The sequence below is a fragment of the Dermacentor albipictus genome, chromosome 3, assembly GCF_038994185.2.
Source record: "Dermacentor albipictus isolate Rhodes 1998 colony chromosome 3, USDA_Dalb.pri_finalv2, whole genome shotgun sequence".
Classification (NCBI taxonomy): domain Eukaryota; kingdom Metazoa; phylum Arthropoda; class Arachnida; order Ixodida; family Ixodidae; genus Dermacentor; species Dermacentor albipictus.
The window spans coordinates 169,046,075-169,118,163 of NC_091823.1; the positions used below are offsets into that span (position 1 = coordinate 169,046,075).

The 72,089-nt window shown below is 47.6% G+C and overlaps 1 protein-coding gene across 1 annotated transcript; it reads right to left on the minus strand.

Annotated features, from left to right (window-relative positions):
* Positions 1–46,138: 46,138 nt before the first annotated feature.
* On the minus strand, positions 46,139–52,856 carry LOC135919132 (uncharacterized). The gene is made up of 2 exons (XM_065452862.2): positions 52,388–52,856; positions 46,139–47,486 (listed from the first exon to the last, which is right to left on the minus strand). The coding sequence occupies exons 1-2, from the start codon at positions 52,691–52,693 to the stop codon at positions 47,082–47,084; spliced, it is 711 nt and encodes a 236-aa protein (XP_065308934.2). The 5' UTR covers positions 52,694–52,856; the 3' UTR covers positions 46,139–47,081.
* Between the last annotated feature and the right edge of the window lie 19,233 nt (positions 52,857–72,089).

Consider the following 72,089-nt stretch of genomic DNA (forward strand, 5'->3'; position numbering starts at 1 on the left):
CATCTGTGTAGCAATTACGGCTAACTTAATAAAAAAAGTGCCCTCGAATGGCATCGCACAAAAGCTACCTCAGTGCTTTTGACCTTGCGCAACCTGTAAAACATCCACTGAGAAATACTCCCACATGTAGTATTAAACAAAGGTGGTAGCTAACCTACACAAATTAATTTTGATCGTATGTCACCCGAAAAGGGTCCCCACAGCAATGGAGATCATTGTAAAGAAAACTCATGTCACCATAATTAGTATTCAAACAATTGAGACATAGGTACTCATTTTTTTTCGACTTGCATTCAAGCTACTTGGCATCCCGGCAAGACATAAAAGACGTTGCCTTGACTTACTGGGGGGGGGGGGGGGGGAGGGTTGAGGTGGCTAGACTCTGTAATGGTGTGTAAGTCGTATTGTGGCGATCGTGCCTGCAAAGTATTGAACAACTGCAGAACAGCACGACAGCAGCAGAAATTCCTTAAATTTGTTTCAGGTTAAGCATTTTTTTAAAGCTCACATGCTGTGCACGGCTCCCATCAGGTAGCCCTGCTTCCTGCCAGAGAAGCAGGGTCATACGTATAAATGTCTCATTTACGCACTGCCTTCAATGTCACTGATTACGTAGAAAGACTTTGGCCAAACATCCAATGCAGAACATGCAAAACCAACTCTGGAACGGAGCCACGCAGCGCCAAAAAAAAAACATGCAAGGAATGTGGCTTGTGGACGATAGTTGTGGGAGAGATAGAGGTTGTCTATGTTGGCAGTGAACCTCGCCTCCTGGCTAGGTGGTGGCAAGGCTTTTCCTTTTCTGCTATCTCTTCTAATAGTAATAAAACAATTTGAAAAATGCTTGCGCTGCTAGAACGCTCTGACATGCTTTACAGCTTGCAGCATATAACCGAAATTTTCAATGGGGACTAGTTGAAGGTCCATTACATTTCTTTTTCCTCACAGGCATGTACAGGCATCTGTAGATGCATCCACGAACTCTACACGCACAGGCGGTGAACTCAAAAAGGTTCACAGCTGCAAGACAGGCTGAATGAGTAAGGACAGATGAAAGCGATAAACATCTGTCTTGCAACAACAAACCTTTAGTTGCAAGTCAGTGCTTGTTTCTCTATCGTAGGTATGTAGCTAAAACATGTTCACACATCTCTACAGCAGCAATGGCCAACGAACCAGGCCTACAGATATAAACTTTATGAAATTCTTGAATAATAACGCACAGAAATACGAATACAACACAATGTAAAATGAACAAAAAACAAGAGCTGAGGGGCTTTGATATGACAACAGACAAGGAAGCATGGTAGAGAATAAAGAAAAATAACTATCGTTTTATTTATATATAACGTCGACATCACAAGGAGAAGGGAAATGAAAGTGAACAAAATATAACTTGCCACTGGTGGGAGCTAAACCCAAAACGAATTGAGTTACAGTGAAGGCTATTCCACTATCAATTTCCTAGAATGTTTATGTGTACTAGATTAGGCACTGGAAGTGTTCTTGCACGAGTAACACTGGCTAATATTAGCAGGGCGAGATCTAGTACATGCACATACATGCTCAAGAAAGTTTGCAGAGGGATAGCCATTGCTGCAACTGTACTGGTAAAGCAATGCAAGCATAATTCAAAGGTTGTGGGTTCATCTCCTATCAATGGGACGTTACTTTTTCATATACTTTCATTTTTCCTCCTTATTTCCCCATTTCCATATAAAGTTAATAAATTCATCAATGATTTCCTTTTCTTTCATTGTCTATAGGCTTTATTATACAAAAGGTATACATTAAAAATACATTAATCTTTGAATTACTTACTACTTCCATCAATTTAATTTTCATATGGAGATGCTTATCCTCACTGACCCCTCTCATATGTTTTGAGCAGAGAGACGGCAATAGTTTGAGCTCGTCCTGTGGTTTCCATCTTTTTATTGTACTTGAAACATTGCCTAATTCCTGCAATATTAACTGACTCTCATCTTTCTTTTTCCTTTTCCTTCCTCTTGCCGTTGTCGCTTCAGAAGCAGTGCTTCCCAACGTATCCAGCCTGCGACTGCCTACTGAAGCCAGTGATGCTTGTGACTGCTGCCTGCCGTAGTGTGCCTCAGAAGTCTCAGGAACCAGAACTTCTTGATGCATCGATGATTCAAGAGATTCCAAAATGTCCTGAGACTCCACAGACTTGTGCGACGCCGAAGACAGAGTCGATGCTGGCGCTTGTGACTCTTCACCTGATGGCGATGGCCCTTCAAGTGTTGCAAGATCGGGAAACTGGCACAGTTTTTTGTTAAGGTGTCTAAAGCGCTTCTCTCCTCACCCTATGGGGGCACTGGTGGAAGGTTGGTGGACGCCCTGCATGTGAGCGTAATAAGGTTTGCACATATTGTAACTGTGTAAATAATGTGCCAGTTTGAATGCAAAAATATATGAAGGTTCAAGTCCGTCCATATTTGCTTTAAGGTGTCATTTTATTAGTGAACGCCGAAGCTCTGAGTCAGTTTTGTAGGGACAAAAGTCGCTTGCCTACACAACCAAAATGAACAGTTTCTGCATGCACTTAAGTGTAGCTTTTGTATTTTTTTCTTTTTTGCTTCTAATGCATTTAAGCAATTCTTATGAGATCTCCATGCCTTAAGCCTAGTGAAACCTTGTACTTGAAACACTGGAATATGTGGAATGTCTCAGTTTCGAAATAATTAGCAGCAAGTATTCCACTACATTTAATTAGTACAGCCACGTAATAAATTTCATGTTGAAAGACCTACGCTTGTACTTTCTAAACATAGAGTAGTAGTATGTTAGGTCTTGCTTTAGCATAAGGCTCTCTCCTGTTCTAGTTTTTCTACTTGAAACGTTCTTGGCTTGTAAATTTGTTTTCTTTTCATTAGGTTGTAAACTTCATCTCATTCTAAACTGTTTTTCTTAACTGAATGTACGTCTAAACACAGTGTGAAGTTGTGCACGTAGTAGTCAGTGCATTCGTTGTTTGTATTTAGGAAGTTACGTGTAACAATGTTTGTCATCTTGCCATCTGCCTTGAAAGAGTGTTTTGGCCCAGTAAAGCTGATCTTAGCGAGCAAACGCTTCCAGATGGTTTCCTAAAGCTAAGCTTTTTCTGCCTCTTCTCTGGAGTTTCCGACCGTTGCTCCTACTGTCTTGGCAAATAGCTGTTACTGAATGCCTCATACTGATATTAATGTAGTCGTCGAACCATTGTCATCCCAGCTGACTACTGGCTACTGTCTTGTACGGGTGACCAGTACCGGACATAGTGCAAATACTGAATATAATAATGTAACTAGATCACGGTTTTGGCATGTAAAATTTCAGTAATCATTTTTTGCACAGTGAAAATGTGTTTAACTGGATCATCTAGTCTTTCCTTCGAAATTTTGCTAAGCAGTAACAGCATTCTCCACAAACATCGTGAAAGCTTCGCTTGAACCAGTAACCACAGCACTTCGGATCTGCAGAATAACCGCAGGCTGATAACAAGGTAAGGACACTGCTGAGCAGACACAAAAGTATTATCAATAGCACAGCTGACAATGTCGTCAGTACTATGGTGCATTTATTCGTACAGCATGAGGGCACTGAATGAATCCTTCAGCAAGCCAGGTAAAATTTGAGAGCCTGTGATGAAGCACCGATTTGCACACTGTTGGCAAGCAACAAAATGCAAAATTAAAGCTGTTCATTGCAGTACCCAAGATACACGTGAATATAGCAAGATTCAATACTCGGCTAAATACTGCCCATTCACTTGCACGCTGCCTTAAAGGATCAGTGCGCAGAATAAAAAAAAAATGCTTGCATCTTTTGTGTTTTGTTTTTGTTTGTGCATCATGCAAGCCCTTTTCTTTTTATTCGTCCTGCTAGTTTGTATGTAATATTCTCTGTACTTCTGTCTTATGCTTTATTGTTAGGTTTATATGTGCTATTTTACTTGTTATGTTGTGCCTGTATTTATGCTCGCTCTGCTTCCCACTGCAAAGCCAAACTGGCTTTGTGGGTACCTAAATAAATAAATATACGAAGCTATCCTTGTACTGCGTGTATGTCCCCTTACCGGATCACATTTAACGAGATATGCGATAATCAGAGTGGCGATGCCGCACAAATATTTTATCGCCAATTAGACAAAGCTGAATATCATGCATACTGCGCGTCGATTTACTTGTGTAAGCACAATTTTGAGTCGATTCCCAAAAGTGCGGTGCATTGCCAGCTATAATACAAACATACGGGTTCGCCGGCCGACGTGGTAAATGGAAAGCACTAGAACTCCGTCTTTCATTTTTAGCACGCTGACTAAGATGGAAACTTGAAAATCACTAAGGGTCTACACTCCACTCTGTAGCGCAGGAATATCATCTGGTCGAAAACAGCCAGATGACGTCGTCCTGAACGTCGTCTGGCACGGCCCGGCTCTTTTCTTTCTGAAACGTCTTCCCAGGTGCCGAAATTTATTCCCCAGGGACTTCCATCACTTCTGCAGCGCTGTGATAACGTCATCTGCACAGATGAAACGCGTTTTCGACATCTGCGAGTCGGCTGATGAGAGAGGCAGCTTTTTACCGGTGCCACACAGGCTTTCGAACGCGATCGAGCGCGATCAAATTTCTCGATCACGATCAGTTCTACGCAGATTGCGCAGCACAGGCAATTGTGATCACAAAATCCGATCCCGATCGGGCTCGATCGCGATTGAAACTGCTCTGGTATGACGCACGTCTAAAATTCCGAGCACTCGCCTGTTAGGCAGCGTTGGGCATGACGATCCATGGCCACTTCGTCGTGTGCTTGTTCTTGTGGCGCTTGTGTTTCACCTGCTACGAAAACGCAGGTCGAGTCTCAACGCAGCCGATCAGCGCTTCGTTCTTGATCGCCTCCATAGCCCCTGTGCTCTGTCGACACGAAACCAGCAGCGACTCCCGGCGTCTCCGCACGATTCTGAAACTTCAACAACCTTTCCGAACCGCCGGAAGTCTACATGCAGCCCACGTGACGTCCGAGCACAAGCTGCCACTTCCATCGCGTACGCTCGAAATGACGCCCAAGATCAAGACCTCCCTGACGCGCGCGATTCCTGCGCGTCTCCCCTTTAGACGCGCAGGACAGGCGCGTACGGCGTCGCAGACGCGTGACGCGTGGCCAGGGCACGATTCATCGCGCGTTGTTGGGTCTTCACTCTCTGCGTGCTTGAAGCGCCTGAGCGAGTGCCCACAGCTTTGTGGAAAAGCGCCCTTCACTCTCTGCGGCGTGCTTTGTAGTTTCCGCGTACCAAAACAGCGCGGTCCTTCTATTCAGTGCCATGATCCCAGGTAATTGCGTGTATCCTTGCAAACTTCTGAGAATTGGTTTGGTTTACGGGGTTTAACGCCACAAAGCGACTCAATGCTCGAGCCACCGGACGTTGTCTTATTCAGCGTATTTTTATCGGCTGACACAGCCCCGCTTTGAGCATTTCAGTTACGAACGGTGTTTTTTTTTACCTCCTCGGTTCTTTCTCGCACTTCCTCGGTAATAAAATGGATGCAACTTAGCAGGGCTACACCACTTTTTGACGAATCGTTGCGAAGACAGCGATGTCGCACGTTGCATCAAAGGAACATTGTAGGTCTAAGCCGACATGCCTACACTCAAAGGCAGATATATGCAATATATTGGCAAGTTTCAGCAATGAACCGAATCATCCATGCGTACCGAAAAGAGCGGGGAGTTAAAAGTTGCTCCATGTATAGCTAGCCTAAACGTAACTACTGAACACGAGGACATGGCAATTTTTGCGGCAGCTGTGGGCAGTCCAACTACAAGTGCTGACGAAATTAGGAATAGTGCAGGGCTGGCAGAAGTGTCAAACACAATCGTGAAGCGTCGCCTGTACGCAGTGGGCCCCAAATGCGTGGGACACCTCATCCCAGGTATTTCGTGTCTCAGCCGAAGAACGAGGGGTCCAAGCCGAAGGACTGCGACGTGATAATCCAGAATCGGTTCAAGGGAGATTCGTACTGTGCCCTCCTCGACGATGTGCTGCTCCCTTGCCTTGTTGGGGGCCATTTCCGGAACATGATTTCGTCGTGCAGCATGAGAACTCGCCCATAGCAGAGTCCATAAAGAGTTGCTGTGTTTCTAGAGAGTCGAGACGTGGAAGCCCTCGGATGGCCTCCGCATGGCGTGACCTCAATGCCATACAATATATCTGGGACAACATGAAGCTTGCTCTGAGCCACCGGCAGCTCCATGCCCTCTCAACGGCCGCGTTGTGGCCACGGTCTAGGAGAAGTGGGAGCGGCTTAGATCAAACAGCAACATTTGTCGGTGCCTATACAGCTCTTTGCAGAACAGAATGCAGGCTGTGGTAGGCGCTGAAGGAAAGAAAGAAAAAGTGGAGAAGGAAAGGAAGGGAGGTTAACCAGTTTAGCTTAACCGGTTTGCTACCCTACACATGGGAGTGGGATGAGGGGATGAAAGATTGGGAGAAGAGATAGAGGGAGCACGTAACACGGCACACACATCATTAGTTAGTCTGTCACTCTTGCGCGGCAAGTGACATCACTGTCACAGCCACTTGTCCATGTCCGTCTCCTTCATAAACCGAAGAAGTCCCTTCGTCGCCTTCAGCTGCGACGTCTTCTGTCGGCGATATTGGAAAATAGTTGCAACTGACAATGCTCTATAGTCAAGGTGCGCTAGAACGGACGCCAGGGACTGTCTGTGAACATTGTATTGACACGTGTACTTATCTTTATCGGGCGACCACGTTTAGCCGCCTAACAAATGTTATCGCACAGCGCGGGACGCGCTTGCATGTATCCGAACTTTCTGGAAAGTTATCGATGCTTCCATCCGTTGTCTGTTGTCGCCGAACCTTCTGTTATCTGATTTCATCGCTTGACGCGAATGGTGTAGAACTTTGTGGAAGGCATGCGGGTCCCAACGATTAGTCTGGAACATTCGATGACTGCTGTATAAAAGCTTACGCGCTTGACCCGCTGATCAGATTTTCGACGATCGCCGACTGTGTTCGCCGCTATCGTTGTGCTTTAAGTGTACCCTGTTTTGTGGGCACAGGTTCGCCCAATAAAAGCTAGTTTTGTCTTTCACAGTACTGGTACTGTGTTCTTTAACGTCACTACCACGTGACATCTGGTGGAGGTGCTTTTGTTCCATGTACCGGACGCCCCCGACAAGCCGTGCTCCAAGCCCGGACCGTAAAGAGAGCACCAACGTAGTCACGGACCATCGAGTAAGCCGTCGTCTACAACAGCTGCCCCCCGAGCACGGACTTTTACGTGAGAAGACCAAGAAGATTGTGGCCAAGACAACCACAATGGCTGCCCCAGTCTCACCCATCGTACTTCAACGACCCAGAGAGCCCCCTACCTTCCGTGGAGCTACGTCGGAGGATCCTGAAACCTGGCTCGAAACCTTCGAAAGGGTCTCGACCTTCAATAACTGGACCTCTGAAGAAAAGCTATGACACGTGTACTTCTCCTTGGAAGATGCCGCGAGGACTTGGTTCGAGAACCGGGAGTCCACCCTAGCAACATGGGACCTGTTCCGCAGTAACTTCCTGAGGACGTTCACGAGCGTTGTCCGAAAAGAAAGGGCCGAAGTTCTGCTGGAAACCCGAGGCCAACTACCTAATGAGACCATAGCTATCTTCACAGAAGAGATGACCCGTCTTTTCCCGCACGCCGACCCGGAAATGTCCGAAGAGAAAAAAGTGCGTTTCTTGATGCGAGGCGTAAAGCAAGAACTTTTTGCCGGACTAATCCGAAACCCACCGAAGACCGTAGCCGAGTTCCTGACAGAGGCTACGACGATTGAGAAAACGTTAGAAATGCGCACTAGGCAATATAACCGCCAAGTGCTCACGCCTCAGTGCGCCATCCAAGCGCTGGGCTCTGTTGATCTCCAAGAGACCATAAGGTCCATTGTGCGCGAAGAACTCCGCAAGGTCTTGAATTCGTCGCAACCTCAAGTAGCCTCGATTGCTGACATCGTGAAAGATGAGGTTCAGCGATCCCTGGGAGCTCCTGAGGTGCAACCTGAATTACCGCAGCCCCAGCCAGGAGCGATGACCTACGCCGCCGTCGCACGCCGTCAAGGGCCCCCGCCGCGACCGCGCCAGGGCCCTGTCACGCCGCAGTTCCGTCGTCCGCCGCCGCCGCCGCCGCCAGCACGACCACCCGTCGCCCAGCGCACCTACGCGAGGAAGACGAACATTTGGCGTAACCCCGAACACCGCCCGCTCTGCTACCACTGCGGCGAAGCCGGCCACGTCTACCGACGATGCCCATACCGGGAGATGGGACTGCGAGGTTTCGCCGTCAACGCTACGCGCCCGCAGCAAGGTGAACGCCCTCGCGATATCGCCGATTCCTTGCCGCTACTCAGTGGAGCTCTCGACGACCGTCGCCTTCACCATCACCAGGCCGCTACCTGTCGCCGCAGCGCCGAGCATACACTGGCCCAGCCCGGGGCCGATCCGTGAGTCCATATCCGGAAAACTAAAAGCAGCAACCGATGGAGGTGCGGTTGCTGTTCGTCGAACTGACGAAGATCCTCCGCCGCCAACGAAGACGCCGAAGACGCCGAAGAAACTACCTCGACGACATACCGACACTCCCCGTCCCGACGAATTGTGACAGCAAAGAATACGACGACGAAAGACGACCTGACGACGTCCCATACCAGCCACAGGTCAACGTGACACAGCCGTGATCCGACGCCACGACCTAACTGCAACGCAAGAGAAAAAACCACCGACCTCGACGTGCTTCTCGACGGCCACGCAGTTACCGCCTTAGTGGACACAGGGGCTGATTACTCCGTCATGAGTGGACACATCGCCGCCCAGTTGAAGAAGGTTAAGACTGCATGGGAAGGCCCTCAAATTCGGACCGCTGGACGACACCTGATTACGCCGACTGGAATCTGCACGGCAAGAATTACCGCTCATGACCGTTCTTACCCTGCCACCTTCGTTATCCTCCAACAGTGTTCACGCGACGTCATTCTCGGCATGGACTTCCTAAACCAACACAGCGCAGTCATCGACTTGAAGTCGAAGTCGATAACCCTGTCTGAAGATCAAGCGATACCGCTGGAGAGCTCTCGTAGTCATCATGCCTTAAGCATGCTCGAAAGTCAAGTCAGCATCCCGCCTCGCTCCAGTATTTTCATTTCCGTCGGCACAAAAACACCTGCCGACGTAGAAGGCGTCATCGACGGTGACCAACGTCTACTGCTAGACCGTGAAATTTGCGTCGCAAGAGGGATCGCTTGACTCCACGGAGGGAAAACGGAAGTGATGCTAACCAACTTCAGCCAAGAGTTCAAGCATATCAGCAAGGGCATGACAATCGCGTACATCGAGGAAATTTTGGAAACGAGCAATGCCTTAGTCCTCACAGATTCTGCCGCATCTACCCCGCCGACCATAGTCCCCGAACCAGACTTCGACGTAAATCGAAGTCTCCCCATAAGCAAGCAGCAAGAGCTCAGAAGTCTTCTCCGACGATACAAGGACTGCTTTTCGACTTCATCAAAGATTCGACAAACACCAGTTGCAAAGCATCACATAATAACCGAAGAATGCGCTCAACCACTCCGCCAGAGCCCTTACCGAGTTTCGACGCGAGAACGTGAAGCTATTAGGCAACAAGTCGACGAAATGCTCCGCGACGACATCATCCAGCAGTCGAAAAGCCCGTGTGCATCCCCTGTGGCCCTGGTAAAGAAAAAGGACGGAACCCTACGCTTCTGCGTCGATTATCGTCGACTGAACAAGATCACGAAGAAGGATGTGTACCCCCTTCCACGGATAGACGACGCATTGGATCGGCTCTGCAACGCTAAATACTTCTCGTCGATGGACCTCAAGTCTGGCTACTGGCAAATAGAAGTCGACGAGAGAGATCGCGAAAAGACTGCCTTCATCACGCCAGACGGCCTCTACGAGTTCAAGGTCATGCCATTCGGACTTTGCTCGGCGCCTGCAACATTTCAGCGCGTCATGGACACGGTGTTAGCCGGACTGAAGTGGCAGACGTGCCTTGTTTACCTGGATTACGTCGTTTTCTTCGCCGGAAATTTCGAAGATCACCTTAGGCGGCTTGCGACAGTGTTAGAAGCCATCAAGTCATCAGGGCTCACTCTGAAGCCGGAAAAGTGCCGTTTCACTTACGGTGAGCTTTTGTTCCTAGGCCACGTGATCAGCAAATCAGGAGTACGCCCCGACCCACAGAAGACAGCTGCCATCGCAAAGTTCCCGCAGCCAACCGACAAAAAGGCAGTGCGCAGATTCCTTGACATGTGGGCCTACTATAGGCGCTTTGTCAAGTACTTTTCTCGCATCGCGGAGCCGCTAACCCATCTAACCAAATGTGATGTCGCGTTCAAGTGGGAAACGCCGCAGGGCAAGGCGTTTCACGAACTCAAACTACACCTGCAGTCGCCACCGGTACTTGCACACTTCGACGAGGACGCCGATACCGAAATCCACACTGACGCCAGTAGCCTAGGCCTCGGTGCCGTCCTAGTCCAGAGGAAAGAAGGACTTGAAAGGGTGATATCGTATGCTTGCCGGTCGCTGTCAAAAGCGGAAAGCAACTATTCTACGACTGAAAAGGAATGCCTCGCCATCATTTGGGCTACAGCTAAATTCCGCCCTTACCTCTATGGCAGGCCATTCAAAGTCGTCAGTGACCATCACGCATTGTGTTGGCTAGCTAACTTAAAGGACCCTTCAGGACGGCTGGCGCGGTGGAGCCTCAGACTACAAGAATATGACGTCACGGTAACATACAAGTCCGGAAGAAAACACTCCGACGCCGACCGCTTATCGCGCGCCCCCATCGATCCCCCACCGCAAGACGACGAGGACGACGACGCCTTCCTTGGAATAATAAGCGCGGAAGACTTCACTAAACAGCAACGAGCCGACCCGGAGCTAAAAGGCCTCGTCGAATATTTGGACGGGAACACCAACGTTGCCCCTAGGGCATTTAAGCGCGCGTTGTCTTCGTTCACGCTACAAAACAACCTGCTCGTGAAGAAGAACTTCTCGCCAGTCCGTGCCAGCTACCTTCTTGCCGTACCGTCAGCGCTGCGTCCAGAAATACTGCACGCCCTACACGACGATCCAACCGCTGGGCACCTCGGATTCTCCCGGACGCTGTCGAGAATACAGGAAAAGTATTAAGGCTCAACCAGACGTACGCGTTCCAATGCGTCCGCACACGCCGCACTGACTCGACGTCGCGTCGCGCCCGACGGAGGAAGAGGGCGCGCACCCAAACGATGCACGAGTTGCCGCGCGTAGCCGCGCGTCTCGCCGCGGCGGCGCAGTGTTGCTAGCTTGCCAGGTTCAAGGCAGTCTAGCCTTCGCTTAACGGACACGTTAAGCATGTGTGTTACATATTGCAAGAAAACACAATAAAAGCGGGGAAGGCGAAGCTAATGTCACCACAGACTTCACGACGCGCGCCTGGAGCCGGAGAGATTGCTCAAACACATCACGCTAGGCATCTCGGAGACGACGAGCGCGCCACCTGTCGCTGTCATGACAAAATGCCGCACCGCCATACGCGGCGCAGCCCAGCCGATGCTGACACCTCCCATTCTAGCCACCCTACCCGGGCTTGCCTGAACGTCGCGCGATGAGTCGTTCCAGAAGTGACGTTGGCTTGCCGTGGTCATGTGACGTGCGTCATGCCACTGACGCGAGCGGCAGCTTCCAGCGCGGGCGCGAAAAACCTAGCGGTTGTAGGTCTCGACGCCGCCGCGCGCCGACACGCGAAACAGCCTCCGCGCCTGACGCCGTACGCGCCCAGGCGTGGTGCAGCGCGTGCGGGCGCATTGGAACGCGTACGTCTGGTTGAGCCTTTACTGGCCGCGTCTGACCGCCGACGTCGCCCGTTACGTCAAGACATGCGGAGACTGTCAACGACGCAAGACACCACCGACAAGGCCAGCAGGATTGCTACAGCCGATCGAACCTCCTCGCCGACGATTCCAGCAGATTGGGATGGATTTGTTGGGGCCGTTTCCGATATCAACATCCGGGAATAAGTGGATCGTCGTGGCGACGGACTATCTCACCCGTTTTGCTGAAACTAAAGCTGTACCAAAAGGCAGCGCAGCCGAAGTGGCGAAATTTTTTGTGGAGAACATCCTGCTGCGACATGGTGCCCCAGAAGTCCTCATCACCGACAGAGGAACGGCTTTTACAGTAGAGCTCACCCAAGCCATTCTGCAGTAGAGCCAGACAAGCCACAGGAGGACAACTGCCTACCATCCGCAGACGAATGGCCTCACGGAGCGCCTGAACAAGACCCTCGCCGACATGCTAGCAATGTACGTCGACGTCGAACACAAGACATGGGACGCCGTCCTCCCGTACGTAACCTTTGCGTACAACACGGCGGTGCAGGAAACAACACAGATCACGCCGTTTAAGCTGGTTTACGGCAGGAACCCGACGACGATGCTTGACGCCATGCTGCCGCACGTAACTGACGAAGAGAATGTTGACGTCGCTAGCTATCTCCAGCGCGCCGAAGAAGCCCGACAACTCGGCCGCCTACGGATCAAAAACCAGCAGCGTACGGACAGCCGACACTACAACCTCCGACGACGCTTCGTCGAGTACCAGCCCGGCGACCTGGTTTGGGTATGGAACCCGATACGCCGACGAGGACTGAGTGAGAAACTATTGCGCCGCTATTTCGGACCTTACAAGGTCATTCGACGTATTGGCGCACTGGACTATGAGGTCGTGCCAGACGGCATCTCGCATTCACAGCGGCGCCGCGCACGACCTGAAGTGGTCCACGTGGTGCGTCTTAAACCGTTTTACAGACGCTAACGAACTCCCCTTATTTTGTTGTTTTCATTGCTACGAGTGCTTATTTATTACTTTCGTTTGTTTGCAGCATCGGGTCGATGCTTTTTAAGAGGGGGGTAATGACACGTGTACTTATCTTTATCGGGCGACCACGTTTAGCCGCCTAACAAATGTTATCGCACAGCGCGGGACGCGCTTGCATGTATCCGAACTTTCTGGAAAGTTATCGATGCTTCTATCCGCTGTCTGTTGTCGCCGAACCTTGTGTTATCTGATTTCATCGCTTGACGCGAATGGTGTAGAACTTTGTAGAAGGCATGCGGGTCCCAACGTTTAGTCTGGAACATTCGATGACTGCTGTATAAAAGCCGACGCGCTTGACCCGCTGATCAGATTTTCGACGATCGCCTACTGTGTTCGCCGCTATCGTTGTGCTTTAAGTGTACCCTGTTTTGTGGGCATAGGTTCGCCCAATAAAAGCTAGTTTTGTCTTTCACAGTACTGCTACTGTGTTCTTTACGTCACTACCACGTGAAAATATCCAGGACAGTCGCACAGAATGTGTTCAAGCGTCTCCTCGCAAAGGAAGGCTTGCAGAGAGCGTTGTCGGCCATTCCAATGCGAAATGAGTAAGATTTCGTGAAGGCCAGCCCTAGCCATAAGCGATAAAGCAGGGTGGCCTCACTTCGGCGGAGTCCACATGGCATACAGTGATGCATCAAAAAAATTGGAGGACGCTTAAGCTTCGCCTTCAAGAGTGGAACGCGGCAGCGTTCCCGTTGACCCGCCAAGGGGTGTAAGACAATGGGCTACGGCGCAGCGACTACGCGCCTCGCATCGGACGCGGTGAGCGTCGAGCAACGCCGTGTTCGTCGCGTTAATACCATAGAGAAAGAAATTTCATTAAGAGCGGACACTCCCATAGAGCCCAGCGGCCGAATTGACTGTCGCGCACCAACCGGATGTTGTTGACTCCTTCCGGTTTCGGTTTTGGGCGCGCGCGTTTTGAACACCAGTTGGTACACGCCGCGCCGGCTCCGCTGCTCAGCGCGGCATTCATTTTTTATGCGAAGCATATTACGAGAGCTCAACCTAGCTCCTCAGGCGCGGCGGTGTCGCCTTCAATGACCTTTGACCCCATGCCATACCAGGTGACACCGTGACGTCACGACATAGGAGAAACGGGGCTCCAACTCGCGCCGTCGCTCGCGGCGGTATATAAGCATCTGCGCTTGTTTCTAGGTGGCTTTGGCTCAACTCTTGCAAGATGGGCTGGGTGGGAATCGAACCAGGGTCTCCGGTGTGTGAGACGGAGACGCTACCACTGAGCCACGAGTACGATGCTTCAAAGCGGTACAAAAGCGCCTCTAGTGAACGCGGTGTTGCCTTCGAAACGAGCTGTTTCTAGGCGTGCGTCGCTTGCTCAGGCGCACATTTCGTTGCCGCGCCGAACGCTGCGTTGCTCGACGCTCACCGTGTCGAATGCGGGGCGCGTAGTCGCTGCGCCGTAGCCCATTCTCTTACACCCCTTGGCGGGTCGACGGGAACGCTGTCGCGTTCCACTCCTGAAGGCGAAGGAGAGTAACGCATGAGTTGTTTCTTCGTCTAGCCGAACCAAATATAGCCAAGCAACAGCAGTTCACCGGGCTAAACAGTGGTTCAACAACTAAAATAAAGGCTAGTATGCTTCGCATCCTGGGCTTAACCTTAGCTAAGCCACAGCCATTTTTTTTTTTCGCTTCTGCTGAACCTCGCGTGGCCTTAGCATGGAATCGTTTCATTATTAAGTAGAAATGATTGCGACTGACCTTTGCAAGACTGCGCCGAATCTGTCGGCTGCAATTTCATAAAGAAAACGAAAGACGTCTTCTGAAATGATGAAATGTTTATTTTGCTCTATATAAATGCTCGTTCCGGGCTTCTGCATTCATTCAAAGTTGTGGCACCAGGTAAGCAGCAGTCGTTGCCATACGATGCTCCACAGGATTCCATCAGCTGAAAGAAAGTAAATTACAAGTATGTATCATTTCGATATATTGACCTAACAGGAGTATTGCGTGTAGAGGCGAAACCTGCGTAAGTGGTGAAGGAGCGGCATTACAGATAAATTCACTTTTAGGTACATTTCGCAGCAAAGACTCCTCCCAAACAATGCCATAAAATCTGAACATCCGACTTTCAAGCACCCCTCCTTTCCCGGGCATTATTTCCTGCACTTTAAGTGCACAAATATACGGGTGACTGCGCGTTTCCAAAACAACTTGGCCTCAGTCGACACGATGGTACGCCAAGTACACAAAGGTGGCAACAACACAGGCTCAGCCAGACCATGTTACACGCTCGCAGAATGCATTCTAATCGCACTCAAGTGAGACTCGTGGGTGCAAAGCCTGTTTTCAGTCGCTCAGAATACATAAATGTCATGTTCTTGAGCTCCTCCGTGTTATCTTTTACGCGTCCTGCCGGCGCATGCAACACTCCCGTGTTATCACTCTCGGCAATCGCTCGTCGCGTTTTCGAGAAGCGTGAGTACCGAAATAAGATATATGTTGTTGCAGGGCTATAAATTGCGTCACAAACTTTTCCCACTAAAATTCAGTACAGGCAAAAGTAACTCCCTATGGCCGGCTTGCTTTTTTGCTAACAGCTTCACAACCCCAGGCGCGGCGAGCAAGCCTCAAAATATCCCAAAAAGTTACCAAATAAATTACAATACTTTTTCGTGTCAGAGAATGCGTCACGAACTTCTACCAGTAAGATTCAGTACACGCGAAACTAACTGCGGCACACAGCCGAGCTGCTTTTCGCTAACTGCGTCAATAAGCCGGGCGCGGCAACCGTGCTTCTAAACTATCCCAAATATAAGGACGTTAGTTACAATAATGTTGCGGGCCACAGAATGTGCGAAAACGTGCCTGTCTTAGGCGCTACGACGCAGTACACGCATGTACTGTACAGTCGAGCGCGATTTGAAGGTTATCGCGCGAGCGTCGACCGGGAACGCGAACAGCGCCATGGCCCAGAATTCTCTGCCGAGGCGAGGGAGGTATCAGGCCTGCTTCCCTCACTCTTTTTGCTGTTCCTTCAGCAGCCGTCACTCCCTGCTGGATATCAGTTTCTTTCTTTTTTTTTTGGTTCTGCGAACAGGCAGTGATCGCAGTGCGCACGACGTATTCTTCGGTATCATCTGAAATTGGACGTTACGAAGCTGTATCTAGCTTATGTAACGTCATTGCTGCTGAGCCAGGAAAAATGGGTGACCAAGAACATTAGCTTAAACCCGCGAAGATACGAGGTAACGAAGTCCACACTTTATCGCAACAAATGGAAAGCGTAGAATAGAGAGAAAGGGCGGTGAGTTTGTCGCGGGGTGATGGTTGTTCTATGTAACAGCGAACGAGGGAGATAAGAGTGTGAAATCATGATTTTTCCTGTCCCGAAACCGGCCGCCAGGTGCCTGGAGTGCTGGGCTGGTTGACGCTCGCGCGATAACCTTCAAATCGCGCTCGACTGTACATGCGCAAATGCGTCACACGGCCGAGCCGGTTTTCGCTTACTGCGTCAATAAGCCGGGCGCGGCAAGCGTGCCCAAAAACTACCGAAATAATTTACAGTAATGTTGGGGCTCATAGAAAGCGTCGCGAACATCTCTCAGGACGAGGCATTAACTCAAATTAACTGTGCCAGGACGGCGGTGCTGTTTTTCGCTAACTGCGCCACTCGAACTAAGCCTAAATGTGAATAAAATGAGCCGCACACTGTCAAACACAATTTCTCACCTTGCCGTAGTCCAGTAGTGCAGTGGTGCCATGTCGAAATGCAGACGACACGCAAGAGAAGCATAGAGGAGGCCGGGAGCCCAATAAAATGGGCTATATCCAAAACAGACGGGTCGCCGAGCACGCGAGCTTCGCGCGTACGACCGGGCTCGCTCACTCCTGCGGCTTGTCTGGCGCATGACGTATGCACGCGCGTCTGGCGTGCCGCTAGCTTGTTGCTAGGCAACGCAACAAAAAGTTGCAAAGTATAAGTTCATTTACACGCAAAACTTTTTCGCTTTTAGAGGGAAGGAATACAAAAAAATAAAACGTTGTCTGGAAGTTTATTTCACATTCTTTTTTTCTGATGCTCGCGTCAACTAACGGATGTTGTTGAAACTAGGCGTGACGTGTTTCCTGTTGCCAGTTTTTGAAGAGTGTCCCCTCTTGTTGAATTTCTTTCTCTATGTTAATACAGAAACCGTGCACCGTGGGAGGGCAGAAAACGCGGCCGCGCTATCATATCAGACCGAAAGGCCCCGTGACGACAAGCGCGAGGAAGTTGGAAGCCGACCATCTCGGCCAGTCGGGGCAGCTGCTGACGCGTCACGCTTTGCCTGTCAGGCATGTGTCAGCTTGTGTCCGGTCCGTATTTCCCGCGGCACGCTATCATTAAAACATCACCCCGCACTTCCTTACGGGACGTTGAATTCTGACGTGCAGCGGGATGCGCAGAGTCTAGACAATGCGTCGCTCGAGCTTTCGAATTTGATCATCACATATCTCGAATTAGGCTCGAATTTCAAGGTTTTCAAAAGGCTGGTGGGGGTGAAAATGGCGTTGCCTCCAAACTTGTCATTTAGACAACTGCCCCGAGGCACTTATAAAAAAAGTTAATTTATGATTTTTTTGTAGATTAGTTCGTGAAGCTCCTCAGGTTACTAAACGGAACGTATTTCCACCTCGCCTAGGAACCTCGTCTGCAAAAACGCAGCTTTCGCTGCTCTTCTTAGTTTTTTTTATAAAGTATCTGTATTGTCTGACAAAAAGCCCTGTATAACAACGGGTCCCTATTTTGCTCGCTCTGTTGTTTGCTCTACTTTGTTGAAAATTGTTGTTGCAGCCTATTGCTGGCCGTTGTAGAGGTGTCAACTGTCACCGGTGCAGCCAGCAGAAATTTTCTGATTAATTATTTGTTCCAACCACCACAAACAATATTTACTTATTCGACACTCAGGTGACAGCTGACACGGACATCTGTGACGACAGGAAATTTTGGGGGTAATTATAGGAGAGACTTCTTGTTCATGGTTCCTTCCTCTTGGGGTCGGGACACTTGAAGGATAAATGTGGACTGTAGACGCGAATTTTCCAACGAGAAACACCCTCGCGTGGTAAGCAATCTTTAGTTAAAGGAAATCGATTTTTCTGGATTTATGTCAGTTGGGAAAGACGAGACGGGATAGACTTCCCTTCAGAACGATGAAAAATGTGACATAATACAGCGAGTGAAAACACTCAAACATCAGCATAAATGCACCAAATGTTTCTACATGTGTTGCTTAGCGCACGTAAGGCCGGAAACAGCCATTTTCCTATCATGCGGCGAAGCGCGCGGTTCCCAATTTTCGTGATCGGTTGCGCTTCGAATTTTAAAATGGTCAATTGAGATATTACCTTGACGTGCAAGATGGTCAGGTGTTCTTTTTTGCATCGACAATGAGCAATCAATTTCTTTAATGCACGCAGATATACGAGGAAGTGAAACCTAGGCTTCAAAAAGCAGGAGGCAAATGGGACATAGGATGGCTGTGTGTGTTTTCAGTCTTTCTTTTTTTACCGTATTTCTAGCGTTTTTCTAGCGGACAAGGCTATTAGTCTTCTCCATAACATGTGAGCTAGTCTTGGACGAAACACCAAAATTATAAGCACCTCAGTCGTGGATGAAACGAAGCAGAAATTTCGGAACGCCTATATTAATGATAATGACACCTGCACTTGTTTGTCTTTTTAGGGTGAACGCTTTTCACCGCTTAACAAAACTTATGGCTTAGCGCGAGAAACACGTGCACGTATCGGATGTTTCTCGGATGTTATCGATAGTTCTTTTTGCGGTCTGTTGCCGTCGAACATTGTCTAATTTGATTTCATGTATGCGCGATGCGAATGGGGTAGAAGTTTCTGGAAGACAAGCGAGCACCGGCGATTACTCTGGAACCTTCAATGACTGATGTATAAAAGCCGACATGTTTGACCCGATGATCAGATTTTTGCCGATGGCCAACTGTGCCCGCCGACTGCGTTCGCCGCTGTCACCGTTCTTTGAGTGTAGTCTGTTTTTGAAGGACAAGTTTGCCAAATAAAGCACTAGTTTCATCATTCCCAGTTTTGCTGCTGTCTTCACCGTCACAACTATGAAAATAAAAGCATTCACAAAGCTTCATTTCTTTATTATTTATTCAAAGTTTTCACAAGCTGCGAGGTCAATTAAGTATAGCGTGAGGGTGGTTAGGAAAGGTTAAACGTCATGTAAGAAAGGAGGAATCAACTTGTTACATTAAATCTAGCAGTATGAATTCCATGTTATAGTGGTAGAACATGCAATTTGCTTAATGGTTGTTAGGCCACAGTAAATCAACAACAGCAAGCCTACACGAGCCAAAGCCGCCTTTTTTGCGCGCTTTCTATGATACTTTATTTAAGTAACTAAATTTTTTTACACGACATGCGAGAAACTACGAAAAAATGCCTGCAACGGACGCTCTTAAACGTCATGAAAAGTAAATCCAGAAAATAAATAAAAGGTGACGTCCGAATTCTCTTATTTGACCGAGTCGCGCTGACCCGCACGGGACTCCAAGACTGAAAGAAGCGCCGGTCCCTGAGAAATTGAATCTTGTTCCGTCTGTACGGAGGCAATTCCCATTCCAAGTATTATGTCTCCTCCAAACTCTTACTTGTACCTTCCGTTCAGGCAATATGGTGCAAGCCAATGGTAATACCAGCCTCAGATTTCTTCGTGTTTCCAAAGAGCGTATAACAATGCTCCAACAACGTGGGGTAGATTGGTGCTTGTTCTGTGCTGGCTCTTGCGATGCCCTCGTGTCCCGACGTGTCCCTGGCCACTTCTTTCGTAACATTACACATTGGGCTCCAATACACTCTGAGCCAAGTGAGAGAAAGAAGTTGAAGGTGAGGGAAAGTAACCAGAAGGCTAAATCCGGTATGCCACCCTGCACTGGAGAAAGCGAGCGCGGGGAGTAGAAAGCTGAGAAGGACTGACAGGGGGCGCAGACAAATAACAGTAGTTCATTATCACCCCATACTATCTCAGCGCAGTAGCACTAATAGCACAATGAACGCCAATTTAGGCTAGAGCCGCTTGTTGACCTTAACGACTGCAACAGTGCCTTCGTCGCCCTCAGCTGGTATGGCTTGTTAAATCCGCATACTAAAATTATGTCCTCTGGTAACAGTCCTTCATCAAATAACGCTATCGAGATTGTGATCGCTCGCCTCTGTATATTCTGTTTATTATCTGTATTAGTGAGGACAGTCACAAATAACGTGTTCAAGGTTCTCCTCGCCACCACAATCACAGGCGGTGTTGTCGGCCATCCGAGTTGAAAGGCAAAATACTTCGTAAAAGCTACTCCGAGCCGTATCTAGCCAAGCAGGGTAGCCTTGCGTCAACCGAGTCCAGCTGGGAAGGGAAGGCGGAGGGAAGAGTCTAGGTGGATGTTTCATCGACTTAGAGAAAGCGATATCTCGTGTGAACACTCCACGTTCTCTAACGGCATCTGTTCATTATAATGATATCGACTCATCTTTACTACCTCGAAGATCCGACCAAGCAGCGTTGCAAGCGTGTTGTTTACCTCTGACCTCGCAGTGACCTGGAAGCCACTTGAATGTCACGTGGTGTCTTTTCTCCACCAATGTACTGATTAGTTGTCTAATCTCGATTACCAGCTGTTCGAATAGTCTGCGCGGCGCAGGGCTTATAGCAGGGACTGCAGTGCTGCCTTCGAGTCGCTGAATATTGACCATGTTCGACGTTGTTCTTGGCTAACCAGACGGAATACAGCGCGAACAGCTGCAAGTTCTGCAGCCATCGATGTCATAAGGTGGTACACCTTGAATGTGATGGTGGTGGTTCTCGTTGGGAAAACCATGGCTCCGGATAATCTCTGGACAGTTCCAGATCGGTCCGAGTGAATACATACGTGGTCGGCTTATCTCTCGTGAGTCTCGATGTTGTGGCTACGACATATTAGTTGATCTGTTTAACCCACTTTTATTGGCGTTTGATGCAATTTCACAAATCATTTCATTCACTATTTCGCTGCTTAACCTGCAAGAGCAACCACAGTTTGTAGTCTCCTTGTCTATTTGGAGCTGGAACCACTAAGTAGACGGAAGCTGCAGGTTGTCTATTTTAGGGAATACGAACTATACAGACGCCACAGCGAATCGCTAGGGCAGTATTTTAAATTCCGAAGGAAATTCCTCGTCTCCTTCCGCCACTGTTGACGTATAACGCGAGAATTTGCTATAACTATCTGCTCACCTATCCGTGACCGGGGAATATTCCTCCACTATATCAACCTGAGCATGCGCTGAGGCACCTTTGAGGGCCGCAGTCTAGCCATGTTTGCCGTTTCCAGTCACAAGGTTAGCCGCTTGCTTCGTTCTTCCAGCTTCTCCATATCCTCCTCCATCTTTTCCTGCTGGGCGCTTAGGCTTCTGACCAACTCCACTAGTTCGTTGACCCTACGCTGAAGCGTCGCGATCCCATCCGCCTCATGTAGGCATCTCACTGACTCGTCGGCTCCACGCTCGACCGCAGTGACGTCATGGATAGTGATGGCAGGGCCACCTGGTCTTGAAAACTTTGGAATTGTCACGTTTAGCGACCTGTTGCTGCAACCGGCAACGTAGTGCGCAGCTAGCCTATCAGCAACAATGACCTCTCCGCACTGTTGACACGGGAACGCGTGGAAAGTGCATTCCGCCTCGTAGTGTTGTAGGAGCGCTGCCAGAGGGCCGATGAAACCGCATCCCTGGGGCTCGTTCCAGCAGTAAGCCTTAAAGAGAGAGGGAGGGAGAGAGAGAAAAGATACGTTGTATGACACAAGTGCTGTACGAATCAATAGTGTGTTATGTATTTCGGTTGCAAGACATAATAAAACTTCTAAAACATTCATTAATGTGCGTTGCCGGGGCAAATGTATCGGTTATGATACATGGAGATATCTAGTAAGCCAGCTGTACCAAATACTTGAAATATCTGAGAAAGCACTTTCGCTACGAGTTTTCGTCATATAAGGACAATGACATTAAGAATTCGCAATTCCGCTCGAAAACAGAAGCATCGATTACGACAACACATTCGCAGATAGCTGTACGAACTAAGGATAGTAGTGTTATCGGCCGTATAAACATGTTAACATTCGCTTACTAAATAAATTAACAATGATAGAATGAGTAATCGTGGCTGAACGAGGATGAATACAGTGCTGTCTTTGTGTTTGTGCTACTTTCTACGTCCTTGTTTAGTCGCGCTTACACATGCTGTAATTGATTTTAACCAACTGGCCCACCAACGTGTTTAACTAAATTAGCAAGCAAGGTGTCACGTGCGCACAGGTAAACATGAACACATCTCGCTCGAAGAGCGCGAAAACTCGCTGTCAAAATACTGGAGTGATGAATGGCGGCAGCAGCAGTCGAATTGACCTTCGCGCATCTCTCGCTTCAATGCGAAAGAAATTCAGTCACAGCGCATACGAAGATACCGGCACTACGCGCACTCTGAAAAACATTGCAGATCACTTTGAAGATAAGACTCGCGCGGGAATGCACTTTGGCCAAGTACCAGATCGCTTTCAAGATACACGAGTACCAGCAACGCGTCCCTACGGCGTCCGCCAGAGGCGTCTGCTACACTGGGCCTTCGATTTTCGGAGTTCTGGCAGCCAGATGGCAGCCAGCTAGTTCCGGTTCTGACAGGAAGTCACGTGGGCTGAGATCCCAAGACAACCCGAACCTGCCCGAAGTTTGCAAAATCGAACGCCGGGACAGCTGGCCAAATGTAAACATGCTACCAGCATGGCAGCGCCCGGCGAGGCCGGCGCGCGCTCGGCGTAGTCGCCCCATTTATGCGTTACCAGCTTGAAGATACATAGTTCCATTCAGGAATACGATCACTTTCGCGCGATTTTGCGCGACTCGGCGCAGGACGCGTACTGGGCCAACCTCGCCTTGCGCAACGCAACAGGTGGCTTCCGACGCGGCGGATGACAAGACGCGAAATCATGATTGTATGCTCGAAAGCGATAGTTGGAGGATCCCTGTTCGCGGCGATCACGTCGCCCACGGGCTACATTGATGAATTGGCGCTGTGTCATTACAAGACATGAAAAAGCAGGTTATCGGGTACGTCTCATACGCATAAAATTTCGCGCCTACTTGCTTGCACGGGCTTCGATTTCAGAAAGTTTGTTGTGGCTGATGGTGCTTCTCATTTTGGCCCCAAGGAGCTGGGGACGTGGCTGGCGCATGAAAATGCACGTCGCCTGTGACCAGCGAAACATTTCACACGAAAAGCATTGGTCGTAATCATGAGAGCAATAAGCCAATGTACGTGTGTATCTAATGTACCGAGTGCAATCAGTGTATTCTTATATCAACGGCCTGCAGTTCGAACACACCGGTTTCGAGCGGCCACCTAAGCATACGACGGAGAGATGGAGCGAACACGGGCTAACTGCAAAGCCTTCGCTAATTGCAGAGAAAGGAGAGATATACATACGCGAGATATGTGAAAAGGAACGCCACCAGTGAAAGACGAACCCAAAATGTACCGCAATGTGTGAATGAGCGTCTAGAACTTGCGTGGAACACGATGCAGTTAACATGCACGCATGAGAGCGCGGCGCTCTGTTCAGGGGACACACACACAAAAGCTTCAAGCGGTTCACCGCGGCTCGTATCACACCGCTTCGCGATGCGGAACGGAGCGTTAGCACCTAAAAAGATAACGCTAGAAGTAAGGAAATCCGAAGATGACCGTAGACAGTTGGCTGAGCGAGGTAAATGTAATTCCTCAAGCGCCCGCGTTGCAATCCGTGAAGTCCCAGCAAAGATGGCGGCGAGCGCCCGTCGCCTCTTTTAGTCGTCTGCTAGCCAGAGAACGTCCAGAGAGTAGCCAGACCAAAATCGTCCTGGCAGGTACTGGCAGCCCGCGGGTAGCCAGAAGTGGAAAATCGAAGAAGCCCACTGTCTGCCATTCACGTGCCCAACGCCATAGTAGACGCCGCGGATGCCTCCGCTGTGTATAGCGTGGCAGCCGAGCCACCGGAGAAGACAGCGCCCTCTCCCTCGCCTGAACCCTGTGCGTCGCACCTCGCGCGCGACAGAAGAGAGCACGCTTCCGACTCGCGTTCCTCGCTCGCGCACGCGAGATTCAACCAATTCAAACGCGTTCGCCGGCTCAACCTCGCCATGCCCTCGCACGCTTTCACTCGGCCATACAACATACGGCGTGCGGCAACGATTTTATCGCCCTTGGACCTTGTACAGAACTTCACGGCGACGGCAGAAATGCGCCTGGGAGATAAAAGGCGCGATAAAAAGGCACCCGCAGCTTATTTTGACGCCACTATTTTCAAGCGACTTTACGCTACCATTATTGTGTTGCTATAGAAACCCATAACATTGATAGCAGCTCGAAGCTAGGCTTTGAAACAAGTTTCGCTTTTAACGGTAGTACCAAGCTTAAGCTTCGGTTGCGATTTATACGTTTGTTTACGGATTATACTAATTTAAATGTCTTCTAGTTTATAAACGAGAAGCCCAGAATAATTTCACTGCGCCCCCGCCCACCTGGATTGCAGCGCTCTCAATTGGGGTTCCAAAATACGAAGCCTACGTTTTCGTCAAACTCAGAAAAGTGAGCGACCGATAGTATCGATAATTCTGCCTAAAACAGCCGACAGTATCGATATCAATCTCCATATATTATTTATGTCAATTCATTAAAGCATGCTATTGATAGTGCTACCTGTAATTTGGAGCCAGTTCTAGGGATATTACAAAACAATATTGCGGCAACTGACTACTACTAAACTCAGTATATCGTTTTTTGAAAAGTGCTTAACATTGTCAGGTGCGAATTTAAGGGAGGTTTCTGCAGCGTTGCATCAACACATTGTCCTCAACTATCGATTTCGCACTTGTGACAAACCCCGCGATACAGGCGTTGACTCTCCCTATAGGAGTTCATATTCGCTACACTTAAAAGCCAGACGCGAAGAGGGCTGGCTCGGAATATGAAAAGGAATATGATGAACCAACCCTAACTGCTATCCAACAATGTGTTTAGCATGCTTTGGGAGGTGGAGATTTGTATCACTGTGTGTGTGCACTATGGGTTATGAATGGCGCTCCCCTCCCAACGCGAGAGCCAGCCGGTACTTCGAGCTCTACTTCCTCAAGGACCAGTTCGCAACTCCGTGCAGCGTCTCAAACGACCACTTCTGACTCTTTAGCCCCGTCTTAACGAGAGCGCTTGAGGCCGCTTGCAGTCACGAGAGAAGAGCACAGAAACGCTACCCCTATCACCATTATCACTGCGCGGTGATACCGCTTCGCCATGTAGTTTACCGAGTTGTTAGATTGCACAATACCCGGGATCAGCCTACGAAAACCGCAAGAAAGTCACAAAAATTGGGGTTAGTTAAGATAGAATACTGAAGGAATTAAAAGAGCAGGAAGCCAAGACCGCCACGCCGGGACGCAGTGATAGGCGTGTCAGTGATAGTCACGAAGAAGAGACAGCACCACTCGCGAGACTGCGGGAAAGGCGATAAACAACCGGCAAATATGAATTTCGGGACACTGGTGTAGGGCGTGCCACTGAGAAAAACAGCTTGCGAAGGCGACGACGCTATCGTCTATACGCCACCTCACAAGATCATTGCACCAGGGTGGAAGCTACGAAGCGCGCGGAAGCTGTTTACCAGCGGAACGCCAAATAGCACGCTCGTTGCATGTTCTGTTCCCTAATCTAATCACTAAATACTTATCGTTGTGCGTACTGGTGTAATTTAAGACCCACTAGGAGGCCTTCATCTTGATATTTTAAGCTACTTGATTGTGGTATTGAAATTTGTTTTTTATTTCTCCTTTTCATTTTCTTTTTTCTACTTTCCGACAGGACTATTGAAGAAATAGTACCTGCACAATCGAATATTCTGCTGCAAATATGCCGGAAATCAATCCCCGGGTTCAGCACGAATTTGAGTCTATTGCTCAGAAAGTACTCAGAGCTTTCTTGCATGCAGCTAAACGATCGTGGGAAGCAAACGCAAAAATATCGAAGCGGAGGCTTCTTGCGAATTAGTGCGCCGTCATTAGAAAACATGGCGTCCGCCGAAGCGGTCGCATGTCGTGCGCACCGTTCTTTCAAAGTGCAAGGTTTCCAGAAAGAGGTGAAGACGTGAGTTTTAAACGTCTTAGAATCTCTTCGGAAAGAGCGTGGATAGGGAGCCAGCATGAATGTCTGGTCAAGAGGACAGCGCAACTAACGGAGGTGAGCGAGTGGACGCTGTACGAGTGAGTGTCGGAGAAAGAAAGGGCGGGCAGAGTGTTGACACCGAAGAAGCGTTCTGGCGGATGAGGTTGGGAGCGCAAAAGGAAGCTGGACGACTTTTACCCAGAGGTGTTACGAAGGGTCATGCAGAATTTTTTTTTTTCGGAGAAACGTGATCCCCATAATCGGCAAATTGATGCGCCACATTGAAGGGGACAAAGAGCTCCCGTCCATGTAGAAGGCAACTATATCGACATAATGCTGAAGGGGCTCGGCTTCCGATACAAGAGAGAGAGAGATAGAGAAAGCTTTTTATTGAAAAGGAAGAGTGTTTAGCCAGCGTATTTTCGCCTACATGCTACTCTGCAGGGAATAGGACAAAGGAGAAGAAAGACGTCGAAGAAGTTGGGCAGAAGAAACAAAAATGCAGGTCGTGTGACCTTAGCAACAGTAGGGTAAGCATCCGATGCCGCGAAGGTAGATGCAAAATAAAATAAAGTCACAGTCCTGATATGACGACGTGCGGGAATCATAGTTTAGACAGCACGAAATCACAGTTGGCCCAAGAAACGTGGGCCAGCGCCTGCCACACGAGTAGTCAATTGTGGGTTGACGAAAGTGTAGATACCCTACTAAGGCGCGTTGACCCCGACTGTCGAGGGGGCCTCTAATTCCCCATTGGCGAAGGCGGCAAGTTTATTGTGACCCAGTGCGGCAATGAAAATGGCTTTGTTGAAGATGCTTGGAAAGTGTTTCGGGTAAAAAAACAAAAAGAGCTCATCCGATTATGACGAGGAGATGAATGGAGAGCACTAGTAAATGATTCACCGAGGAATTTCTGCCTTTTCGGCCACCTTGAAGTTTTATAGTCATGGTCAATGCGCCTTATTTCTTGAAGCAGGAAAAGGTGCCGCAAATGAGCACCCTCAAAACGCTAATACAGGACTGGCTTTCTGAAAAGGCTACATATACCCAGGATATGGTAAAGGCTGAGCTCATGAAGGTCGTCGAAAACACTAGCACGTGTGGAGACGGAGTTGACTGTATCGCTGCAGCATGAGGCCACCTCGTTGTGCGCATGCCACCCAATCACTGTTATCTGAACGCGATAGAGCTCGCACCGGATGACGCCAAAGATTTCGTGGCCAGCGGCACCACGACATCCAGGATTGAAGACGTGCAGCCGGTGGCATGGAATGAACTGCAGCAAGGGAGTGCTGAGAGGTGGAAGTACGTACAGGTCGTTCTAGACGAAGATTCGATGAAGAAAGTGGTTCACATCATTCTTGATGATGTTGGCCGCGTGGACTCAGTGGTGCTGAGCCTCGGAGAGGACACAACGAGTAGCGATTGCACAATGTCTGCTGATGAAGACCACCCCGGGTTCGAGCCCCTGTGATGAGCTTCATGAAGACAGCCTGTGCATTCTGTGTGTATTCGGTTCATTTTACGCTTCTTTCTTTAATACCTTTCCGCGGAGACGTTCCGTCCAGAAGGGCTCTGCAATAGAGTACACAGTAGTACACCTTAATTTATTCTTTTTTTTTCTTTTGCTATTGCTTGGTAGTTGCCGAACAAACTTGCTTGTTAACTCAAACAGGTCGGTGATAGGTTGTATGAGCACGAGATAAGGTGTGAGCCCGTCTTATGAGCTTCGTCAAACGTTCATGTGAAAATTCGTTATGTTCAGGACGGTCATGTGAAGTAGCAATAATGCCTTGAGCCTGCATTTCTACTTTTGGCGGTGCTCTTCTTGTTTCACATAATTTGAGTTGGTTGGTTCTTTGCAGTTAGAATTCCTGTTTATTACCGAAAGAACTGCAAAAGTTTTAATGCTAATCTGCAATGAATGAAGTTGACGGTTCTCTAACAGCTTTTCTTGCACTAAGTACGGCCCCCTGTGGACCACGTATACATAATACAGACAACTTTCTCAAAGAAGCCTGTGTATTTTATATGTATCTTTCTTAAGTGCACCAATGAAAACCTCACCTGTTGCGCGTACTACATCTCTGCACAAGTTAGACAACTGTCATATTTTCTTCTCTCTGTTTTATTTTGCGCTGTGGCATGGTGACGGTTGCTGAATAAACCTGCTTGTGCAATAAAGAGGCATCGCGAAAACATAGGGCTGCTCGTTTCATAGTGATCTTGTGATACGGCTTGGATGGCGTAGCGACGGCATTATGTTATTTGTATCAATATTGCGACTGATCATTACCCATGATACCAGCTGAGATAAACACCCCATGGCTATGTAGTCGTTTCAGCAGTCAAATGTGATAAATTTTGTGTTTGTATAATTTTGGTAAAGAACAAGTTACAGCCTTTTTTTGTAACCTTGCTCCTCCCGTAAAAGCCCGCGTATTCACGGCAGACGGGCATTCTGAAACGTTTACAACTCCGTGATAAACGATTTAATTATGACAACTAAATGAAACCCGACCTAAAGTTAGAGCCGTCTTAGCGGGCTCTTGTACACCGATTTTTTCGAAGATAGATTGAGAGCTACAAGCCATTCGTGAGAATGTTGGCTTTGCCGCATAGCGTGTTCTCCTGACGGACCACGCCACGAAGTCCCGAGGTGCGAGCCATATCCAGTTTCGGTGTAGGACGATGTAATACGCATAAAAACAAAAGTAACCTTACAAGAAAGGGGCTACCTGCAGATCTTATTGGCTTCCGTGAGGAGCAATGGTAGGTCGTGGACACCCGATAACGACGCTACAGAACGCAAACGAACAAAAGCATTACTCAAACATTGCGGTGCGATGTATTTGGCGCTAGGCAGCGAAATAAGCTCAACGTAACAAAAATCGTCAAAAAATTTTGAGCTCGGCGTAGTTGGATTCGAACTTGCGTCCGCGGAGACTCGCACGATCTCGCGGTAAAGGCGTTCAACCGATTAGGCCATGGTTGAAAGCGAGCACGGACTAATACAGCGTTAAGGAGCTCGCCTTTCTAATCTGTTGAAATCCAGCCAGTTTTCACAGGGCTGCAACCAACTTGTGAGATGGACTATATAGTGGTCTACGTCGGAGATTGGAACGTGCGCAAAGTTGAACCGGTGATAGGAGCTAGAGCACGTGCAGATGAGCGAGTCCAGATTAGCGCGTTTGCCGGGAAAACAAGCGGTCGGCACTGTGATAGCGAAAGCCGAGCTACATTTGTGGGACAAAACGGAGGGACGAAACCTACTGGAGTTAGTGTACTTTTAGGCGGACGTCCTTGCATGTTTCCCGCATCGGAATGCTACCGGAGCGGCCGGAATCTGATCCTGCGACTTAGTACTTAGCAGCTCAATGCCATAGTCTCTCTAAGCCACCTGCAGCGTGGATGCATTTGTAATGTATGACCGTGTGAAACATAGTCGAAGAGTTCTATAGCATACACACTGACACAAATACGTCTGTTAATGACTTGCTGCCGTCTACGTCATGTGCATCGAAATGAAGATACCGTAGAGATGATGACACTTCACTCTTTCGGCTAAACCGCTGGCGCTCAACATTTTTACATGAACAGATTTCTGTGGTGCGAACAATTTATTGGTACATTTAGGTTCACTCCTTGTTTCTTTCGTTAGGAATAGATTAGGATACGCGTTGCTTATAGCGGCGCCTATCAGGGAGTGGAGATTTTGCGAAAGCTAGAGCTACTGTATGCATATACAGATTAAAGAAAAAGGAAGCATGGTGCCGTCTACATTGACAACGCTCAGACAAGGCGCAGGTTGTGTTCAGCCCGTAGCGTATAGTTTAACCTTAACGGTAACAAGTGGCACCACAGTACTGCCGCAATAATTTCTTTCTTAATTTTTTGCTACACGCCACCGTAAGCGACTCGTACATGCAAGTAGTGCACCCACACTAGTTATTGCACTGCATCCACTATGATATTCAAATTTGAATGAGCCAGCATTTTAACTCGAAGAGTCATATACAGTCGAGAGCAAAAGCCTACGGCGTCATCATAAAATGTAATTTCTTCTAACACAGCCGTGCAACATTAAATTTCGTAAATGCATGGCGTTGGTCAGACTAGCGCGCGTAGCCAGTACCATTTGATTTCAGCCTGTATCGTAGACTGTGGAGAAAAATATTTAGCGGCACCTCTGATCACCAGACTTTTGCTCTCGGCTGTGCATCTGGTGTCAGCAACAGCCTGTAATTTGCCTTGGGCACCACATCACCTTCTTACAAAGTGGCCGCCGAGCAGGGGCTAGCTGTGTGACATTGGCGGCTCCCTTTCCTAATAGCCTAAGTTAAGGCCAGCTGAGGAACATTTAAGAACACTTTTGTAACAGCTTCAAAGCGCAAGAACTAGACTCGCACACATGCACGCAATGGCACACAACAAACACCCAAGTCCCCCTTTTTTCACAAAAGCGTGCTTTCCTGTGCTCTAATGCTCTTGCGAAGATGAATTACCAACTAGCCCAGCTGCAAGTTGTCCTAATGTGTTAACACGGCAATCAAATGTCATTACTTTCGTTAATAAACCTTATTTGTTCAAACCACCCCAGGAGTCATCAAAAAGGAAAAGGGCAGCAGAGGCGGCAAATCGGGTGCAAAAACATTTTTTGATGCTCATCCCAGGCCTTGCACCCACTGGGATGAAGCCTTTTCTTTCGTACAGCACATCATTAGCCACAGCCCGCAATATCTGCTCAGCCGGGGACAGACACACGCTCAGGCCAATTCCTTAGCTAACAAGTGTTGTTCGCAGTAAAAGCAAGACATATATGCGAATTCACGGTGCACCTCAATGAATAAAGCATGAAAATAACCAACGTTTCTAGCCACAAAACGCTCCCGCAGATTGCACTCAAACACATCACAAACGCTCATGAGGCAAGCCTGACACCCTCGCTGCTGAGGCAGAAAGAGACGGTGGATTTTTTTTACCTTCAGGTCCCGCTTATTCCTGGCTGTAAGCTGCACCTCTTGGCACTCGTCCTTGCGAAATGGCTCTCCGTCCAGCGGGCAGACGCTACCGCCATCACGGATGATACAGCCAGCTTGGCACCGCCCGCACAAGCCATGCAAACAGGGAAGCCTGATTGTCTTGCTTCGAAGAACGTGGCACACGCTGCAGGCATAATAATTCAAGGCGGCTTCGTCGGCAAACCGCGTCGGGCGCCAATTGACGCCCCTCACCGAGCCGGTTACTCGGTGCACACCTCGGCGCCCGAGATGTAGAGTGGTAGCCATCTGTGGCAGCGATTGAGAGGCACTGCTGAGGCTTCAGTGAGCGTCAGTCCTTGCATTTGCTATCACGTGAGGTCGGATAACGTCGTCAGATAGCTCAGTCCTAGGGGCGGTGGCTGTGGAAGCAGCGTCGGACGCGCCTGTGGGGTGCACTCTACATATGTGCAGCTGGAGATGCTTCCAACAATCTGTTTCGTTCAAGTACAATCCCTTCTGCTCTATCTTACTTCCTTTGTGTGCTCTTTGCGGCTGAAAGATGACTGGCTGCACTCGTTGTATGACTCGTAGACAGGCATCTGAATGGTGCGAATCATGTGGATGGCTGTGGCCACTATGGGCCCGAGTTTTGTGTGTGTGCGTGTGCTTGTGCGTGTGTGCGTGTGCGGGCATGTGTGCGTGCATGCGTGTGCGTGTGTGTGTGTGCGTGTGCGTGTGCGCGCGTGTGTGTGTGTGTGTGTGTGTGTGTGTGTGCGTGCGTGCGTGCGTGTGTGTGTGTGTGTGTGTGTGTGTGTGTGTGTGTGTGTGTGTGTGTGTGTGTGTGTGTGTGTGTGTGTGTGTGTGTGTGTGTGTGTGTGTGTGTGTGTGTGTGTGTGTGTGTGTGTGTGTGTGTGTGTGTGTGTGTGTGTGTGCATTGAGAAGCTTACTAAAAAGGTGGGGGTCCGAATACTCCGGCGTATGTGATGTCTCTGTGTATGTGTGCCCACGAAGTGCTGACAGTGTATGTGTGCCGCAGCGCCGCATGACCGGCTGCCGTCGTTTCTTCTATGTTTATGAATGAACCATACAGGCCCACCATGGACTCAAGGGTGTGCGTGCGCGGTGCAATACGAGTGCGCGACCTCTAAATGCAGGGAGGAATCACCCGTTACCTCGCCCCTAATTAAAAGGAGTGCGGCCAATACCTTAGCACCCTCTACGGCGTCAAAGGCCTAACCGCCGCCGTGGCCAGTATACAATTGGGTGAACTTGATTGGACCGTAACCAATATATGTCATCCTCCAACTCACACGGCACTGGGGAAGGAGAAGTTTTTAAGCGCTAGTTTTACACCGAGCTAAGCAGCCTAGAAGCTCAGCCTACAATCTGCTGAGACGAGTCAAGGAGCTTATGCCGTCCAGTATAGCCTGGTTCGCCTAGCCGCGTCTGAACTACGAGTTACTAGTTGGCGTAAGAGACGACAAACCAACGTCTGCAACGAAGCGCATGGTAGTTCCCCTCAAGTTAGCTCAACCTGCTCGAGGGAAGACGTCATACCTAGACTCCCGGGAAACCCAGAGCAGTTATCGCATCCCCCGCAACGAGATCGACTTGCCAGCGTTCTTCGTGGAAGCTCTGCCGTCGACTCTGCGCTTTATGGACTCGCTGCTGCTGCCCGGCTTCGTGTATGCCGTCATTCGTCGTATGAACTCTGTTTTCCCTCACCAGAGCTGGACCGGGCACCCTGGTACAGTACTTGGCCATAACCTCCTATGTGAATACAACAATAAAACCCCGGCCCTCAGTCTCCAGCAGCTGCGAAGCAACTGACCACGGCGGCGGTTAGGCCTGTGACGCCGCAGAGGGTGCTAAGAAGACCTGGGTCCGGACAGGCCGCCATTGGAACCTGAACCTCGCAATGTTTAACGCTAGAACGTTATCTAGTGACGCGAGTCTAGCAGCGCTATTGCAGGAATTAGAGAGCAGTAAATGGGATATAATAGGGTTCAGTGAAGTTAGGAGGACAAAAGAAGCATATACAGGGCTAAAAAGCGGGCACGTCCTGTGCTACCAGAGCTTAGCGGAGAGACGACAAGTAGGAGTCGGATTCTTGATTAATAAGGATATAGCTGGTAACATACAGGAATTCTATAGCATTAACGAGAGGGTGACAGGTCTTGTTGTGAAACCAAATAAAAGGTACAAGTTGAAGGTCGTACAGGTCTACGCCCCTACATCCAGTCATGATGACCAGGAAGTCAAAAGCTTCTACGAAGACGTGGAATCGGCGATGGATAAAGTCAAAACAAAATACACTATACTGATGGGCGACTTCAATGCCAGGGTAGGCAAGAAGCAGGCTGGAGACAAGTCAGTGGGGGAATATGGCATAGGATCTAGGAATAGTAGGGGATAGTTAATAGTAGAGTTTGCAGAACGGAATAACATGAGGATAATGAATACCTTCTTCCGCAAGCAGGATAGCCGAAAGCGGACGTGGAGGAGCCTGAATGACGAGACTAGAAATGAAATAGCCCTTATACTCTGCGCTAACACTGGCATCATACAAGATGTGGACGTGCTCGGCAAGGTGCGCTGCAGTGACCTTAGGATGGTAAGAACTCAAATTAGCCTAGAGTTGAGGAGGGAACAGTACAAAATGGTACATAAGAAGCTGATCAATCAGTTAGCGATAAGAGGGAAAATAGAGGAATTCCGGATCAAGCTACAGAACAGGTATTCGGCTTTAACTCAGGAAGATGACCTTAGTGTTGAAGCAATCTTATGGGCATCTTATGGAATCTTATAGGCATCCCAATCTTATGGGCATCATTAAGGAATGTGCAATAAAAGTCGGTGGTAACTCCGTTAGACAGGATACCAGTAAGCTATCGGAGGAGACGGAAGCTCTCATTGAGAGAGATAGGAATATAGGAAGGCACGGATGTTAACCAGTCAAGGGTCTGGTTGGCTCCTCTACTCTGGGGGAAGGGAGAAGGGGAAGAGGGAGAAGGGAGAGGGAAGGCGTAGATACGTGTATGGACAGTACTTGAGTTAAAGCCGCTCTCGCAAATCAGACGTTCTGAGAACGCACAAAAGTGTCTTCACTTCCTTCTCAGCCGATGGTCGGTGGGGACGGTGCTCTAGTACTGTCTGTTCACTCAGAGGGCGATCATCGAATTTCCTGAATGCGTTGGGAAAATTGTCTTTGTGTTTGAAATTGAGGACAATGGCAGAATAATTGGTCAATGTTCTCCTCGCATCCGCAAACATCACATGTAGGGCTATCACCCATTCCAATTAGTGCTGAGTAGGCATTCGCGAACGCAACTCCAAGCCACAACCGACACAGAAGAGACGCTTCGCGTCGGTGCAGACCGGCTGGAGGTCTGAGTTAAAGTGACGGGTTTGGTCTGTGCAGTCTTGTGCGCCTTGCATGTGCGGTATTCCACTCTGCTAAGGAGATCTTGCGAGCTAGATTGCGAAGTTGTCTCACAGCGTGAGTCCTTGAGAGAGAAATGGGGATGCAGCGGTCTTCTTGGTTTGACATCCGAGCTGCCTTATCTGCTACATCATTTCCTATGATACCCCGATGACCTGGTATCCACTGAAAAAATACGTCGTGACCTTTTTCTCCTAAATGATGGTCAAGTTCCATGATTTCGCACGTGAGCTGATCGTGAGTTATATGTCGGAGAAACGACTGCATACATTGCAAGGCCGGCCTTGAATCGCAGAAGACTGCCCATTTCCTAGCACTTTCAGCACTTATCACATGAAGCGTGTCGCGGAAAGCCGCGAGCTCTGCAGCTGTAGACATAGTGACATGGGAAGTCTTGAACCGCTGGGTTATTCTCATTGTTGGTATAAGTACAGGACCAACGAAACTGGTTGATGTAGTTGATCCATCAGAATAGATGTGTGTGCAGTCGCTGTATTTCTCGTACAAAAGAAGTAAAGTTAGTTGCTTGAGTGCTGATGACGACAAGTCCGACTTTTTTTGACGTCCTGGGACTTTAAAGTGTACTTGAGTACGGCGCACACACCGTGGAGGAATGGAAGGTCTTGCCGCAGATGTGTAACCTGACCTGAGCGAATCACGGTGCGTGAAGACAGTCGCACTGAATGTCGTGTAGGGCCAGTCTACTGGAACACTTGCGAGGTGGTGGGTAGGGGTCCGGGCGAAGTGTCTTAGGTGCTCACACATTGCTTCAATGCTAATGTGCGTTCTAAGAGTGGAATCTTTAGCGACTGCAATAACTTCAGTCGTTGACGCACTCCGCCGTAGGCCAAGGCATATCTTGAGGGCTTGGCCTTGTATGCTTTGGATTATATTCAGGTTAGTCCTGCAGGTGTTGGACATGACCGGTAGGCTGTACCGCAGGAATCCTATAAAGAGGACCTCGTACAGTTGCAGCTTAGATTGTATTGGCACTCCCCAGGTCAGTCCTGCTAGGAACTTAAAGATATGGCAAACTCCTGTCAGGCGTTTTCTCACATAATTCACATGAGGGGTCCAGGGGAGATTCCTGTCAATGACCACTCCCAAGAATCTGTGACTTGTGCTGCATGAGATCAATTGTCCGTCGACGGATATCACGTACGGAGACATTGATTTCCTGCTAAACGCCACCCCTGCACACTTTTCATGATACATGAAGTCCTTGTTCTCGAAGGTAGGGTGATGTTAAAGTGGCTGCCTTCGGAAGCCGCGCGCGAAGCTGCAGTCGTCACAGCCGACGTCCAAATGCAAATGTCATAGGAAATGAATGGAGAGCCTAACGGTGCATGGCAGGATATCGGCGAGTCCCCCGAGGGTTAGACTGAAGAGCGTTGGGCTCAGTACTCCGCCCTGAGGCACCCCACGGTTACTGTAATGCTGAGAGGTCAGGCCATCCTCTGTAAGTACGAAAAAGGATCTGTTATGTAAATAGTTACTTATCCAGAAATAGACCTTGCCGCCAAGTCCTACAGCCTCTAGCGCGTTGAAAATCGCTTCGTACGTTACGTTATCGTACGCTCCTTTAACATCCAGAAACAGGGCAGCAGATAGTCTTTTGCACGACTTCTGGTGCTCGACGCACGTCACCAAGTCGATAATGCTGTCAATGGAAAAATGCCACGCCTGAAACCGGCCACTGCAGCTGTATATACCTGGTAATGTTCGAGGTACTATTCTAGCCGTGCTAGAACCATCCTCTCCATTAGTTTTCCAATGCAGCTGGCAAGCGCAGTTGGTCGGTATGATGAAATGTCTACAGGCGACTTGCCAGGCTTGAGCAGTGGAATTAGGCGACAGGTCTTCTATTCCTGGGGAACCGTACCTGTCTGCCAGGAGCTGTTGAACAAGAGCAGGAGCACTTTCCGAGCCTCTTCGCCAAGCTTACATAGGGCATGGTAGGTTATACCGTCGGGTCCTGGTGAAGATGAACACTTGCACAAGGCTAGTGCAGCTTCGAGTTCATCCATGGAGAAAGGAATGTCCATGCGGGGTCGGGTGATATCGGTGAGTGGTGGAGGGTCGAGGTTCCAGTGGAACTAATTTCGCCAGCGATCCTCCTGCAGAAAGCTTCAGCGACGTCAATCTCGCTGCATTGTTGGTGAAGGGCCAAAGACTTAAAAGGGTAGCACTACTGAGGGGTTCCACGGAGACCACAAACAGTTCTCCATATGTGATACAAAGGTTTTTGTGGATCCAAAGACTCGCAGAATAACTTCCACCTTTGCGATGCGAGTTTGTCCATGCGACGCTGAATTTTCTTTTTAGTTCTTCTGGCCAAACTAAAGTCATGTGCAGACTTCGTGCGCCTGTACCTTCACTCTGCACGGCGACGAATTGCACGAAGCTTCTCCTGCCCAATGTCGTATTCGGTGCGTGTATAGATTCTCGGAAGCGAATCTGTGGCAGCCTCTAGGGCACCCTTTATAATGTCCTCTAGGCTAGAGAACAAGTCATCACTACAGCTGGCTTCGACAATTGATTTGAACATTGGCCAGTCGATGCATTGTGTGACGCCCGCTAATTTGGAGCCCGTCAGCCCTTCACTCCTAAGATAAGTGGGTAGGTGGTCACTTCCACGCGTTTCAATATTCGAAAACCACCTCACCTTTCCAGTGAAGGAGCGTGAAACAAAGGTGAGGTCCAGGCAGCTACAGTAGACAGTTCCACGCAGAACGGTGGGGCTTCCATCACTTAACAAGCACAGTTATTGTTCGGACGCAATTGACACTAATCTTCTCCCTCTCGAGTTTATCTTAGAACTTCACCAGAGATGGAGGTGGGCATTAAAATCTCCAGTCATCACCAAAGGCTGCGGAGTCACTGTCGTGATTTGCCGTAACCGCTCGCAGTCCAGCCGGCTTGAGGGCAATATATGGGCTCCAACTACTCTGAAAGTGAGCTTGCCTTTCTTCACTGTAAGGCATACGTATTGGTTTTCTCGGTCAGGTGGCGCTGGATGATGGACATACGGAAGATCACGTTGTATGAATACGATGATCTTGCTGCAGTCTCAGGGTGTGGCGGACATGAAACACTCATACCCGGAAGTCTCATGTTATCTGATAGGGGCTCGCAGATGACGATAATTGGGAACTTATTCGTGAACACAACCTGTCGAAAGTCCGACATGCGGACTTAAGTCCTCTGGCGTTCCACTGAAATATCGATGCGTTCCGGACTTCCTCACGAAACGACGGCTTCTGGAGAGCCATGATTTCAACCAAGAGCTGCGAGTACTGAACTCAAAGTGTCCAGGACCTGTAGCACGCTTTGTGCAGAGAGACGAAGATTTCATGTTGGTAAGTATAACGCGAATGCATTCCTGAGCGACCGCAGAATGTTGATGACTTGGGGATCATCAGCCATCGTTGCTTCAACAGTTACTGAAGCAGTCAACGTTGGTGCGTTTTCAGGCAACTTAGCCGGGAGTTGTGCCCTCGGTAGCTCAGGCCATTCTTGCTTACGGCTGAGCCTCTCCGCTATGTTTTCTTTCCTTGTATCTGTCTTGGTGGCACTGTGCGTTGACTCGAAAATCCTCCAGACGGAAGATGGCGTGTTCCTATCTGCAGTTCCGGAATGTTGTGAACGTTTTCGGTGTCGATGCCCACATCGCCGAACAGTGGCAGCAGCCTCTCGATGCGTTATATTTTCCCGCACCATTCGTTTGAGGATCGCGAATTCCTTCCTCACCCGCGGGCAATCCTTTGATGAGGCCTTGTGAGGAGCACTGCAGTTAGGGCACTTTAGAACATCTGTGCTGCAGGCGTCTTCTGAATGGGACTCAGAGCACCCTGGGCACATGACGTTGTTCGCGCAGACACCCTTTACGTGGCCAATCTTGCAATACTTGAAGCACTGGAGGGGCTTCGGCCCGAATGGTCGTACTGGATGGCGGACATGTCCTACTCTGACGTGGGAAGGAAGGCTGTCTTCTTCAAACAGCGGCGATAATGGAAGAGAGAATAGTCTAGAGGAATTTGAAATCCCACAAGTAACGCCAGAAGAAGAAAGCCTTGGGAGTTATGCAAAGGGGGAAGGCAGCTGGGGAGGATCAGGTAACAGCAGATTTGTTGCACGGTGGTGGGCAGACGTTTCTAAAAAAACTGGCCACCCTGTATACGCAACGCCTCATGACCTCGAGTGTACCGGAATGTCGGAAGAGCGCCAACATAATCTTAATCCATAAAAAGGGGGACGCCAATGACTTAAAAATTAAGGACCGCTCAGCTTACTGTCAGTTGCCTACGAACTATTTACTAAGGTAATCGCAAATAGAATCAAGAACACCTTAGACTTCTGTGAACCAAAGGACCAGGCAGGATTACGTAAATGCTGCTCAACAATAGGCCATATTCACATTATCAATCAGGTGATAGAGAAATGTGCGGAATATAACCAACCCTTATATATAGCTTTCATTGATTACGAGAAAGCTTTTGATTCGGTCGAAACCTCAGCAGTCAAGGAGGCATTATGGAATCAGGGTGTAACGAGCCGTATGTAAAAAAAAAACTTAGATATCTATAGCGGCTCCACAGCCACCGTAGTCCTCCATAAAGAAAGCAACAAATCCCAATGAACAAAGGCGTCAGGCAGGGAGATGCGATCTCTCCAATGCTATTCACAGCGTGTTTACAGGAGGTGTTCAGAACCTGGATTGGCAAGAATTCAGGACAACAGTTAATGGAGAATACCTTAGTAACTTGCGAGTCGCTTATGGTATTGCCTCACTTAGTAACTCAGCGGACGAATCGCAATGAATCCTCACTGACCTGGATAGGCGAAGCAGAAGGGTGGGTTTAAAACATAATCTGAAGAAAAATAAAGAAATGTTTAACAGTCTCGGAAGAGAACAGCAGTTTACGATAGGTAGCGAGGCACTGGAAGTGATAAGGGAATGCATCTACTTACGGCAGGTAGTGACCGCGAATCTAGATCATGAGACTGAAATAATCAAAAGAATAAGAATGGGCTGGGGTGCATTTGGCAGACACTCTCAGATCATGAACAGCAGGCCCGCAAGAAGAAAGTGTATAACAGCTGTGTATTACCAGTACTCACGTACGGTGCAGAAATCTGGAGGCTTACGAAAAGGATTCTACTTCAATTGAAGACGACGCAACCAGCTATGGAAAGAAGAATGATGGGTGTAACATTAAGGCATAACAAAAGAGCAGATTGGGTGAGGGAACAAACGCGAGTTAATGACATCATAGTTGAAATCAAGAAGAAATGGGCATGGGCAGCACATGTAATGAGGAAGGAAGATAACCAATGGTCGTTAAGGCTTATGGACTATATTCCAAGGGAAACGAAGCGTAGCAGGGGGGACAGAAAGCTAGATGGGCGGATGAGATTAAGAACTTCGCAGGGACAACATGGCCGCAATTAGCACTTGACCGGGGTAGTTGTAGAAGTATAGGAGAGGCCTTTGCCCTGCAGTCTGGCATAAGCAGGATGATGATGATGATGATGATGATGATGATGATGATGATGATGATGATGAATTCTGCTTAGTTGACCACCGTTAAGTGTTTTGTGCAGTGTTAATGTCTATATTTACTATTAACTGTTCGTTGCTTTTCCTGTGTATTCATCATTGATGTCGATTAAGTGCATGTTGTTAGTGTTCTTGTGTTTTTTGTGTGTGTGTTTCTTTTAACCTTTGTGTCATTGGCAGTCGATAAATATAATTTTTTTCTTTCTTCCGACTCTGACTCCGCTGCGTTCGCTTGTGCACAGAACGACCAACTGGCTGGTATACCCCGTCGACGACTTCGCGCCTACGGCGAACGGGTGACCAGCCATCAGAAGATATATATATATTGTGTGAGTGTGTATTGATATATGTATTATATCTCAGTATTTGTGTGTGCGTACGGGTGTCCCAGTTGACTTGCAACGGGCCAAGATAAAAAGAAAAAGAAACCAAGAGATCTAGAGAAATCGTACCGACTGCATAGTAGCCGTGTACTTACAGCCAGTATATTTTTCATCATGAAGTACAACTTATATAATTGATATTATTTTGCGATCTCCTTATTGCCTCGTTGGTTCTTCCGAGAGAAAAAAACAATAGCGCGCGAAACACCCAAAATAGGAAATAGATACGCTCAAGTAAATAGCCACGGATACACGGCTTTACTGGTGGCGGCAGCTCCATACAGCGCAACACGCTATGTGATGGTCGCATAGTCATGAGAACACGCCGCTGACGCCTTGATATGCGTGGCGGAGCCGTAAGAGGGGAGCGGGAGGTTTCGAAGGTGGGAAACCGGGTCGGTATCCCTGGGCCGGCCTCCACCGCCTCTTCCACAGCATGGCCTCCTACGAAGGGATGCCTCGTTGCTGCTCCGACTGCGAGTTGGCTGCTACTGGACGGCAGCCCACCGGCAACGCCTTGGGAAAGCCGCCTCGCCAGCCTGTGCCTCCTGTGGTGAACCAGAGACTCTGGAACACCTCCTGCTCGCCTGCTCTGCTCACTGCAGCACCGCGGCCGACTTCTGCAAGAGTTCCACCACCTGGGGCTCCCATGTTCACGACAGGAAGATATCCTCTTCCCCTGTCGTAATCAGCTACCGGCCTTCCTAAGTGTCGTCGAGTACCTCGACTCGTCGAGGCTATCGGCGAGACTGTAGGACATTTCTAAAGAGACGGATGGCCTAACGGCCAACCCGCCACCTCGGGCTTCCTAATTCGCCACTACTTCGCTTCTACTGGGCCACCTCCTATACGGTCTAACTCCAGCCTACTCCTCCGGTCGAACCCGCTGAGCCCTCCCTGCCGGGCTGCTCTGATGCTACTAGGACGACTTTCTACCTTTCTCCCTCCTACCCTCTCTCTCTCTTTTAATCCCATCTCCCCACCCTGCTGGCGCTTAGCCGTGCTCCCGCATGGGTTGCAGAAAATAGTGCTAGTCTTTCCTCCTTGCCCACAAGAACCACTTCTCGGGACGGTGTACTTGGAATTGAATTTTGCGCACTCACCTTGTTCTGTAGATAGGCGTGCCTGGAATGTATGTTCCTTTTGTTCACTTTACTAATAGAAACAAACCTTGCGCAGGCTATGTCCATCTAATGCGTTTTGGTGGATCTGTACTGCCAGCATATATGGTGTTATCGATTAGGTAAAACATTTTTGCTTGACGTGTCATTGTGTAGACCATAACCGGAAATCTCAGCGGTACCACGCCAGTGACCTGCTCTTCAAGAAGACAGTCATGCCCTTCACAAATGATCAGAAGGCTAAAATGATACTGGCTCTGGGGGCGGAGCCCGACGATAAAATGAAGGCAGCCAAGCTATTCCGGGTGTGGCATTGTGGAGGACGCCCTTGTCCGTCAACAATACTTAGAACGTACGAAGTCCTTTGCGAGACGGGTAGCTTCACAAGAAAGCGACATAGGACTGCGACGGTAGTTCAAAAAGCGGAAACGGGCGTTTTGGCATTCTTTGCTGCTAACCCTCGTGGTTGTGTCCGCGACGCCAGTGCGGAGGCCAGAACCTCCAGGTCATCAGTATGGACGATTTTAAAGAAAAGGTCATATGCACCGGTACCATGTAAAGTCTTGGTCAAGAAACTTGAACCTGATGTGAATGGCTGGGGAGCGGCTGCGCTCCGCTATCGCGGCACTGCTGCTCGCTTGCGCCGAGGATAAAGAGGGCGAGGGAAGCCTGTCTCTTGCTCTCAAGCATCCCTTGATAACAGCGCTCGTGAAACTAATGCAACGTTCGTTCGGCCAGCTGCGAGGTCGTATTGCGGCCGTTGTGGTAACGCGCTTCGAGTGAATAAATGCGCTCGCCTGGGCAAAAGTGCCCGGCTTCCATGCAACGCATTATCAATAAACATGGTCCAAATAATAGAAATTACCATTTGCAATTTTATCCTACACATTGAAAGGCGAGAGCCTTCGCATTCTGCTTTTAGATAAACATTTTGAATGTGTTTTCGAGTGCGATGAAAACAAAAGATAAAATGTAAACTGACACATCTCTCAGTGCTGTCTAGCGTTGTTCCCGGTTTTATTGGAACATGTGGGCAATTCAATCACCGTTCCTTTAGAGAAGACCAGAAGCAGTTTTTCGACTACAAACGCTCTCTTCGGAGAGCGTTTGTAACCACCGTTACATTATTTCAAATACGTTGGCCGCACTTCTCCACTAAGAAACGACCACGCGAGCGCGTTTCGCCTTGAAGTTCTTTAATTAACCCCACAGTGATATTATGAAACTTTTCGGGACTAGAAGACGTTTAGCCTGCCTGAGTAGCCGATTGGGTTAGACCCATTCTTTCGGCATTTTGGAAAATGCGCACTACCTCGCCTTTATGGTATCTTCGTGCACATGCCTCATTGTCGTTATAAGGCCCACTTTCATGCACACATGAGGCCAGTCTAATGTTGAATTCCAATGGCAGATCCAGATCAAGTTTTTCTGCTCTGTATGGAGCAATCCTATTCCAATGGCAGAATGGGAGCGTGAGCTGTGTGTTCCAATGGCAGATTGGGACCAGCCGCTGATCCCGGATTGCTCCGTGGAGCAAAAATATTTGCTCCGCCGAAATCGGCAGATTTGACCGGAAGTCCTCGTGAGGTATTTCCTTCACCCGACTCTGCTTCCTGTCACGGTCGCCTGTTTCCGGTCGCGGGTAGCTATGGACATGGGGAAACATGGACGCCGCTTCGCGCCGTGCGATTTTGTTCGCGCTGCTAGACAGCTTCGACTCAGACAGTACGATTTCCAAGTCGAGTGATGATTCTTCTGACACGGGCAGTGAAATGGGGGGGGGGGGGAGGGTTGCACATCCAAGCGCTTGTTCCTCTCTATTCTAGCGCCCTCTCACTTGATTTCCCTGTTCTAAGTGCCCCCGCGGGAGCGCACGCGTTCCCTTCGCAGATATGGTGTGAGCAGATGAGAGCGATCTCAGTCGGAGCGACGCGCTCCGTTCGTGATGCGGTCGAGCGCTCGCGATCTACCATTGGAATTCAACATAAGTTGATCCCGTTTGCATTGAGCATCACCCGTTTGAATCGCGTAATGTATACCAGGATCACGAGATAATAGCATTCTTGCATAGCGAAGCTGTCACACCGGCGGTGCTGTCGCTGTCACGGGTTCACTGCAAGAAGTATTTTGGATATAGTTTACTCAGATACCGTTCGTCGCTACGAGAAAGGATTTCACAGTCAGTTTTTTTTTTTAATTTCGGTTATACGTATCATCCTTTCAACCAGAGACCTTGGCTATATATATTTACAGTCAAACACATGGCCAAGCTGCAATTGTTCGGGTCAACCACAGACCAAGCCACACGCAATGCCTTGAAGGCATGCTCACCCCCTGTGATTTCATCGAGATGCAGGTGCCACCCTGAAGCTTATGCTTTCTTCCTTAATTTGCTACTTGCGACATTCATAATTACGAATCATTCAGCTGCAGAAGTGCGATCTTAGCTACGATCCTCGCAAACTTCCCGTGTTCGAGCATGCGCAGGACTATTCATAGCGTTTGCCTTTGATTTGGTCCCGAAAAACATTGAATGGTGATTACGATACTCGGAATTGCGAAATTTGAGCGTATCGCGTTTGACAGTGGTCACCAGTGACCCCCGCCCGCTCATCCAGCATAGGCTGAAAACGGCATCATATAGCCGGTGGGGTGGCTTCCGCCTCACCACCGATGCGTTCGCGACGCACTCGCCGCACTAGTTTTTCACGAGCGCTGTTATTAAAGGATGCTTAGAGTGAGAGACATGTTTCCCTCTCCCTCTTTGTCCTCGGCGCAAGCCAGCAGCGGCGCGCGCCGACGGTGGCAGCGCCGCGACAGCGGAGCGCAGCTGTTGCCCGGCCGAGCACAGCGGGTTCAAGTTTATTGACCAAGACTGAACACCTTCATCAGAAACTTGAAGACCGAGATTTTGAAAACGTACTTGACTTTGCCAATTGGATTTTCACTAAATGTGAAGAACTGGACTTTCTCACTTGCGTGCTTTGGACGGATGAGACTAATTTCTCCAGAAACGCAGAAATTAATATTCACAACGCGCACTACTGGAGGGGTAGGAAACCCCACTGGCTGGCACAAACACGACACCAATACCAGAGGTAGTTTAATGTCTGGTGTGGTATTTTGGATGGCAACTTCATCGGACCCACCTTTTTGGCAACACACTAACGACGCAACGCTACGTCAACGACATCATCCAGGGCCCCTTGCACCACGTCTGTTGCGACCTTCCACTTACGCACATTCGGAACGTCTGGTTTCAACAGGATGATGCTCCTGGGCATAGTAGTAGTCAATCTCGAGCGTGGCTGGACAAGCTTTTCCCTGAACAGTGGATTGGCCGGCACAGAACTGTATCCTGGCCTGCAAGGTCGCCGGACATGACACCGCTAGACTATAGTATGCTTGTGGGGCTACGTGAAAGATCCCGTGCATGGCAGCGAAACTACGACACCGGACGTACTAAAGCAAAAAATAAGCAGAGCCTGCCGCGAGATCCCAACATCGTTCGTCGAAACTGCAACAGCACAAGTGTTGGAAAGGAACAAGTGCTGTGTGGCTTCAGAAGGTAACCTGTTTGAGCACGTCCTATAAGAGGCAGTGGACACTCAAAACTAGTGTAGAACGTGACTGTTTAACGCACCTTAATGATGTCCCCCTATCCTTACATAAAACATCGTGGGAGAAAGACGGATATAGGTAAAAAGCTGCATTGTTTGCCTCTTTTCCGGAGTTCAGGAGACAGGGTAAATGGCTAAACCAATTGCACCTTTCGATGTTTCTTTGTGGGCGGCTGATACGCCTTACGGGCTCTCAGTTAAATTTTTTTACAAATAAACTGAGTAGCTCTTTTCCGTTCTTCTAAGAGGTGCCTTATTTTTTTTATTTTTTCGTGCTCTTTTGCGCACTCTATTTAACATTGGTTGAATTTTTGACGCGTCATTTCATGATACGCGGAGGTTGAAGCTATCCCGAGTGCCTCATGATCGAGCACAAGAGCCTTGCGTCCCCGGATGCTGACGCTTATCGCACTACGCTAGTTAGGTCGAGAAACCTAGAGCCATCCTACATGACGAAACCTTGTACGATGCGGCATTGAACGAATGCAGCCGTATACCTTTCAAAGGTCGCTTCGAGGCGCTTGAGTAGCAGCGCGCGAGCGCGTATCTATTTCATCTCTCATATTTCCCGGGTTTTTTCTTTTTTTAACCAGGCACGCTTCAGCACGAAATGAATGCTCGACTCGGAGGTTATTTCAGGTGCCCAAGAACTCTGACATGTTTGCGATTCAAGGACCGATTAAACAGTTCACTAATTAAAGGCAATTAATACTTCGTGATGAAAAAATACTGGCTCTAAGTGCACACGACTACCTATAATATGCAGTCGGTACGATTTCTAGAGATCTCTTCGCTTTCTTTTAAATGTTGGTCCAAGTTAACTGGGGCACGCGCTACGCATGTATCTATGTATGCGGGGTTTCTTCGTCATGTTGGCTGCGTGCGACGAATCAAGAGGGCAATCCGCAAGTTGTTTATTTATTCACACAGCTTTTGACAACGTTGTATCCGTATGCTGTGAATGAGTTTGAAAAGAAAACCATAAGATAAAAAAGGCGACTAGGAAAGGCTTGCAATGCATCGGCAAATCGAGTGGCGACAGTTCGCATGGCACTCCACGAGTCGCAGAAGCGTCGGCGAACGAGAAACAAAGTCTGGTGCCGTCCGTCAGTCACGTGTGGCGATTTGAATCAAGTATTAGATCTCCGACTTGGGTAACAGTCGTTCGCGTAATACGGCTGCGGTCGATGGTGATGGCATTATTTGCTTTCGTGGCAAATCGAAAGGACTACAGCTGCGCGATGTTGTTTCCTTAACGACATGCTATACACTCTCGCTAATTCCGTTATCACCCTTCCAATAGAGTCCCAGCTGCGATATTTTATTCTTATGCTCCGGCCTGCAATACAAGCAGAGTCGTGCGAATCGATGCCTTAACAAAGGCATAGTGCTTTCTTTCTTCCACTCAGTGATTGTGCGTGCATATAATACGAACATATGATAAAACATTTCATTCGCTTTTGCAAATGAAATGACGAGCACACATGCTTCAACCTTCTGCCATCTTGAAGTTCTGGAGCAGGAACCACTACGTTTTCAGCACCTGTACTAGTATAGGAAGCTTCCTGTATGTGGAAGAGTATGAGCTCCATTGAGGCGGCAGCAAATCGCGTAAAATAATTCCAATTACGAAGGATGTTCGTCATACCTCCCGCCACTGCTACCGTAGAAAACCAGGACATGCTCCGGCTGTGGCCTCGCCTTATAGTGGCCGGAAACCTTTTTACAATAACGACATAAACTCGCGCTGTTGCAGTTGCGAGGCAAAGCCGGTTGTCACAGAAAATATTTCGGTGGCTGGCGCCACGTCGTTTACAGTCACAAGGCTGGCAGCTAACCCTCCGTTTCCAGCTTCTCAAGCTGCTCCTCTGTCTCGTCAAGCCTTGCGTCTATGGTTGCGGTCATTGACGTGAGTGTGTCGATCGCGCGCTGAAGCGCGGTGATCCTGTCTTCTTTCTGCGTACACAGCAATTGCTCGTTGGCTTCGTGCCGAACCACGGTGACGTCATGGCTGGCGACAGAGGCGTCGTCCCGTAGCGGAGATCCGTCGAGTGCCGCACTTGAGGATATGTTGCTGCACCGACCCATGTAGTGGGCAGCCAACACATCTATCATGATATTCTCGCCGCACTGATGGCACGGGAACGCGTGAAAGGTGCAGTCTTCCTCGTAGTGGTGCAGCAGCGCCGCCAGAGAGCCGACAAAATCGCAGCCGTAGGGCTTATTCCAGCAGTAGGCCTGAGAGATAAAAAAAATAAGGGGAAGAGGGAGCGGGGAATGGCGATAAATATTTATGTTAAGAAAAGCAATCTTCAGAACTCTACACTTCTAACATCTGATAATCCGCCTATACATTATCAAGCAAGATAATGGCGGAATTTTCCATGCCATACATGAAGAAGTTGCAGCATATAGTGACCGACCTAATTTTTCCACAAAGTAAAGCGTTAACATGTGCAGTGCGTAAACTAACATATCGAACGCATCGAGTTTAGCCCTATCTCACGGTTGCGCGGGAAAGATGGTTCGAGACGAGATTCTTCGTCAAGAACATCCTCCTGAATCATGGTGCCCCAGAATTCTTGATCTCCGAAAGGGGAAGGGCTTTTAAGTGGAGCTAAGTAATGCACTCCTGCAAATAAATGTAGACAAGACACTCCATACTACCGAACGTCAGCGATGAAGAAAACCTCGACGTCTCCGCCTATACCACTGGCGTGCCAAAAAAACCCGACAGCTCGCCCTACTGCGCATCGAAAACCATAAGAGAACCAACTCCTAACAATCTTCGACAGCTTCACGTGGAACACCAGCCATGTGACCCTCTTTGGATTCCCACAGGCCGTAGTGGGCTTCATGACACTTTTGTGACCATATTTTGGGCCCTAGAAGATACTCCGACGTCTTGGCAACCTGCACTACGTAGTCGTGGCTGATGTTTCGCAGTCACAGCGGCACTGCGCATAATCAAGCAGAAGTCGTCCCCGTGTAGTGTGCTTTAAGCTGTTCTTTGTGTGCATACTGTGAAATAACTTATTCATTTGTTGTTTAATTTATGCCCTTGTTTTACGTCCATGTCTTGTTTGCAGCAACAGGACGTTGCTGTTCAAATGGCGTATTGCGACGCATATTTTACTTTTAGTCCGTGACCCTTTTTCAATTATCGCCTTTATTCAGTTATCCGTGATGCACGTTGCGCATCCTGTATTCGAAATTTTGATGACAATGTCCTCCTTCGCGAATTACTGCGACTTTTCCGTAAGTGGTGCCTGCTTGTAACACTAGCTTTTTCCATGGGCGAATTCCTGAGATATTGCAGTCTATCTGTAGTCGCAAATAGTTCAGTCTGAAGACCCATGCTCTTCCGACCCCCATCACTAAATAAGTCAGATGACAAGAGTGCTGTTACACAGTGACTTAGTACATTTTTGGAGCGCTACGTCGCCGCTCGCGCACCGGTAATATTCCAGTACATCGGGGCAGCGACAATGCATCAGACCGAAGTTTGCTTGCTTTCTCGCTTGCTACTCGGCCTTCGCAATGCTATGCCACCCCTCATCAAATTACTCAACCAAGCTAACTTTGAAGAGCGGAAGAAGAAACGTGCAGAAGATGCCAGACGTCGGCTGTGCGTGGACTGAAAAGTGTTCGTAAGCGATTCAACCTCTAGGCATCGTCAATCAAAGGTTGTCGCTCCAGCACGTCTGTCACAATAAGTTATACGCTTCATACAAGGTATATGTAGGTAGAGTCATCCGCAGAAGTTTACGAGACGCGATATTTGAGAAAGAGCCAAATGTCCGCGAAGCCTGTGCACGTAGCCTCTTATTAAAAGCTTTGATCCGTAGCAGTTCTTGCTAACTACAATGTGCTCCATTAAATCAGATGCGCTACGCCTTAAGAGAGAAGAAATCCACATTTGTCGTGAAACCCGTGCCCCATAAACTTTTGCGGGTGAGTGTATGGATGATAGCGAAGCTTCCATATAATTCCATACGACTTGCAATGGCGTGTCGATGGATGGATGGATGGAAGCTATGAGCGTTCCCTTTGGAACTGGCAGGTGGATTGCGCCACCAAACTCTTATTATATTTCCCAATTTGCTAGCTATGCTAAAAAACAAAAGGAAAAAATGAAACGAGTGAGACCGAATGCTGTGGAGGCATGGCAGCGCCGTCTACATTTCGAGAGGCCAACGTTTGGGTGGAAAAAAATAAACGCGTGCCGTTCGTGCCTTGTTGCGCCAAGTCGTCTGCTGCGCCAGCTGACATCGAGTTGAAAGAGGAAACAGTTCAAATGAAGCGTAAATGAAAGCATTCGCCACAACATCGCATCACAATTCATTACGAATGCACCCATATCTATACACAGCCCTCATATTGTAGGGTGTCTCACGTAACTGGAGCCACTCATTAAAAATATGCAAATGCCTCGTAGCTGGACAGAACCAAGCTAATGTTGGCCGTCGCTTGGATTTATATCTTTTGCATTCCACCTAATTACATACGTAGTCTTAATGAATCAACTTATCAATGAAAAGTGTCAATGAGATTGTCAATGATGTAAAAGAACATGAAAAACTCCCGACATAGATTTGCGTCGCTCAATACGTGCTACACAAAAGGGCTTTTCCGAGTGTGAGAGAATCCTGCGAATACAACCGAAGTGCCTCAAGCTCCGAATTGTGTGGCAATTTGTATTCGCGGGCTCTTATGTAGCACGTATTGAGCTACAGAAAGCGATATCGGGAGTTTTTCATGTTGCTATACAACTTTTCGTTGACACTTTGAATCTCAGTATAATGTTTGGGAAGTTGATTAACACTAACTATGTAATTAGGAGGAATGCTAAAAATATTCCGAGTAGCGTCAAGTGACGGCAAACAACAATACGTTGGCTCTATCCAGCTACGTTGCATTTGCATGTTTACATTTGCATGGCTATGAATGAGAGTTTTGACATTACGCTGTTACATGCAATACCGGTGAGCAAACTACAGAAGACCTGCACAGTTGCTTGCTCATAAGTATTCGTCCATGGAAGCAACTGCCTGTGACTTCACATTTTATTATTTTCATGATATTGCCTGTACTTTTTGAAAGGTTTCCAGTGCTGACGTGAACTGCGCGTTAATTTCATTCAACTAGTGCTTTGCCCCGCGACATGTAGTCGCACGTCAATCGTACTACATGCTCTCGCTCCCCAATGGTTTGGAACCGCATTTCCGCATGGCCTTCCCGATCATATGAATTGACCTTAGATAATACACCCCATTCTCACTCCCAACTCTAGCAGGAAGACATTGCCTTTCATTTACTTTCAACTAGACGTTGACATGCGTTCCAATTGCTTCTTTTAATGTTGCCACCGATTTTGTAGTGGTGTCCAGTGTCATAAGATTGCGCGCGCGACACGAACAGTGTCGCGGTTGCTAGAACGTACGCGAGGGATTACTCGGATATGCATCACGATGCATGCGTAAACAACGTGTACACTTTACCGTTCGCTTCAACCTTGACGACCGCCGGCCGTTCTGCTCGCCGCCAGCGTTGCGATTCGAGTGTTGCTCGTCTTCGGGGGCACAAAAATTGTGTGGTTATAGAGGCTAAATCCACAATCTGGTATATGAGGCACAGCGTAGCTTTCTAATGATTTTTTCTATCTGGGGTTCTTTAACGAGCATGCAAACTGAAGTAAACGAGCGTTTTAGCTCTTCGACCCTTCGAAACGCGGCCAGAATCGAGACAGCAGCCGCGAGCTCAGCAGAGCAACGTCACATTGGCTAAGCCACCGCAATGAATTTTTAGGGTACGATTTCTACCAACAAAGGTATTCCGAACTCACTACAGACATCATTTGCTTCCACATTTCCACAACGGGACACCCTTCATCCCTTGCCTAATCGCGTCGGAGCGCTTTCTTTCCCACGGCGCATCGTTGTGCGCAGCTCCAAGACGAACACTCTCGGCTCACTCAACCATCTTATTGTGGCTTATCGCAGTAGAATGCCGACGTGGACAAGTGGTCAGGACGCTCGACTTCAAGCACGCTAGAGCGCTCAGCTTCCAGACTTATAAGCACTGTTTCTATATGTATTATAGTCATCCAAATTTATTGTCGTACGCACGGGCATTAAACCCATCTGTTAACGCAAATCTGCATTTCAGGGAAAAAGCAAACTGGTCGAGATGCGTTCTTTATGCGCTCCTTAATGACTATAGCGTAATACCCGACAACACAGCTGAGCAAGTGGGTATTAATTTCGGGGTAAAGAAAGTGCGAAAATATTGCAGTTTTCCCAGCATGAAAACACCTTGTGTGCCACTGCCAGTGCTCCGATGCACAACGATTTCGTCAGCGAGCTCGTATGAATCATTTAGATGACAGACCGCTCTCAGAGGAAAGCTAGTGGTACTTTGGCCGAAGGTACTGTACTGTGCGACGCTAGAGCAGACAAGCGGCACTCACCGCGCTCACAAAAAAATCTTGCGACAGATACACCCTAAGGTTCCTGAATCGTTTTGCGCTACAGGAGTGATTTTTAACCGTTGGCGCGGCAGACCTGCATCATGAACTTCTGTGCGGGCACGTGAAAATACCTTACTTAAGCACTGAGTAGTAGGCGAAAGGCATGCGAATCAGCGAGCCGTGGAGGAAGCATGCACGTGGATATATATTTAGTGATCTTCCTACCTTCAAGGCCGAGCATTGCAGCTGGGAGCCGGCATAAGATAAGTTCTCATGTGCGCCAACATGTACGCAACCAACAAAGCAATAAGGCAGAATACTACCGTGAACACTACCTCTACCCTTTCATAAAGCTAATGAAGCCCCGTTGCACTTTGTCAAGGCGACTGGACTATAGGAAGACCCGTGACAGCAAGAAGCAAACATACCCTGCTAGTGCGCTTACAAACACGTCTTTTTCTTATCTTTTCTTCTACGCATTTACCCCGCCCCAGGTGTACGGTAGCCAACAAAGCGTGATTTTGGTTAACCTTCATTGCTTTACGTTTTTTCTGTTGCTGGTTATAGCGGCTCAGGAGAGTCGCGCTTGACCACAACGCGAAAGCTCTTAACAGAACCGTCGTTCGACTTGCCCCTGTTGCTAAGGTAACGACAGATGGAGGGTACTAACCTTAAGGCCCTGCTTCTTCCTAGCTGGAAGCTGCAACTCCTGGCACTCGGCCTCGCAGAATGACTCTCCGTCCACAGGACAGACGCTTCCGCCATCTTCGACGACACAGCCAGCATGGCACTTTCCACACAAGCCATGCGAACAGGGAAGAACGAACGTCGTGCTTGGAAGAACGTAACAGATACAGCAGGCGTAACGATCCAACGTCACCTCGTCCTCGAAAAGCGTCGGGCGCCAATTGACGCCGCTGACCGAGCCGGTCATTCGGTGCAGAGCACGGCGTCCGACATCACGCGTGGCGGCCATCGGTGGTAGCGGAAGAGGGGCAATGCCAAGGCTTCACTGGACACTGAGCCACTGCGCTTTGCAAAAGCGGGCGTTTCTTTGCGATCACGTGGGGTGTGATAACGTGGTAAGATAGCATGCAAGGTCGATTCAAATAGGTCGCGAAGCTTCGGGCGAAAAGCGCTTCAGTACAGATTGTCACCGACGTCAGCATGGGGGGTTATGGGAGCAGCGATTGAAGCGCGACTATGTTTGGAGGGAACAAACATTGGGAAAGAAAAACGCGTTTTTTAATTCAAACGAGACACAGTTAGATTCATTCAACGAAAATAAAATTCCTAGTCAACTTTATATATTCGTGATGAGTTAAGAAAATACGTTTAATTTTATTATTATTAATAAATTCATTTCTTTTCAGCGCCCATCGCTACAGGAGCGTTGACGCCACTATCACTCGCAGTGCAATGCACGTCTTGAAATGGGCAGAAAGGCGCACTCGTATGACCTGTTGAAATACGCCCCCCTCACAATTTGTGCTTTCTTGCTTGTCGAAGTTTGTCTGAATTTGGTGACGCGGGTAGCTTCATTGCTTCTTAATCTGTTCAGTCAAAAGTAGTGAGTTACGACCGCCAGATAATTGTGTAGTTGTTTTCATGCGACTGCGCTGGCCGACGGGCTTAGTATCCGACAATAGGATCAGCACTCTACAACTAAAGCTTTCGTCGGCCTCCAAAGAAAGTATGTTCTGTGCAGGGGTGCGATTTCGACAACCGTACGGCTGGCCTTTTCCTGCATCGCTTTCCACGCTGAAAGCTCGAAACGCCAATCAAGATAAATGGCGGGGCTTTTGAATATATAGCTCCAAAGAAAGAACAACAAAACAAATTTCGCGCCTTCGAAAACAAAATAATGTCACTTCTGCTTTTAACGGACATGAAGTCACGTTATTTTTTCCCGCCGGAAGTGTTCCCACCACATACAGATGGCGCTAAGCCCCATGAACCGGCGATGGACCGCTATGTTTTGAACGTATGGGCTCCTATGGAAGCTTCGTTACCAGGTATATTTACCTTGTAACATGGTTGTGGGAGCGGTGGCGGTGGCAGCAGCTTAGGACGCACCGGCAGTGTATACTTGAAGTGGCACGCTTACAAAAAATTATTTCCGTCAAGTAACCGCTTCAGGTTTGCCATTTGCCACTGTTAACTTTCGATACGACGCGCGTGAATGACAAGCACCGAGACGTATGCCTATTCGGGTGATAATGCTGTCGTACTGGTATACTGCATATTATAAGCTAGCGAACTGATAACATTCCACTCCGAGTATCCGAGATGTGTCACTCAAGCCAGATTTTCTTATAAAAAATTACGACTATTTACTTTCTATGTCACAGTCACTTACCTTTACATATTTATGATAAAATTATTGCCAATAACGTGCTTCCAAAGTTTGCTGCGGTAAGTGAAACATGGTTCTGAAAGAAGATTAATACAGAAGTTATTCCATAGTGTAACGCTGAAGATTTTCTGCTGAACCTATACAGGAAGGTTTGTTGTTATTTTGCAGCGGTATTTATTGGCAAGCTCCGTGAGAAAAAAGTGCTTTAAGAGCCTGGAACTTGGACGAAAATCTCCCATATGAGCCATTTCTTACTATCGAAATCACTACTGATTTCGCCAAAGTAATTTGCTTGTATGTCGTAGACCTGCGCCTTATAGAAAAAGTTATCTTGCGTCTACACATTGCACGAATTTTTGGAAAAGCACAAGAAGAAGACGAAGTAATTCTTTCACAGAAGGCTTGTACTTTCGTCTCTGCTTTTTCGCTTTATTTGTCTGGAATTCTGAGAGCTGGCGCTCCCTCCTTGCGGCAATGGATGAAGAGAACTACAAGGACCTTCTTAGATAACGTCCAGGAAACGTGGAAGCGCGTCAAGCGATGAAGACAGCGAGGCCGGACAGCTACGACTTCAAGAACAATGAGGTAAAAGTGGTGATGAGTAGACCAGCAAAAAGAAGAATACTGCAGGCACCTTGGTGTTTGTACCATGAGGAGTGCATCGCAGCGCTGGTCGCACACTGTGCTCTTCATGCCTGTGGACCCGGCGACTTAGGACTAGAAGTAATACAGTAATGAAAATTTATTTTGTGAACAGAGCGTACCATACGTCCACATAACGACAACCAACAAAAAAGAAAAATGGGACGTCGAAATCAACACAATGCGAAATTTCCGACGAAGATACATGCGATGATAATAATTTTATTTACGCAATGCAGCTTCTACTTGTGAGGTAAATTCGGACAACGATTCGATGGCGGTTATAGCAGGATCAAGTCTGTTCCATTCAGCTACTGCAAGCTGGAAGAATGAATACTTAAACGTGTCGTTGTTGCATGTATATTCTGTTAACGTGTGCGCATGTTTGTTCCGTGTTTTTCGAGCCTCAGAAAATGAAGTGTACCTGGACACATCTGTATTATAGTTATTTTTTTAGAAGCTGGAGCAAGAACTTCAGGCGAGTGTGTTTTGCTCTGGTAGATAGCGTTTGCAATCCAGACTGCATTAGAAGATTCGTCGGTGAGTCAGCGCATTTATATTTGTTGTGAATGAACCTTATAGCCTTTTTTTTGTACTGCCTCTAATTTTGTTGTGTTAGTCGTTGTATGAGGAAACCAGGCTGTGTTTGCATATTCGAGAACCGGCCTAAGGAACGTTGTGTAGGCCAGTAGCTTCGTTGATGTCGCATAGAGCGCAAGGCTTCTTTTGATGAGGAATAGTTTGCGTAATGCTTCTGTGGTGATATTTGAAATATGTTTATCCCACCTGAGTTCTGAGGTTAATGTAACTCCCAGGTATTTATGTTGTTCAACTTTAGTTAGTGGTATGCCGTTAACCTCATATGTAAAGTTAGATGGTCTTGTTTTTCTTGTTACGGTCATGGCCACAGACGTTTTTACGTTAATTGACATCTGCCAATTAGGGCATCAAATAGCTAGAGTGACCCGCCGTAGTTGCTCAGTGGCTATGGTGTTAGGCTGCTGAGCACGAGGTCGCGGGATCGAATCCCGGCCACGGCGGCCGCATTTCGATGGGGGCGAAATGCGAAAACACCCGTGTATTTAGATTCAGGTGCACGTTAAAGAACCCCAGGTGGTCAAAATTTCCGGAGTCCCCCACTACGGCGTGCCTCATTATCAGAAAGTGGTTTTGGCACGTAAAACCCCACAATTTAATTTTTAAATAGCTAGAGTGTTGAGGGATGTATTAAGTGCGATGTGGTCACTATGATTAGTGATTTTGCTATAAATAACGCAGTCGTCAGCGAACAGTTTTATAGTACAACCAATGTTAGCTGTGATGTCAATAATCTACATTAGGAAGAGTAACGGCCCAAGAAATGCACCCTAGGGAACTCCGGAAGTAACGGTGACAGTGATATATACATATATATATATATATATATATATATATATATATATATATATATATATATATATATATATATATATATATATATATATATATATATATATATAACCACATTACAATTTCAACCACAGCTAATTTCCTTCAACTGTTTCCTTGGCTTCTTTGTCTGTCCGCTTTATGTGCTCATGACTTCCAAAATTGAGCTCCTCGGTTTTTTATTCTTTTCTCTGATTGATGTAGGTCACATGTTAGTAATTGACAGAAATAGATATTAAGAATGGAATATAGCCGGTATAAATAGGCTTTCTTCAATATTTGTTCTTTAAGGACAAATATTCCTACTAATACGGCGTCAGATAGATAGATAGATAGATAGATAGATAGATAGATAGATAGATAGATAGATAGATAGATAGATAGATAGATAGATAGATAGATAGATAGATAGATAGATAGATAGATAGATAGATAGATAGATAGATAGATAGATAGATAGATAGATAGATAGATAGATAGATAGATAGATAGATAGATAGATAGATAGATAGATAGATAGATAGATAGATAGATAGATAGATAGATAGATAGATAGATAGATAGATAGATAGATAGATAGATAGATAGATAGATAGATAGATAGATAGATAGATAGATAGATAGATAGATTGAAAATTGTTCAAGTAGGGAAAGAATGCTAATCCCATTAAAAGGCGAATATTTCTTGACGAATATCTCGATAGCTAGAACTCGCGATCAAATTAAAACGGACTTGTAAGACATGTCCGGTAAAAAGCAGCTGGAGAAGACAGAATAATAGTCTATTTACTCAATGATGGAGTTGATATAGTGCTTGCCAATGCGGCAAGTGTAAACGTAATGATAATCGATGAATGGGAGATGCTAAAGAATTGAAAAATTATATGCGAATAGCTTGGTATTTTGTAAAATATTCATCAAAATAACTTCATATATAAAAAAATTATGGTGTTTCACGTACCAAAACAACGATTTTATTATGAGGCATGCCGTAGTGGGGGACTCCACAATAATTTTGACCACCAAGGGTTCTAACGTGAACGTAAATGCTAACAGTAAATACACGGGCGCTTGAAGGAGTGTTGAAACGAATAATGTTAGGCATAACGTTAAAAGACAGGAACAGAGTGGTGTGGAACAGGAAGCAAGAGAGGAAAGCTGCTGTTCTAGTTGACATTAGCAGAAACAAATGAAGTTGGGCAGGCCGTGTAGTCCACAGGGTAGCTAACCGGTGGACCATTACAGTTACAGAATGGGTGCCAAAAGATGGGAAGTGCTGTCGAGGATGGCAGAAAACCAGGTTGGGCGATGAAATTAGGAAATATGCAAGTGCAAGTTGGAATCAGCTAGCACAAAACAGGGATAATGGAAGATCTCAGGGAGAGGCCTTCGTTCTCCAGTCGACATACACATAGGCTGATAACGACGATGATAGCTGATGAGCATCCCAATCATGGTCGCAATCAGAACAAAAAAATCGCGAATTGCTATCTTCCTTTCACATACAGATGTCTGATCCAGGTATATAAAGACTACATAAGTTGGGCAGTTAAATTTTAGAGTAAAGGTCGACCCGCCTAATCGTGAATTTCTCATCCTCTAAACTTAAGTATGCCTGCCCTGCTGGCGTACTGATCTCCCGCGGTTGCTGAGTGGCTTTGGCGTTGCGCTGCTAAGCACGAGGGCATGGGATCAAATGCCGGCTGCGATGGTCGCATTTCGATCGAGGCGAAGCATAAAACCGTCCGTGCGCCGTGATTTGGTGCACATTAAAGAACCCAAGGTGTTCAAAATAATTCGGGGTTATTCATTACATCAAGACTCATAATCATATCTTTGTTCTGGCAAGTAAAGCCTTCAAATTCAACTATGTTTAGAGACACTGTTGTTGTAAGAAGATCCAAGCTATGGAGATTATCATTCAGTGTCGATCAATATTTTTGTAAAACTACTCCGAATTCCCATAAGAAACTCACTGAGTGTAGCGAAGCATCAGATCGCAGGTACTCTTTGTGTTACAACAAATTATCCATGCATAAAAAATTCTGTCTTTATTGCCCTCTGACCGAATATGGATGATACCTGCCCGAAACCAGTGCGAGTGCTGCATGGTTCTTCACGCAAAAAGTAATTCAGTTTCATGTGCTGCTGGTAAGGAACCCAGTGTACAAAACATATAGCCATTCCGGAAATGCAGGCGATCACAATAAAGAAATGTCCGTTATGTTTTAAGGCGGTTTCAGTCCAGCTGACTTCACATGTACCAGTCTAGGAATGTACCCAAGGAGGGGGAGGGGGGTGGCCCCTCCCCCACCCTCGAAATTAAGTGGCATACCCCCTCCCCCGCCGCCTACACCGCCACTCCTTACATCCGTGAAGCGCTGCCAAATCAATCTTGAGACTTGACAGCTGTTCGGCGGTCAACATTTAGCTTCCTTTTTCATTCCCTTTCGATGGCGGTAGTTATCGGCATCTCCAGGAATGTGAACGGCAGTTTTCTCATAGATTCGATGTCGCGCCATTAACTCGAGACGCGTTCCGCTGTCACCATCTATTGGAATGGTCACGCGCATCGCTGTTGCTTCGTTAGTTGAACCTTCTTTCTTTAGACTGATCCAGGGACCAGGAAAGGAATTCGGTTCAAAGTCAGCTGGTCTGTTCATGCTCGTGGAACGAGTTGCGGCCGGAGACAACGCCAGCTGCGTTCAACTTTTCCTTTCGCTACATAATTTCCTCGAGTGATGGCCCGCCGCGACGATTGCAGATCCTCGGAGCCACACAGGCTACACTCTGAGAACAGTTTACACCCTTTGGCGTGCCCCTTCTACCACACAACAATAATCGTCATCTGTCTTGATGCGTTTTCTTTCTTGAAAACGCCGCGCCCGCTACTTTCCTGTCGGGAATGCTATCATGCTGATAACGCGGATGCCGTTCGTTACTGGAAAGTACCGGGTTCGCAGCGTTAAAGAAAGGAAATGCATCAAGGCAGATGACGATTATCATTGTGTGGCACAAGGGGCACTCCAAAGGGTGTAAACTCTTCTTAGAATGCACCTTCAATGGTCAGGTGGCGCAGCTATCGGCTCCGCGCCAACAACGCGAAGACTGAACAAATGTGTGCTAGCCTGCACGAGAGAATGCTAATTTGTGAATACTCGATATGTGCTGCGGTGCATTCTAACCTTAGTTCGGTTGTTCTAAGTGCGAGAAAACATCGGCATTATTGAGCCCGGTTCCAGCAGTCGCGTATTGACCTTGGCGCACAAAGAAGCTGTGCGTTGGCCTATTAACAAACAACATAAGCACAGTGTTATTAAGCTCCAGTGCGCAGCGTTTACGAAGTTAGGTTTGACACGTGACAACCACCGCGCGATGGTTATGCAGCGAGACGAGCTAAACAACTAAGTAAACCGATTTACAACAGCGAGAATCTGTTCACGCGTTTTTATGCAGTTGTCGCTTTATTGGGCGCTTTTACGGATGCTGCCTGGTAGTTTTTTTTATTATTTACGTCTTAGTTCGTTTAACAGAAATTCGCAAGAGCAACACGAACCGCTACGATCGCCAGCCGCCAGGTTGCTTTCTACGGTCTTGAAGGGAAGCGGTTCAATTTGATGCCGAATCGCCCTTCGTGGTTGTGACAATCTTAACGCAGCAGTATCTGCGCTTGTTCTTCATTGCAGTGTGTCTATACCCGTGATGTGGGGTAGATAAGGTGGAAAGCAATATCATGCGAAACAGCGTCCATCATCGAACCCTGCAATAGAAGTTCAACCCATAAGTAATATGAATGTCACCCTTTACATCATCTGGTTTCTATCTAATTGTACAGCACTTCTCGTGCAAAATTGGCAACTGGAAACAAGAGTCGCAAGGAGTTGAGAAATTAAGCGCTCTACTAAGGTAGAGAGCCGAGGCAACAGCTAAATAGGAAGGAAAAGAGAAAATTCACAAATTTAACCGTTGTTTGTGTAAATATTTATGGATCTTTTTATTTAACGAGGAAGTAGGGAAAACGCCACTGAAAAGGAGATTCATTCCGCGTGTTTTGACTTACGCTTCTACAGTTATCAGTCGGACCGCTTGACGTAGCCACTTCTCTTCTGTGCTTATGTGGGCATTTTTCTCACCTTCCGCAGTGGGCGCAGTACGTCTAGAACTGCAGCGTCCTGCGCTCTACACGGTTGTACGGGACTGGTGGCCACGCATCGTTACGCAACTTCCCAAATAACAATACGAGTCGGTTTGGGCACTTGGTAGAGCAGTAAACGAGGAATCCAAAAGAACTGTGGTTGTACCGCGAATATATATCTCTCTATTATTCTTCCAGAGCTAATTAAAGAAAAACTGCTAGAAACACTTACTTTAGACTTTCGCTTGTTTACTTCTTCTTGGCACTGTTCTTCCTGCGCTTCTTTCCTGCGCAAGTCCATTTCACGTGGTTCCCTATTTGTCAAGTAAAGGAAACGTATATCTGACAGGCGTACCTGTGAGATATGCCTTATTTCATTTCTCTTTTGCGGGTTTACGCGTCCTTATGGCGAGCATTGGGCATTATTCACATTTGGTTTAGGAAAGGTATCATCCCCCCATTTGCATAGAAAGGTGACCTTGTGTTTGTCTCTCCTCCGAAGGGTAATCCTGGGCACGTGCATGTACCAGTGACGTGTCCGTTGGAACGTGTGTGCACATGTGTTTTAATAATTTTAAATTTTTACGTTCCAAAACCACGATCTGGATCTCAGGCGCACCGTAGTAGGCGACTCTGGATTAATTTTGAGCACCTGGGATTCTTAACGTGCACCCATTTCGCCGCGGCCGGTATTCAATCCTGGCCGACGCACGCTTAGCAGCACAACGTCAAATTTTCTAAGAGACCTCAGCGGATGTCTAGGCTACAAAAATGTTATCGTATGTGCGTATTGTCTTTGCCCCAAAACGCTCCTGCACCTTTTGTGGCGCCTTACGTAATGCCCTACGTAACTCCATGATTCGCTTTTCTTACTTCCGCCATCCTTGCAGATGATTTACCTCATTCTTGGAATAAACGCAGTGGTTCAGTCAAGTCACTGGCCACCGCGAGCCCTTGCTTTGTAAATTTGTGCAAGAATTTTCATCTAACGCAGCTCGTTGAGCAACCCATTCTTAGCGCTTCGTCGTCTAACCTCTTAGACTTAGTTCTAACCACTGAGCCCGATAATATTTCTCATCTAATGCATTTACGTCGGCTTAGCAATCACTACATTCTTTTGTTCGCATGCAACCGCATGACTGTGGGGAAATCCAATTCTACGGCGGTTGTTTCAGCTTACAAAAAAATGCAGCAGAATTAATTTCACGATGACTGTCGACAGTAATGCGAAAAGCAACCCAGCAACCTAGCGAACTCCCACGTTCCTGAAATCACGTTTGCGTAACACGTGTAGTGCTAATTCTGAAACTTTCGCTACATACTCCGATACCCTCCCCATTTGCTACGACACTCCCTTGCTAGTGTCGCCGTGATCATGCAGGCATAACGACGACTGTATGAAACCGACGCCGTTATGATGGGATCGCGAAGAAGAATGATATCGATTGAACCATAAAGGCTACTAATGACGACGCCCTAATGACAATGAGATGCCGATTCCTAAATTATGGCGATTGTATAACTACGGCAACGTGGCGAGGATGAGATGAGGACAATGAGATGACGACAACAGTGTGACAGCAATCGGTTGAAGAAGCGGGAATGACGACGGTGGCTCCACCAAGACAGCATGACGACGATGGTGTAACAACCAATGCCTGATAGCGTTTGCGCGACGACGACGCAATGACGACGACGACGTGGAGACGGCAACATAATCAAGATTGAAAGACGACAGCACGATTACGGTTGCATGACGATCGAAGAATCGCGTCAATAGAACAATGAAGGTGGTAGGACGACGACGGCATGCCAAAATTGGGATGGCGATACTGAAATGATGACGATGGTTAAACGACAGCATGACGACGATGCCATGACGAGGTTCGGATGTCGAAATTCAAATGACGATGGAATGGCTGCGACGGCATCCCGACGACGGTCTGATAATGGGCGCCTGATAGTGACTGTCTGACAATGACGTCAACCCGCCGTGGTTGCTCAGTGGCTATGGCGTTGGGCTGCTGAGCACGAAGTCGCGGGATCGAATCCTGTCCATAGCGGCCGCATTTTGATGAGGACGAAATGCGAAAACAACCTTGTACTTAGATTTAGGTGCACATTAAACAGCCCCAGGTGGACGAAATTTCCGGGGTCCTTCACTACGGCGTGCCTTGTAATCAAAAAGTGGTTTCGGCACGTAACACCCCATGATTTTTTAGTATCTGTCTGACAATGACAGCTTGACATGGGTCGCACAATTACAATTGAATGACGACAGTTTGGTTACAGTACAATACTGAAGAAAGATTGACGTTGATAGAACGATGAAGGCGGTATAACGAGGACCGCATTGCGACAATAGGATGATGTTACTGAAGGGAGACAATCATAAAACAACAGTATGACGACGACGAGCTCACGGCGACTGTGACCACAATGCCGTGATGACGACGTTGTGACGAGAGTGTGATGACACAGTGGGAATAACGACGATGCAACAATCGCGACAGCATCACAACGCCGAGCACCTACCTAGTGGCCCAAGCTAGTCGACCACATGGAGCACTAGGTCGAAGTAGAAGGCATGATGACAGAATCACGAGTCAGATCACGAAGCTGGAATGACGACGAATGAGTGGCCATGAGGGCATATATATAGCGGTGTGACAGAGCATGCAAGTTGACTGTACGATGAATATGGCGTGAAGAACACATGATGAGCATCAGATGACAAAGTCAGAAGGACGGCGATGCAATCTCCACGACGTCAATCTCCACGACTGGTCAAAACTACATGACAACGTGGGGCACAGGATCGGGCCAGAAGGCGTGACGACGACATCACGACGAGAGTAAGATACCCCGAAGCTGGAATGATCACAATGGACCGATCACAACTCATCACCACCAGGAGTCCATACCTAGTTGCCCAAACAGGTAGACAACTTGGCACATTGGGTGGGCATAATAGGATGACTGATTAGACAGACAGACAGGCAGAGACGTAAGAAGGCAGGCTCGAAACGGCAAAAAGAGCGAAAAAATGCTATTCGCATTAAAACCCTACATAGACTAGATTAACGCCAGACCGGAACGTTTTTATTGCGAATACATGCGCTACTTTTTAAATTATTCATTTAGGCCGTGGACTATTTTCAAGTCCAAATCTTGGGGCTGAAAGAAAAATGTGGTAATACGTACTGTTCGTTGCGCCATTCGTTTCACTTGGTGTACGCCGACGTTGAACCGAATCCGTAACAAGAAAAAGAATGATTGTAATGTTTCATGTCGTGATACCAGTAAACGGCGGGCAGTGAAGAACGTCGCTGTGGAACATACACATGCCCTTAAGGGCTTCTATAAGTTAGCGTTCTGAAACATTGTAAACGGTCCAAAGATGCACGATATTCAACTATGCAAAAAAGACTAGCTTCTTGGTATTGATGTGCCAAAGCGACAAACGATATCATAAAGAGCCAACAAAGACACCAAAGTGTATTTGGTGTATTTGTTCGTTGGCTTCTTAATGATATGATTAAAAAGTATCAGGCCCCTCAGTTTCCTTTCTTCTTTGTTAAGCTGATCATGAGGCACGCCGTGGTGGGTAAAGATCTGATAAAGTTTGAGCTTGAAGCAAACATTTGCCAGCGCGAAGAAAACAAGATGAAGGCTGAGCAACACGAAGGAACACAGACAAGTATTCCTGCCTTTCAGCGCTCGTCGGCGTCTATTCGTGTTGCTCGTCCTTTGTATCGTTTTCTTCGCGCTGGCAAAAGTTTGCTTCAAGATCATCAATCAACAATACTCGCAGACAGCTTTCTGTGGCCACGAAGGGAAAGCTACGGAGGCAAAGCGAGCACAAGTGAGAGCGCTTCTCAAGAGAGCCCACGTTTTAAACCGCGTTATTTTCGGCAGGAGTAGAAAAAACGCAAATGCCTTATTAGCAACAGTTATATAAGAAAGAGCAGAGCAATGAGTGGAAAGGTTTACTTATTTGCGGTTTCTCCCTTCCGCGCCGAGGGAAGCGCGAAATCGTCGCACGTACAAGCTGCAACGATTCGGCGTCGCTTCCGAGCAACCAAAAGCACCACTGTCAAGCACTGCGTGACTACTTGATGCGGTAGCACGTGTGCAGCTGCCATGCTCCCGTAGCTTTCCCTTCGTAGCCATGGAAAGTTGTCCGCCACTATAAATCGCACCAGAGTCCTGCTAAAATTTTACCGTCTGCGGATCTTTAACGTGCACCCAATGCGCAACACGCGGGTGTTTTTGGATTTCACTCCCATCGAAATGCGGCCGCCGCGGACGGAATGGCTGAAAGTGCCAACGCCTGCCACTTTATTACCACCACTTGGCCAGACTCGATGTTCGTTAACCCTACAACTGAATCGGTAGTCATTTTACTTATTTCTGAGCTTAATAACAGTCATGCCTGTGACGCTGATAATATTCAAATCAAACCTGTTAACTTTTGTCCTGCACAAAATTGCGCCAGCATTAGTCCCTATTTATAATGTCTGCCTCATGTCAGAAGTATTCCCACGCGAAATTCAGATGGCGAAAGCAACCGCAACATTTAAAAAGGGTGACAGAACTATGTTGTCAAATTTACAGGCCACTGTCGGTTCTCCTAGTTTTTTCTGAAGGCTTAGAGAAGATTATATTTTGCAGGATAATTAATTTCTTGGAAAAACATAATCTGTTAACGAACCAGCGATATGGGTTTCGCAAATATCGATGCACTCAGCTCGCTCTACTACAACAAAAAGAATTTATCTTACATAATATTGAAAAAGGTGTGCGTACACTGGGGGTCTTTCTCGAGTTCACGAAAGCTTTTGATTCAATTAACCATGAGCGCTTGTTATCTAAAAAGACATGTTATGGCGCTCGTGGCAATGCCCTTGACTTCATTAAATCCTACCTAAATCACAGAAAACAGTTTGTACCAATAATACGGCACATTAACCTCGTTCATTTAATATGGGTGTTCCACAGGGCAGCATTTTAGGGCCCGTTCTTTGTGTTATGTTATGTTATCATTGAAACGACTTAGTGAACTTTGATCTAGACTCACATTTTATAATCTATGCTGATGACACCACGTTAGTTTTTTCATCTGAAATCCTAACTGATTTAGTCTCGAAGGCTAATATCGTATTGGAAAAATTATAAAACTGGTCAGTCAAAAATGGCCTAAGTATTAACTCTTTAAAAGCTAAAAGAGTGCTAATTCGGGCTAAATATATGCAAGCCACATTACAAAAAGACTTCAGGATTCATTTCTCTAAGATTGAAGTCACTGAATCTGTAAAATATCCAGGTGTACACTTTGACCAACACATGACTTGGAAGAAACGTGCAGATTTCGTTGCAGGCAAACTATTCCAAATTGATGGTTTGATCTACTCACTGAACTTTCTCCCCCGTTCCACTAAACTGCTGATATATAATTCCTGTTTCATGAGCCACTTAAACTACTGATGCCTTATGTGGGGTATGAGTTGTGCAACAAACATTAAGAAGTTTTACGTACTACAAAAGAAACCAGTTCGTGCTATATGTAACAAGCCATACGATTTCCCATCTACCTCCTTATTTCAAGAGCTTAAAATTAAGAAAATGTCAAATCCTTATGGAATACCGTCTGGCATAGCCTACAAAAAGGAACACAAAAGCAGTATAGGCCTTATACGGTCAATAGCCCAACTCAACAAGCGTAAAGCTCTTTACACAATGAGATTTCCGGAATGCTGGTACACACCTCACTCACGTACCCATTACGGCATGCAAATGCTTTGTTCTAGACTGCCTAGGCTACTCAATGAGCTGATGAGTAATGAAATTGATGTACTGTCGATTTCTCCAGTTACTCTTTTCAACTTTTTTCACGCCTCTAAATGAGTCGGTTATGTCTTTCTTCATGTCTAAACTATGTCTGATTCAATTATGTATAAAATAAGTATTTCTTTATTGACTAGATGATTAATGTTCTTGTATTTATTTCATCGCAAATTTTTGTAGTCGTTACGAAATGTGTTGCTCCACCCTGTTGCTCGGATGTTTCTGGGTTCTTGGGACCAGTCAAGCTGCCATGCGCAACTTTTTGCCCACTTTCCCACCACGACACTGTATTGTACAGGCGCCCAAATCTTTAACTGGCGTGCGCGAGCGGGGACTTTTCCGGGCGTCAGCGCCGTATGACGGGGCGAGGCTGGAAACAGCCTAGCAGATGATTGGCCCAGCTGAGCGGGCTTTGTACGCATGCGCTTAGCTTCAGACTGTTTCCAGCCGTGCCCCGTCACACGGCGCTGACACACCGAAAAGTCGCCGCTCGCGCACGCCAGTTAAAGATTTGGGCGCCTGTACTTGTTTTGTGGGAAAATAAACCTTCATTCATTCATTCATGACCTAGTGATTAGCAGTGCGATGGCATAGCCGCTAAGCCACCAGGACGGATATTTGTATAACATGGAAGGCGACATGACTCAGACCACTGAATGCTGTGTCACCCTTCAAAACCTATCTTTAACTTCATTCCCGAATGTTGTGTTGGGTGTTCTACCTCGTCTTGCAGAAACCAGTTATCCTTTTGGGGATACAGTCACCGTTCACTGGATTCTTATTTCCAAATTGATGCGTGACTTGAAACCATATTCTTCGCCTTGCACTGATGGAATCATTGCATTGTTTATTTAACATGCTCAGGTGTTCATGACCATCATTTCATCACAAATTTTTGCCCAGTCATTGCAAACAACGCTCCGAGATCCTGGAGACTAGAAGGTGGGGAGGGTGATGCCAATCTACAAGCAGCATAACCTATCAGGCCCACACTACTACGGATCTATCGCATTAACCAGCATTTTACGCAAGCTCCACCAGACACGTAATCTACTCGAAATTAGTGATTTTCCTAAAAAGTAAGAACTTCTTTAGTGCGCTTCATCAAGCTACTACTACTAGTTTCTAGAAAGAGACTACTATTGGTGAGACTAAGCTACTGCATTTTAATAAGGACCTGCTTTCTATATTGAACCAGGGATCTTTCATAGACATGTACCCCGAGATCTTTGATTGGCATCCTCTCGCGTGTGACGGCAGCGGGTGGACTAAGCTACCTCGCCACGCGTGCGATCGCTACGTGAAAGCAACATGAAGCTGTCGGCCGATGTGCTTTGCTCGAACATTTCACATGCGAGTCGGCAGGTTCATGGAACAGTACATGCGGAATGTTCTAGGACACTGGTCCCTGCGAAATCCAGCGCCGTCACAGTCACCACCCCGCTTACGGCGGATTGCTCCTGGTGCCGTCTGCTAGTCATCAGTGTGTACATGTGCGTGTATGGCGGTGGCTTTTCATCATCGCAGTGATGTTGTTGTGGGGTGCACTCATAATGATTTGTCGGCCTTTTCTGATGATGCATTGCGCATTTGGCCTTTAGCTACTGTGTGCTGTAATGCTGTGTTTGGCTGTGCAGCGCGTGCTGCGTGTTCGGTCTCCTAGCTGTTCCGTTGGCCGCAGACATTCCCATTTTGTTGCTGTCCAGCGTGTTAAGCTCATCACGGAAGACGCTTGATGTCATTCTCAAGAAACTACGTGGCCACTGTGGCGCGTAATGCGTGCACTGCTTTAGCGGCATTGCAGATAAAATGCGGTCTGCAACGTCATATACAAGGGCGTACAAAATTAGTGGGGAAAACAAAGTTATGTAGAATTGCTCTGCAGTGCTGACGTTCGCAAGATAATTTTATTTAAACTTGGTTGATATCACCGTGCCACGACTTGTCTCCGAATTTTAGTTCGCTCACGCATCGCCTCCTTTACTAGATGTCTGCCGCATGAGCGGAAAACCTAGCTGCCAACCCCTTTCCCTCTTCTCCTCTCCAATAGTGTCGGTCGCGAGCGCCACATGTCACTGGCGTAACCACTGTGCACTACCTTCTGCGGCTTCCGAAATCTTCCTCAGAAGTGCGCGCCGATCTCTAAGGCCATCAACTTTCATCTTAGTTCAGAGTATGTTTGCAGGCATTGCAGGTGACAGCTATTCTAGGGCCACACAACCAACCTTTAAAATGCACATACAAACGATTGTGCTGACCGTGATGTCACCGCGGTACCGAACACGTAAACACCAGCGCTACGTCCACAGTCATCCCCACCGTCCGCCGCCCGTGAGGATGGATGGATGGATGGATGTTATGAGCCTCCCCTTTGTAACGGGCCGGTGGGTTGCGCCACCAAGCTCTTGCTATTATACTGCCTTATATCCTACCTAGAATAAAAAGGAAAAAAAGGAAAAAGAAGAAAATGTGCGATGAATTCCCATGACCAAATTTTCTGACCCCCTATTGTGAACTTTGTTTTTGAACGCCACTGCTTTTTGTAGTTCCCTTTTAGACAAAGGTACGCCCTTTGGGCCGTATATCTGCCACACAACGATAATTGTCAGCTGCCTTGCTTGCGTTTCCTTCCTTGAAAACGCCGCGCCCGCTACTTTCCTGTCGGGAATACTATGTCATGCTGATAACGCGCATGCCGTTCATTACTGGAAAGTACCGAGCTCGCAGCGTTAAAGAAAGGAAATGCGGACAAGACAGATGACGTTTATTGTTGTGTGGCAAGATACAACCCAAAGGGTGTAATTTTGTTTTAGAGTGTTTCCCTACTTGCACCAATCTTCCAATCGCCTCCTCCTAATCTCTATTTCGCACATGTTTACTTTCCCCCTGCTCTCGCGGAACCCAAGGCCTTCAAGGAGTCCAGTGGTGCCTAACATGACCGCTCGTCAGATAACCGCATATTCTAATAAAGCATGCTCCATCATTTCCCCAGCTTTACCGCAGCAAGCACATTCTTCTTCTTGGTTCTTATATTTCGCTTTATAGGCGCGTGTTCTAAGGCATCCTGATCTCACTTCGAAAAAGTTATCATAAATTATTTCTTTCCTGATTTAGTTTTTTCCTCTTAAGTAGGTACTCATGGCAGGTTTCTTTTCCACCGCCCCCACCCATGAGATTATTTCAGCTTCCCGGACTTTCCGCTTGACGCTGTTTGTTGCTGTGTTGCTCGCCCTACAGTTCGCATACTTGCTGGTAAGCTTCGCAGTTCTTTTCTTCCACTGTTAATCAATGTTTTTCCTGTACAGATACCTCAACACTCTCCCAGCCCATTTGCATTCTTCGATATTCTTCAGTCGTTCTTCATAATCAATTTTACTGAGAGCTTCCCTCACTTCAAAACTACTCCAGCCCATATCACCCTGCACAGCTTCATTTGTAGTCTTCCCGTGAGCGCCCAATGTGAGGCGCCCCACTTACCTTCGTTTCCCATGGAGTCCTCACTGTACCCCTGATTTAAAGCAAACAACCGCATTTCCAAAAGTAAGTCCTCGAACAATTGCACCTTTCCACATACCACGGAGCACCTCGTACCTATTGTATAGCGCTCTGTGCTTCATTATGGCTGCATTTCTCTTCCCCGTTACTGTTATTGTTTTTTCTGTGTTTCCATATATCTATGGCATTCATTTATCCATATATCAAGGCATTTACATTCTCTTACCCGAGGTATTTCCTGACCCTTTATGGCCACTGTCTGTTCCCTGTTTTCATTGAATACCGTAAGACCTGGTTTTCTAACACTAAATTTCAAACCTAAATTCCTGCCTTGCTGTCCACACATAATAGCCAGATGTTGCAAATCACTTTGCTTCTTAGCTAGCAACACATTGTCATCCCCATAAAATAAACCTGGAAGCTGCTACCCTACAACTGTACCACCTGTTTGTATGAGAAATTAAACCACCTGATTATGAGAGATGATAGTGTCGGTCTCGAACTCCACCTCGCGACGCCTGTTCCCAACTGAAGGCAGGCCCGTTCCGCTGGGAGCGCGAGCCAAGCCACAGACGACTAGTAAAGGAGGCAACCCTTTCCTTCTTTGCTCCTTCTATGAGAACCCAGCACATTGCATGGGTGATGTTCGTCAATCGATGATAATTAGTGCCATTGCAAAACAAAAACAAGTGGCAACCTTTGCTTAGACCACCGATTTCAATGTATTTTATTCTGTAAAGGCATCATGCGTATTTCAAACTAAAGCAAGAAAACAGAAAAGAGTTGGTGGCACTCGACCGATCAAGTACCTGGAGTACTGAACATACACTGCATTAACATACACTAAACACAGAGAAAATGCCGCCGTAGTTGCTTAGTGGCTATGGCGTTGGGCTGCTGTGCACGACGTCGCGGGATCGAATCCCGGCCCCGGCGGTCGCATTTCGATGAGGGTGAAATGCGAAAACACTCGTGCACATAGATTTAGGTGCACGTTAAAGAATCCTAGGTGGTCTATATTTCCGGAATCCCTCCCTACAGCGTGCCTTAGAGTCAGATCGTGGTTTTGGTGCGTAAAACGCCATAATTTAAGCGCACACACAAAGGCACAGTAAAATATTCACAGGCTTTCCGACGCTAGCATAAACATTTCCCGATTATCACTGTACTCCGTCATGCGAAGTTTGAGCGCAGCTGCGTACGTGCATTCATTTCGTGATACATCGGCTGTCGCGGACAATCGGTCTTGTGTGGCCTGTTGCAAACAGAGCGAAGTGTGGCGTGACTGTCACGCTATAATCGGGAGATCGCGAGATGCAGCGCGTGGGTGATGCGCAGGCGCGATTCACAGCAGCCGCCGCAAACAAACCTGCGCTCATGTAGCGCTTTGTTTCAATATATGATATCGCTGGCCTCATCGGTAAACAAACGATGCGCGCTACTCTGACGCCATTTCGTACCATCGTCGCCGCAAAGCCCGTCTTGCGTGGCAGAACGCTTTTCCTCTCACGCTTTCGCTGCGCACTTCTCCTCTGCTTTCCTACTTACTCTCTCTTCGCTACGTACGCCATCTGTCATCCTTCGCTGTGATTGTTCATTCGGTTACGGGGACGTCGAGGGTCGCCGCCGAGAGCGACCCTCGCCGCCGGAACGGACGCCTATGATTGGCGCTCTAATATTCTTATAACGCTGATAAAGTGATGCATGCCTTCAGTGTCGTTCCCGGCAGTGTGAAAGTGCACTGATGAGAAGTCAATGCTAACCTAAAGAAACGTAAATTTGGGGGGTTATAAGTTCGTAATTGGGTTTATCTGCAAGGAATAGTGTAAAGCATGCGTGACAATAGGGGAACCTGATAGACCGTGGTGCATTTATTGTTCGAGATAAACCGCTTGTCGGTAAAACTGTCATATTTTTCTTGTCAGAAAAAGTTTCATGTTGGTACCACCACCAAGTGACTAGAATTATGTGCGAAATCTGAAGTTGGTATTGCACTACAATGCTTCTTTACCGACGCGAAATTTTGCGAATGAACCATGCGGTCGGGCTTCATTTTCAAGCGTGCGTAGACACTCGCACGGCGGGATGTTTTACGACTGAATCACGAGTTTTATGACTTTCCTTGCCCGCAAGGGCTGTGGTTATATAAAAAAAAAATTCTTGACATAATAAAATTACGTTCTTGGATTTCACGTGGCAAGACCACCCCATGAAGACTGCGTATTTTTTTTTTTTTTGACCATCTGGGTTTTTTTAACGCGCATCGAAATCTAACTATAGGCAAGCGTTCTTTCTTTCTTTCTTTTTTTCATGTTTCCCCCATTGAAATGATGCCGGTATCGAATCAGTAACCTCCAACTTGACAGCGCAAAGCAATAGCCGCTGAGCTGACATATCGGGTGGTTACATAAAAGATGTATTGAACATATAACATTTGCTGTCCTTCTAATGCTGGCGTTTATAAATCTA

What these genes read in the sequence shown, in the direction of transcription:
- LOC135919132 (XM_065452862.2), bottom strand. Translation starts at nt 52,693, where the DNA reads ATGGCCGCCACGCGTGATGTCGGACGCCGTGCTCTGCACCGAATGACC. An exon ending in GGAAGAAGCAGGGCCTTAAG is followed by an intron (nt 47,487 to 52,387) that starts GTTAGTACCCTC and finishes TTTATCTCTCAG; the next exon opens with GCCTACTGCTGGAATAAGCC.